The 70,930-nt window shown below is 38.9% G+C and overlaps 4 protein-coding genes and 1 long non-coding RNA gene across 7 annotated transcripts in view; 3 read left to right on the top strand and 2 right to left on the bottom strand.

Annotated features, from left to right (window-relative positions):
* The window catches only part of LOC146450681 (uncharacterized), a 17,959-nt gene extending 2,187 nt beyond the window's left edge, over positions 1–15,772 (top strand). Inside the window, exons 2-9 of the mRNA XM_085100104.1 lie at positions 2,440–2,551; positions 6,237–6,661; positions 8,570–8,860; positions 9,956–10,087; positions 11,616–11,741; positions 12,897–13,169; positions 13,797–14,101; positions 15,268–15,772. Of these exons, the coding sequence (XP_084956230.1) occupies positions 2,440–2,551; positions 6,237–6,661; positions 8,570–8,860; positions 9,956–10,087; positions 11,616–11,741; positions 12,897–13,169; positions 13,797–14,101; positions 15,268–15,622 (2,019 nt within the window). The 3' untranslated portion in view covers positions 15,623–15,772. The remainder of the gene's footprint in view (positions 1–2,439; positions 2,552–6,236; positions 6,662–8,569; positions 8,861–9,955; positions 10,088–11,615; positions 11,742–12,896; positions 13,170–13,796; positions 14,102–15,267) is intronic.
* A 4,170-nt stretch (positions 15,773–19,942) lies between these two features.
* Positions 19,943–20,440, top strand: LOC146450680 (uncharacterized). The gene is made up of 2 exons (XR_014860251.1): positions 19,943–20,023; positions 20,074–20,440. It is a non-coding gene; the product is annotated as an uncharacterized LOC146450680 (long non-coding RNA).
* A 2,655-nt stretch (positions 20,441–23,095) lies between these two features.
* Positions 23,096–29,175, bottom strand: LOC146450679 (THAP domain-containing protein 1 B-like). Its single transcript, XM_085100105.1, has 3 exons — positions 28,842–29,175; positions 26,796–26,936; positions 23,096–24,416 (listed from the first exon to the last, which is right to left on the bottom strand). The coding sequence occupies exons 1-3, from the start codon at positions 29,046–29,048 to the stop codon at positions 23,982–23,984; spliced, it is 783 nt and encodes a 260-aa protein (XP_084956231.1). The 5' UTR covers positions 29,049–29,175; the 3' UTR covers positions 23,096–23,981.
* A 1,560-nt stretch (positions 29,176–30,735) lies between these two features.
* On the top strand, positions 30,736–49,076 carry LOC146450678 (chitinase domain-containing protein 1-like). Its single transcript, XM_085100109.1, has 14 exons — positions 30,736–31,008; positions 33,050–33,193; positions 35,781–35,866; positions 36,789–36,835; positions 36,932–36,976; positions 37,901–38,007; positions 38,602–38,663; positions 42,422–42,514; positions 43,883–43,981; positions 45,325–45,461; positions 45,568–45,583; positions 46,841–46,921; positions 47,985–48,027; positions 48,898–49,076. The coding sequence occupies exons 1-14, from the start codon at positions 30,877–30,879 to the stop codon at positions 48,994–48,996; spliced, it is 1,191 nt and encodes a 396-aa protein (XP_084956235.1). The 5' UTR covers positions 30,736–30,876; the 3' UTR covers positions 48,997–49,076.
* Positions 49,077–50,958: 1,882 nt separating this feature from the next.
* LOC146450677 (uncharacterized) lies at positions 50,959–65,865 on the bottom strand. 3 transcript variants are annotated; one of them, XM_085100106.1, is made up of 6 exons: positions 65,626–65,865; positions 64,972–65,044; positions 58,783–58,849; positions 56,621–57,298; positions 55,377–55,618; positions 50,959–54,117 (listed from the first exon to the last, which is right to left on the bottom strand). In XM_085100106.1, exons 2-6 carry the CDS (start codon positions 65,020–65,022, stop codon positions 53,206–53,208), a joined length of 1,950 nt encoding a protein of 649 aa, XP_084956232.1. In that variant the 5' UTR covers positions 65,023–65,044; positions 65,626–65,865; the 3' UTR covers positions 50,959–53,205. The 3 variants fall into 3 exon arrangements, with proteins under 3 accessions (XP_084956232.1, XP_084956234.1, XP_084956233.1); XM_085100108.1 differs by lacking the exons at positions 64,972–65,044; positions 65,626–65,865 and adding an exon at positions 63,154–63,376; XM_085100107.1 differs by lacking the exons at positions 64,972–65,044; positions 65,626–65,865 and adding an exon at positions 58,944–59,077.
* Between the last annotated feature and the right edge of the window lie 5,065 nt (positions 65,866–70,930).

Below are 70,930 nucleotides of genomic sequence, written 5' to 3'. Positions count from 1 at the left end.
AGCAACATATAACCCAAGTCCAACTGACAAAGCACTATTGGACAGGTAGCTCGAGCTAAGACGATTTATAAATGGCATTTAGGTGGTCAAAGTGCAAATATGGCTTTAAGTGTCAGGGGGCTTGCCATCTCCTAAACAATTGCAGCATCAATAATTCAAATACAACTCCTTTGTATTTCATCCAAGTTTGAGAATTTGGAGGTAGATCTGTAGCAGATTTCTTCTTTTACGATTTACTGATATTCTCTGATATTCTCATCACCTGCCACTTGATACTGCATAGATATTGAAATGGGAAGTTGTATGTTGATCAGCTCTAGAAGTTGAAACAAAGTTAATATTATTTTGAGGTGTGTTCCATCTTCATAATTTCAATGTTATTGTTTTATTACAAATTTTGAAATTTAATATCATGGCACTTAGATATCAAAATAATATTATTGTTTTCTTTAATTGCTACTTTAAGCACTCATTTGTCAGAGATTTTGTTTACAAAATCTAGTAGATTATTAAGAGAAATGAAAGCAAATATTTATTACATTATGTTTTTGTTAATAATCCATTCTTCTCTTTGATAATATTCTTCAAACTTTATATGTAACAACTCTGTAAGAGGGAAGCCTTCTATAAGCCCTATGGTTTCTCCTAAAGCTTCCTTACCACTTTCTCTGTAATACAGGTATATATTTTTTGTACTCTTTTTATTTGTTTGTAACATGTGTGCTGAAAATAAAACAAGCAAATAATTGGCTGAATGAATTAGGTTTACCACTGATCGTTTTCAGAAACATTAGAAAAAGGAAAATGGAAAAACTTGGGATTAAGGATGCTTGTCCGTCACATCATTACAGTGCAAATTTGAAAACTGTTTGAGTATAATTTAAAGGGACACCATTGATTCACGGAAAATAGTCAAGATGTTCAAATTGCAGACTCACAGTAAAACAGTCATTAATTTTCTCTAAATGAAGTTTATGTGAATCGCTGAAAGTACAAACTTGTAAAGAGTGAGGTGCTGGAAGCATGATCTGCTTTGTGCACATGGACTGACTGACTCTCCATGCAGTCTCACCATTTTCCTTGCATGTTCCAAACTTAATTTGTCAGAAGACCAAGTGACTGTAGTTATGCGATGTACCAATGCAATATTTGTAAATATTGTGCAGTTCCAGGAATTATCCATACCCACCCCATGGAAGGTCAAGTTAGAAGCAAAGTACAATTGTATGAAGTTAAACTGGAATTTCATGAGGAGGCGGGGGGTGCAAAACAAACAACCTTCTGTGGGGGGAGTTAATGGATATTTTCTGGAACTGCACATTTGTAAAAGTGTAATTTGTTTACCTATTGAACACCAAAGAGCTCTCTAGGAACTCGCTCAAAGGTGACCGTGCGTTCTGGGTTGGATTTGAATTTGGAATTGTTTTTGTTTTGTTTTTGTTGTGGAGGGAGGAAAACTATAGGATCCATAGGAAAACTCCTGGAGCAGGAGCTTCCCTGCTAGCAGTCGGAAAGCAGCAGTGAGAATCAACAACAAACTCAACCCACAAGTGACGTCAACTCTGGAAATTGACCTGGAAGGCTGCCTTGCTCTCACCACTGAGCCATTGCTGCTCCCCTGCAAAAACTATGCACTGCTTTTTAGTCTATTTTATTTTCCTTCTGGATTATTAGCTCCCGGTCATTCAATAACCATATACCTGCCAACTCTTACGCATTACATGTATGCGCGAGTCTCACGCCTGCGGACTAAAGACATCAATCTCACGCATCAAGGACAATTTCTCACGCCTGAGTCACAAATCCAGATGAGTTGTTCTAAAAAAAACTTCATCTCATTTCAGATTTGTTATGTATCATTTCTTTGCTCTTTATAACAATCGCAAAAGCTTTCAATTGTCTACAATCCGTTCGAATCGTAAGTGTTCAAAAGTCGTCAGAATATTTTCGGACATTTTTGGCAATGTTCAAAAGTCTTGGGAAAATCGTCGGAAATCTTCTGAAGTGGCTCAGACGTTTTCGTAAATCCCGGTCATGATGAGCCAAAAATCTCACACGTTTGACTCAGAAAAAGTTGGCAGTAACCATCAACAGAAACTGTCAACAGTGAAATGGTCTTAACAGGTTTTTATTTGGCTCTGGGACTTAGGGGTATTTAAACCAATAATGTAGTGACATTGAGGTTTGGGAATAAATATTTACTTTTTGTTTGTTTTATTTACAACAGAGACAGGTAAAAGTTTTAAATTACATATTAGAGTTGGCCTGACTTGCCCAGAATTTTGTTAGGGTTTCTTTTTTTTACACACCTTCATACTGCTGTATCATTCATTCAACATCCAGCTTAGAAAACATTGTTTACTTTGCTATCTATTCATTTTTTTCTTTCATGTCTATTCAGAAACTTATGTAACCTTCTTTTGTTCTTTCTTTTCAAAGAACACAGATTTGATCACAAGCTTACGGCAGGCTAACCGAGAGCTTCAGAGGCAAATTAAGTCGCTTAAAGAAGTTGCTTGTAACTCAGAACCAAACGAAAATTGTTGTGAAAGTAAGTATACATCTTGTAACTTGAGCAAACTAAATCGTACAGCTGTATGATAATTCATGAAGCAAAAAAGATAATAATTAAATAAATAAAAATAAATAAATAAATAAATAAATAAATAAATAAATAAATAAATAAATAAATAAATAAATAGATAACTGAATGAAAACAGAGATCTTAGTAGCTTATATGAATATAAAGAACAAGTTTTAATATGAGTAGTGAAAATTTTCTGACTAATTATTTGTATCAGCAAGATTGTCCACATACCAGGAAATACTGGGGTTTATTTGTATTAGTTGTGCAGCTTTTTAGCAGCTGACTCAGTACTGCATGGCTGATATTGATGATATTAGGATAACGTTGTTGGTGGAATGATAATAATTTTTGACTTTGGTGATTATTGTTTTAGTTAATAATTTGCCAACTCCTTCAAAATGATACATCACCTGTGATGGGGTGGACATTTTCGTTGTGGTTCTAGTTTTGTCTTCACTTTCTGCTTTCAGTCCCTTTTCTTCTGGGTTTCTCCACCCCAGGATCCAAACCCTTACCCTTTTTTATCCCATTTTTGATAGGAAAGGTAACCCTTTCATATACCTTGCATAGGAAATGGTACAGGCCCTTTCAAATACCTAAAGGACAGTTTTCTTTACCTTTTTCTGTACTTCAGCTCATGAAATCCCTACCCTTTTATATACCTCCATCCTGAAAACGGTACCCCTTTTGGGCAGAGCCATTATAGGGAGTACCTCCCGGACAGAACATGAAGATTAACGAAATTAAAATTGCTGATGGAATTAACATTGAGATATGGTCAGGAACTTTTTATAAAGGGGTGTTTACATGTGAAAACTTGCAACGGTGCGAGTTTGATGCCAGTATGACATTGTGATTTCATACCTTGTTTACATGAACTGAAGGGACACTTCATGTCAAGCGACATGATTGTGACACCATATTAAATAGGATATCGAAGACTGCACATGTGCTACCCAGACTCCTGGGAGAGTGATTTCATGCTGGAGTGAACGGCCGTACCGTATAAACATGACATCGGAATGAGTTTTTGTACCGGAATGAAAATCTCTCTCCGGTACAGTTACCGGGGTGAACTTGCACCGGTATGACTCGTTCCATTATGAGATTTTGTGCTGATATCATGTAAACTAATACAGAGCCACAAGAGGGAACTGGAGTGAACTCGTTCTGGAATGAGAGTCGCGCCGGTATCATGTAAACACCCCTTGCTATACTGTTAAGTCTTTAGTGTCGCATTTTCAGATGTGTAGTACATGCTAAAGGATAATAATATAATAATTTTATTATGACCATGTTCACAAAAGGTATTCAGTCGTCAAATCCTCCTTTACAATAGGGACATTCAATGCAATTCTGCAAATTTCATGTACTGATATATTTTTATTTATGGTAATGCATCATTAAATTCCAGCAGTTCCCATCTCACCCCCTCCAGTCCCAGGGGGGGGGGGGTGCCCCCAGTCATTTGATGACCTCATGACTTTCATCTAAAATCACTGTCCCTTTGTTTTAAATAATAAGTTCATCAGTAAATACATAAAAAGAATCTCTATTAGCTACATCTGAGGTAATGAGATGGAAGATCCACAGGAATTACAAATGCTAATGATCGGGGGTCAGTCGGGAGTGGTGGGGGGAGGGGGGGGGGGAGAAGGTAGGTACTGTTGGGTGTAGGGGTGCCGCTGGGGGTTTAAAACCCTGACCCTGTTTAGGACGAAAATAACCTTAAATACCCACCCTGTGTAGGAAAATGTCCTCAATTTCAAGACCCTATTCAGGACAGAGGACAACATCTAGCTCTTGTGTTACACAAGTGTTTATTGGCAATAGTAATGACATTTAAAGGCCCACTGTCACTTACCGGACGTGATGTTCCACGCATTGAAATGCGAATACCAATTACAACAGATAAAATAATACACTTCCTAGAAGTGATGGCGAAAAATTCCAAAATTTCGCATTAACAGCGGTGAACCTTAAGTGGAAACTCAATTGACGTGAAGCATTGTTCACTAAAATAAATGCAGACTAACGTCTCTGATTTGGGATTGCCAAATACTGGACGACAGTCTTGCAACCATACCCTGTCTAGGACGGGTCCGGGACAGACTCGCTTGAAATTATATACCCTGTTCAGGACAGAGGGGCCAAAAACCATACCCTATCCAGCGGCACATCCCCGTATAGCCCATATAGGGGAGTACCCCCCCCCCCCCCCCCCCCCCCCCTGGTGTTGGAATTGACAAATCCATTATTTCCGCAAAGCCACATTTTAGAATAAACAATGTATCCATATTAATATTGCCTCCTCCACAGTATCATCCCTTCTTTGTAAGGGAGTTTGGGAATGAGTGCGAATACAAGCTGGCGGAGTCATGGAAACGATCAGTGCGAAGCAGGGGCTTATAGGAAGGAGAAAAATAGGAATAGGGGAGTCACTTCACCATTTCTCCCCTTCCCTTCTTTCCCCGGGCACCCACAGTGCCACGTGCTACAGTTTCCAGCCAGTAACTTAAGGGATGAGGCAGGTATTAATACATCCCTTTCCCACTTCCCAACTATCTAGAGTTGAGAAAACACTGAAAATTATGCCTCCGAAAGTTTCCTTAAAGTAACCACCCCTCTTTGTAGCGGGTAAAAAATTGTGCCACCTGTTATTCAAGAAAATATTTTAAGCCTAAAACCTTTGACCCATACAAATTGCTTATTAGGATTAATAAATACCTCTTTTTCAATATAATTTAAATTAGTGACTTGATAACTTCAATGAATGCATGCAATATGCCATTATCTCGATAATGAAGAAATAATTATGTAATATAATTTTTTTTATTAAACAAGGATGCCTAACGTTTCATTTCGGTGGATATTTGTTCGGAAGGTCTCAAAAGTTTGGATTTGGTTGTTTAGAAAATCGAGTTTTCTTCAGGAAAGTGACAGCTCAAGCTTTCGTAGCACTGGAAACTAATCCCTTTGGTTTTCGGAGGGGCAAATATGTCGTTAAAATGCGAAGAAATAAAAAAAAGGCCTACTGGTATTTTCGTGAAGCCAACAACATACGGCTCCGGCGTAAATTCAGAGAATAAGATTAATTCCCTAAAACTTTCAGGGACAGCTAAAGGATCGTCCAGATCAAACTGAATAGCCTACACAAATATGCCCTCAAAAGCCCTCAGTGCACCCAACGACAGGTTTCTCTCAAATCCTTTGAAACGCAATTTTAGGTCTGTGGAGTGCCTCTAAAGCTTTGTAGGTTCATTTCAGGCCGCGCTATAATATTTTTATCTGTTCGGTCATTCTGGGGGAACTTGAGTCTTTTCGAAATTATTAGGGCATTTTTGTTCATTTCTCGAAAACCTTAGGTCTTATTTCCTTTCCGAAAATCTTAGCTTACCTTTCTTCAGTACCTGAAACCAAACTTTTATCAATTCGAAAATACTAGGCCTTACATTTCCCGTATCATGAAAGCTCGAGGTGAAAATTCCCTTCAGAAAATTGTAGGAGATTAAGGGTCTTCCGAACAGATAATATACCTAAACGATCCGTTGGGTGCCCCTGTTCATTACTCAGCCAATTCTGGCAAATGGAAAACACGCCAAGTAAAGTTCATTCATTTCAAATGAAATTGTGTTTTGTCCCTTTTCAGAGTGTTCGCGTTATCTGAGCTCCCAACTGGTACGTTACATTTGCAAGACAAACAAACTAGAGAGAGCGCTGAAAATCAAAGATGTGCTATGTTCCGCTCTTGCTAATAAACTAGATGTTATGAAAGAGGAAAAGATCCCGAGGCATATGGCTACAGATATGAGTAACAGCAGAGCCAGTGCAAAGGACTGCAAAGTTGGAACTGAAGACTACAATGGCTACAGTACTGGTGCAAATGAATCAGCTTGTACTCGCGAGCAAGTAAGGAACATGCAAAATGAGGGAAGTGGTGACAAAACAGTGTTGAATGGTAGCGTTATTCGCTCCAGCGAAGAGCAAGTTCCCAAGGGAAAGTTTGATAGCGTAGAGAAAGAGTTGAACAAGGCCAAGGAGGAATTGAGCAAGGTTTTTACTGAGAAATCCCAGGTAATAGAATAAATTAATACAATGTCTTTTTTCAATCAGGAGTCCTTATGCAATCAAAAGATAAGAATACGTACACTCTTTTTTTAATATAATAATATTTAATTTATATATACAAGAATATTGTTTTTCCGGCCCAGGCTGGAAATTCTTATTTTTCTGCCGATGTTAGGCTGAAAATATTCTAGTGAATATTCTTAGATTATAGTTTATCAGTATGACATTTCCGTTATAGAATGTATTGGGGTATCCAAGTGTTTGGTGTCCAGATCTGTATCGAACTGTCATTGGCATCGGACATTTGGCTAGTGCAGGTTTTTGTCGTTTTATTGGCTAGTTTTGCTGTTTAGAGAAAGGAAGAATTTTATCCGCTTTGGTTAAAAACAGATAATTGTTAAATGTATTTACAAATTTTCAACACAAAATTACAGTATATTCTTTTCAAAATCTTAGCCTCGTGTTTTCCTAAAATATTCTTAAAATTTCGCAAATTTCGCATAAAAAAGAGTGTATCTTAAGTTACAATAACATTATAGACTATAGACTTTAAAGTTTCTAAATAGCTAGGTCTGAAGCTTATATATAAGACGTAACTTAGTTAATTTTAGTCAATTTACAAATGAGTTTTTGAAACGCTCTGTGGAGACTTTTGGGCAACTGCCGACATGGCATTTTTTGTTTCTTTATAAACCTAGCACATGGCACAAAAGCTAAGTTATTTTCTGTTCAGGTAATCTAACCTTACGTTGGACAGGACCTGATGTCGGACATGGAACATTTTGGGTCAAAAATTTCAGTACTCCAAAATCAAAAGTATTAAAATTTTAAATCTTACAACTTTTGATTTTGGAGTAGTGACATTGAAGTTGAAGCATGAAGTTGATTTGCGAAGAAAGAAAAAGTTTTTTGTTTCAGATACACTTTCTGTTTTAGCTTAAAAGCTGACAAAATGTCCCTCAATCCTGATTTCTAAATAAATTTACTTAATGTACCTTTCTACCAAAGCAACAGGGGGTGAACTTGAATCGTCTTCTGCTTCTTAGCTCGCAAAGGGAAAACTCGAGAGAAAAAACAGTGAACTCGCTCTGCAGAACGAGAGCTGAACTCGAAAACTGTAGCGGATCGGAGCGCGCCGAGCGCGCCAATTTTCGCGCCTTGCACATCCGGGTTCTTTCAATAGATACTCGCCGGTTTCTGACCGTTTTGCGGTGGGCTGCGGTGTAAGTAATTTCACAGGGTACCTACTCGCTCTACTCCGTAGCACATGAACAGGTTAAGACGGTATATATTTTGCCACAGGTGAAAGAGATGTGATGTTATATGTTTTAAACCTGGGGACTAAAACTGATACATGTATTTTTTCAGCCATTGACACAGGAATACTTCGTCTCCTCCTGTGAAAACTCGTATTTTCTATTCAAAAGAAACTCCGAGTTTTCCCTGGAGGAGTCGAACCTATCACCTTCTGATTACTACACTCTTAGTCTTATATGTTGGGATGGACCTCGCAATGTTGGTTCGCAAGATTGGCTAGCAGAATTGTAAGAAACAACATTGAAAAGGGTTAGGGGAGCACGGGAAGGACAGTATTAACAGTGTATAAGCTTGGCTTAACTTACTTTTGTAGGACTGTAGTTTGGATGCTTTTTCACTGAGCTACTGGAGACTCGTAGGAGCTAGGGCCATCAAACTAAGTTCATGTGACGAAACATCCTACTCACATTGTATTGCTAGGATTTGAATGATGATGAGTGGTATATGTGAAAGATATGTGATGTTACGTTATGGGTAAATAAATGATTGATATATTTTGCCGGTCCGACATGTTTAGTGTAATGTAATGTAGTTGCGCCTAAAAAATGTTTGGTGTTGTAACGATTCTAAGTTAGTTTGATATACATTTTTTTGCAGTTGGAAAAGAGCGTGAGAGAATTACAAGATAATCACACCAAAGAGGAAAACGCACTACGCGCTCAAATCAACAAACTACAACAAGAGAAACGACAGCTACAGGATGCCTTAACCCAATACCAGGCGAATGAACACGCACAAAAACAAGAGTTTGACCAAGTACTGTATCGCTGCCAGGAGATGCAAGAGATGCTGGAACGAGAGACGCAAGAAAAGTTCGCTTCCATTGCTGAACAAAAATCCCTGAGACAACAGGTGGAAAACCTGTCCAAGAATATGAAATCGTTAAAAGTACGTTCTGAATTCAGTTTTGTTTCATTCGTGTCAGTCAGTTGGCTATCTTCGATCAAGGATACAAAAATGAACTAGGCATACAATTAGGAAAGACGCACGCAGTGCTGATTTGTTTTTTTCAAATAGGTGATGTTGATGAAATGAGGATGGCGTTGACGACGATGATGATGGTTATATAGCGCGCGCATCACTTCTGTCTGCGGACATCAGCTTGTGAAGGCGCCATTTGTAGCTGCCATCATTTCAATATTTGAATACGAGCACGACTTCTAAATTGCAATTCAGTCATGTCCCCAGAACTCCCACTCCTTCTTGTTGCTTACTAGCACATAAGGAGGTTCGCGTGACAAGTGATTATCGAAAATACGCGAACAGGTTAAATCGAAAAATTCCCTAAATTGAAAGCTTTCAGGTTTATGATTGGTGCACGTTTCCTCGTAACAACGGCAAAGAAAACTATAGCTCACAAATGTAGTCTGCCACGGAACGCCTCCAAAGGTAGTCTAAATAAACATCTAAAGGCTTTTGAGAGATTAAAAGATTTCTTAAATCTTAGGATTAGCAGAGGTCATCCGAGGATTGTTTATATGGGGTTAAATAACCAAGAACGGCTTATAAATAGGACTTTCACCAATATTTTCTTACAACAATTAACAATTATTGGATGAGGTTGAGCAAAATATTTTGATTTGTCAGTGGCGAGCAGATCAGTTATTTGCCGAAGTCGAAGGCTGAGGCAAATAATAGATCTGCGAGACACTGACAAATCAGGATATTTTGCGACAACCGAATCCAATAATTGGGAGTGTTTTACTATTCGATCACCGAGTTTGTTTTTCGTGATTATTTTTTGGAAATCACTCTCTGACAGCTCAGGGAAGCGATCTGCCATTTTTCATGCAAGAAACGTGATTTCAAGTACGCACGAGCAGAATATTATTTGCAGCAAGACACAGTTGGACAGTATTGCGCATGAGCAGACCATTTTTGTAAGCAGTTATTTGCAGGTCACGTGGCTTACTCTCGTCCAATGAAAAGGAGGGAAAAATACATCGAATGATAATAACATTTACTGACTCGCTTGCTTTTTAGGTGAAAAGTGAAGAATATGTGCGCTACCACTGTGATCAAGAAGACCAAATTGACGACTTCAAGAGACTGAAGAAGATGATTCACGACAACGGTTTGCCAAGCATTGAACAGATGATTGCACTTCAGAGACAGGTAGGAGATTCCATTTTTATTCAAAGTTTAAAAAACGCGAGCTAATTTAGGACTTTACTGTAGCTACCCCCCAATGTCGCGATTTTATAACGTGAATGTTTTTTATTCACTTCGTGCAAGATAGTAGACTCGTGCCCTCTACAACACACAACCAATTTAACGTTACTGAAAAGTAGAAGTTGTAGAATGGAAAATAATATTATACAGCCTTTCACATTTTGCCCTTGTTTAAGAAAAAGCGGATAGAAAAACGCAGCCCTCTTTTTGAGAAACCGATCAAAAAAGGCACTTGTTTAATTTTGTGACAGACCGTTAACGCGGAAGTCGTTTTTGATTTTCTGTGTAGAGAGAGAAAATGTACATTGATTTGAAGCAAGGTTTATTGTCACACGACCCATCTCCGCCTCAAAGTGCAGGAATTGTACCCCCAACCCTCAGGCCATCTGCCTTCCCTGACTACTTAGCCATTGTACATGAAAGGCCGGTTGCAAGAAGGGGATTCATGCTAATCCAACGGTTAAGCGCTAAAGGAAGTTTCCATTTCTCTTGCTTAAAAACAAAGTTTGTTGTCACAGGACCCATCTCCGCTTCAAAGTGCGGAAACCCATCCCTCAGACTATCTACCTTTACTTACCACTTTGCTATTGTACACGAAAGCCAGGTTGTAAGAAAGGGGAATGACGCTAATCCAACGTTTAAGCGTTAAAGGAAGTTTCCACTTCTCTTGCTTCACCCTTGAAGCAAAGTTTATTGTCAAACGACCCATCTCCGCTTCAAAGTGTAGAAGTTGTATACCTCCAACCCTCAGACCATGTGCCTTCTGTAACTACTTAGCAATTGTACATCAGGCCCGGTTGTAAGAAAGGGATTAATGCTAATCCAACATTTAAGCGCTAAAGGAAGTTTTTTTAAAACCGCAATAGGACCAACATCCAGTTTCTCCTTACAGTATCACTACTTGATCATGGTCACCAGAGACAAAATATCTTGATGTTCAAACAAATTATTTTCAACTACTACTATAAAAATGTATGGAGAGCAATGAGGATAATGTCCCAGGTTGGGGGCGTCTCCGATATAAAAGTGACTGGAGTAATCGTCGTACATTTTAGGGGTTAAAATTAGTGGTTTGTTACCCCTTGGGTGCTAACATCTAAAACGAGACGTCCGTTAGAGGTATAGCGTTACCTTCTAGGCCATTGAGCCGAAAAATATGAGAGGAAGGGAAATGTTAGTCAACTGTCACTTAGTGTATTGTTTTAGAGTTGGTACATCTTATGGGTAAACAATTGCTCGCACCATGCCCACAAAACAGAAATCTTTTATATCCCCCCCCCCCCCCCTCCTTCCCGGGGATAATGTACTAATTGAAACTAGGGCTGGGAGGGTTAAAAGTGCTTGCATTAGTTATTATTCGTCTGTTTCGAAGAATTCAAAACTCACGATAACACAAATTTAGAGGAATCCCTTTCACCCACGAAGGAGGATAACCCGTTTCAGTAATGATGTTATTTTGTTGTATTTTTAGAATGAAACATACCGTGAAGAGTTTCTGAATGAACGAAAAGAGAAGGAGCGTGTGTTGTCGCTCAAAGACAAACTGAAGCGAGACTTGGAGAATGCGCAGTCTAGGATCTCTTCTCTACAGGAACAGGTATCTATCTTAGGTCTTCACAGTAAGGGTTTTTCAACTATCAATGCCCATACAGTAAATTGAGTAGCGTACAGGCAAGGTGCTCCTTATGGCGACGAAGCTCCAGATTAAAAAAAAAATCATTCTTTTATGTGACTGGCTGTGACGCAAAAGTGTCATTTGAATTTGGAGTTGCACAACGTAAAATGGATACGCCTGTTGCCTGTTCGTACAGACCATCATCATCATCATCATCATCATCATCATCATCATCATCATCATCATCATCATCATCATCGTCTTCATCATCATCATCATCATCATCATCATCATCATCAACGTAAGGGCTTGGGACAAGTGAGAAAGGTAGTGGCGGGAAAGAGAAGCAATAGACTCTTATCATTCGACGGCCATGTTGATTCTCGGGGGAATAAAAAGCTTTGTTTTCGCACGGTAATCCTCGGCCAGATACGAGTCTTACCATCCAAAATTAAAGCTTTTTATTCTCCTGAGACTCAACATGGCCGCCGAGTGGTCAGGTGTCCGGAGACTGCCAATTCTTTTGTACTCGGGAACTATTGCCAACCACGGGCTCTGCTTGTTGGAGCCATACGTTCGTTTTCTGTCGTAGAAATGGCCTTTAGGAGCAGTTCTTCTGTTCTCTCCTGGTATGAAATTCTTGCGCGAAATCACGAGGGACTAGTCGATTTCCTTAACGTCATCGTTGAAGACATAAGCCTAATGATAATGGCTTTTCTCCAAAATGGCGGCGGAAAATTCAAATAAGTTAAAATTAAAAACGTATACCAGTAATAGACAGAGCACCCCTGCAAAGTTTCAGCATATCAGGTGTCATATTAGCTGAGAAAATGTAATTTGAAAAATGGAAAATTTGCAGACATTTGTATCACTGGGGGTATGACGTATACCCTCAGCCATACAAACGTCTGTAAATTTGTCAAGTTTCATCTTACATTTCCTAAGCTGATATAACACCTATTATGCTGAAACTTTGCAAGGTTACTAAAGCAAAGGTGCTCTTTCCAGTGCTGGTATCAGTTTTTCATTCAGTTCAATTTTAACTCATTCAAATCTGTTCCCGCCATTTTGGAGAAGGGTCTATTTCCGATTACCTTTTTGTTCTGTAACGCCAAACGTACATTAATTCCTTCCCAGGTGTACAAGTACCGGGAGCATATCTACTTCCTTCAGCAGAAGTTTAAACATGATGGAGGCACCCCGAGCTCGCCAGTGATCGATATACAGGGACCTCCCCATGGTAACAATCTCAGCAGGCTATACGGCAACACCGCCCCTCAGTACATTAATGAGATGCTACTACAGGGGAACGTCCAGCCGAAATTCCCCGGGGGAACAATACCCGAGGGGAAGAAAGCTGGTCCAGGAAAGCATGGAGACGGAACTGGCAAACAGTGGCAGTACCAGCAGGTTTGTTAATTGTGGGAGATTTAGACTTATATTGTGGGACCTCCTACAGTAAGGGGAAGGGGGAGAAGGGGGGGGGGGGGTACAGAGGCCCCTAGATCTGCTGCTGGAAAAGAAATATCGAGTACAGCTATTTACCTATTAGCAGAGCAAAAATCTAATTTTCGACTTGAAAAACAGCTAACTCATCATACACATTAGTATGCGTCGATGGAACAGCTTACAAAGGTCAGTTGTTGAAGCCGAAAACTCAAACCATCAATCGTAGAAGCGGGGTATATCATCTGTTAATCTTTGTAATTATGAATTTCCTGTTGAAGTTTCTCGAAAGTCCTGATAACTTTCCGGGTCGTATTATTCTCTTAATCCATTTTTATCATTTGGTACTTACTATCAGTTCAAACTTGTTAGAAATGATACATGATACATCAAGGTATCAAAATTATAAAATTTAACTTCCAAAACGAATAATTACCGTATCTCCGTTCCGGGACATTATGTACGTAAAATGGAGTTTTCAGGTTCGATAAATTACGGAAACTTTCGAGAAACGTGTCCCAGGAATGCTATATTGTCTTCGAAACACACACACTTCGATTGAGTTTCTTCTCTCCGCCGTTTTTCTTTTAGGGTAATTATGGTCGATTCGGTCGTCAAATGTCAGCCGAGGACTGGAAGCGAAGCCAAAATCAAGGTCAATCTTGGGACAGCTTTTATGGTTCGAGCCAGTCCCCTGGTAGGCTCTCCTCGGCCAGTAGCCTCTCTTCCGTGCGTTCTGGTTCAAGTTCGTCTGAAGAGGTTCCTGTTGAAGGTCAGATGGACGGTCGTGCAGCGTTTGGAATGAGTGGCTTGGGAGGCAGGCGTCAAGGGCCTCGACCCGCGGGATTACCTGATAAAGCCTTGGATGAGTCACGTGGGTTGCAACAGAATTACGGGTAAAGAAATGTACTTTTTTCCCTTTTATATTTAAAGGGAAAGTATCACGCAAATTTGTTGTCATTTCAAAACCCCAAAATGTTTGTCTGTCAGCAGAAACAAAGAAATAATTGTGAAGTTTGTTATAAATTATCACCCAGTGCAATAAAACTGTCGAATAGTACCTCTGGCCAGAGACAGAGTAGGCCGGTATGGATTGAAACTTGAAAAATGTTAGGCTAATGTTTTTCAAGTTCTCGCAATTTTGTTTCCAAAATGCGCTAGAACAGATCACGAGTTGTTCCTTTCAAGAATTGAGTTGATTTCTTTCCTCTCGTCATTCTAGAATTATTTAGCAGCTGATTGAAGGTCTTATTTCATCATTTTTAACCAAAGATACCTGAAACCCCATGATACTTTCCCTTTGAGATACTCCCTGCCTTGTGGACGAGTTTCAGATTTTGAAACTTTTGGCACTTGCTTAATTCCAGAAATGGCCTATCCATTGAATCTCTTTCCTAAGGCAACAATCTTATATCCCTGTACTACACGTAATGCATCAGTCATTTCAAGAAGTGCCCATCCCCTTTGGGCTAACCTAGCCTGCGAACGCAGACGTATTTCTGGCTGTCGCTTCTCTCGGCGGAGAGAAGGGACAGCCGAAAATACGTCTGCGTTCGCAGGCTAGGGCTAAACCCCTGTCATAGGGATTATTTGAAAACAAATCGGCAGATGCCCGGCGGTCGAAACAAACGAGCTGTTCAAATGCTCCGCGTCTCAGCTAAGTCTCAGCTGTCTAATTTCTCGTTATTGCGTTTCTGTAGAAGTTGAGCGAGTTGAAATAATCGCGAAGTAGCACAAATGAAATAAAGTTATATTTCCAGGTGACGTTTTCGTTGCCGTTGCCGTCGTCGCTGCTTAAGTTCCCTAATACCTTGGGGAGGGGGTTGGGTTGATTGGGACTGCTGAAATTGCCTGGTGCAGAAATGTATCACTGGGTTAGAAGTGAACCTCGTTCTGTTTTGTGTTGTAAGCTCTGAATCAATCAAACGCGGCATTCTTTTTCTCTATCATCGCTTCATTTTGGTTAAAATCCAATGTGCAGAGAAGATGACTGTAATGATAAAGATAAGTCGTTTGGTCGTACTTGTACCGGAAAATGAAAAGAAGTACTTTTTCTCCCCAGACCTCCGTCTTCACCCTTTGAGGCGTGGTCACCGAAGCATCAAGGTTTCGCCATGAGAGGTCAGCGGCGCTACTCGTCTCCCACGGGTAATGGAGTCCGCTCGCCGACCACTGACTTCTGGTCATCTCAGCAGCAAATGGGAGGCTTCCAGCGGTCGTGGCAACCCTCCGCAGAGCAGGCGCAGTACCCTGACTCTACCCAGGTCTCTATGTCCTCTGGACTGAGGCCAACTGCAGATCCCTGGCCCCCAGCGGTTACCTCGGTAACAAGCAGCAGTCATACGCAGTCGACGTTGGCTACAAGTGGACAGGGTGACACGATGACGTTTATGTCTGGTGGGATTGGCATGCGTTAAGGTGGTGAGATGTGTGTTGCTATGGTAGCAGAACTATAGCGAATTAAAGTAGTGTGTGAACGTAGTCAGCAAGATAACACGTTTTTGCTGTTTTGCTTCAAAGTTCAGTCTTTTCGGTGCGTGACAACCGTGGAGATAGCTTTTGATAAAAACACTTTGTAGAAGCATAGTGGAGAGGAGGTAAGCTTGTAAATACTTAGGTTATCTAGACAAAAGATGTCAACGAATGAAAGAATGCTTTAAGTGATACAAATTATTAACAAATTAACCCAAATTCCAAGGTAAGGTTAATTGAATTGGATAGAAAGTGTTGTTAAGTTTTTCTTTAAAGTTTTTTTTTCAAGAGCTTTTGATAGCAGCTTGCCGAGATTTTGTTAATTATTTAATTTGCTTACGCGCACATTTACGAAGATAAACCTAGTCGCCCAATTGAATACTATGCCGTGAAATTAATTCAACCAATTTTGTGTTCTTGTTTCGAAAAGATATATAGTTCTTGCCATCGTGTTGTAAAGCTTATAAATTGTTAGGAAATGCTCACAACGAAGCCAACGAATTAGACGCCACTGTCTGTACAAAAAAAAATGAAAATGCTGTTTTATATTTAGGTACGTAAAAATGAATTTGTAAGAAATTGCTTATAATTTTAAAAAATAATATTTACATAAACTATTTGGTGAAAACAAATTTTCGCATACTTGTGTTATCATTCCGCGAAGAGATTTATTTTTCGTTCAAAAATAGCCGATATTCTTATTTATCGTATGGATGAAAAGCCTTCTATTTGTTGAGTTATCTTTCACTGAAACTATAAGAAAAGTTAAATTTATCAAGGTTATTGTGTATTTAATAAGATGAAATAAGTATAAAAATAACAATCATGTAGATAGATAAAAAAACTTCATTTGTGAAATGTGTTAAACAGTTTTTATACTATTTTAAATGAGGATTTATTATCAAAAAGTTTGCATCATCTAGCCCTATTTAGGCAGTTTTTACGGCTCAATTACGAGGTTTCAGGCATCAACTCGCTTGCAAAAATTTGATGTGTTAAGCTCTTAGCTTAGAGCATTTTTGCTATGAAATAGAACCAAAATGGACAACAACAAAAAAAATGGAAGACTTCATTGCGTTATAGCAATGCCATAAGCCTGAAACCGATGCAATTGACATGCATTACTTCAAGATTGGCTGGGGTACAAATATAATAGGAATTTAGTTATGTAAAACATGCAGTCCCAAATACGAATGCAATATCTGCAAGTTTATAGTGCGTTGAAATTTAATGGCAGCATATTAGGTATAATGAAGTAGGGTAAAACTGAGAAGCACATGTTTGGCTTCACGTTAAGGTTCGTGAATTCTCATCACCCCCTACTTTTCCCTAAAAGAAAAAAGAGGAATAAGAAAGGAAAATATAAGGAGAAAAGTAACGTGATACGATTCAGATACAGCGCTTTCCAATTAACAAAGTAGAATGGGACAGGTTGACAAATTTCACGAGTTTGACTGGCTGGACTAGATTTTAGCTAGCTAGTTTGACTAGCTTGACTAGATTTTAGCTAGCTAGTTTGACTAGTTTGATTCTCATAACTAGTTGACTAGCTTGATCATATCAGTGTAATTAGCCTGACTAGTTTAACTTGCTGATTAGTTTGACAAGCTTGATTACCGTTTCTAGTTTGACTAGCTGACCAGCTTAATCAGTAGCTTCAGGTCCGGTGGTTGACTAGCATGATTATCGTAACTAGTTTGACTAGCTTGACAAGCTCTAACTGCGGGACGAAGGGTTAGTATAACGCACGAAATGGCGATTAGTGTCTCTACGCCGGTAGACACACATATTTTAGCTAGTGTGTAATTGCGGTCATTTAATAGCCAAGAGGCCGTAGTTGTAGGAACGATAGAATCTTCGAGATAACTAAAAGAAAAACTAAGTGAATGGTTGTTGTGTTATTACAAATTAGTAGCAGTCTCTGTTTTCGCCATATTACTGGGACATTACCAAATATTAGACATTATCTGAGTTATTTGTGCACCGACACTATAGTACATATTTTGCATTTTTTACTCCCTTCATTTCGTAAACAGGATCAAGGAATATCTCATTAGAGTGTGGTAAAGAGACAATGGTATTATATTACTGATAAGAAAGAAACTATGTAATTATCAGCAGGTATGCTCATCACAGAATATTTACAGTTTTCATAAATTGTATTGGTTCCCTGAGGTAAATGACGCCGGTAATGTACCGTTTCAAGAGAAATTAATGGAAAAACGCAGGGGCCAATTGAAAAAAAAGCGTTTTCATTTGTAGCTAATAATCTGGACTCTTGTTACCACACGCTCGTGCGCAAAAGAAACATTGTTAGAAGTCTTTAACCCTTTCATTCCCAGGAGTGATTAATATTTAATTTCTCGTCATGTTATCAATACATTGTCAACCAGACAGGTGATGAGAATAAAGAAAATCATCAACTAGGTGACATTGTTTGATGTAACACCAAATTCTGTGAACTAACTTCATAAGGAAATGTGTGGCAGTCAGTCAGGAGAATTAACACTAGGCCCAGTTGTCCGAAAGGCGATTAACGCTAATCCCCGATTCAAAGTTAACCGAGGTTTGTATCTCGCTCGTTAAAAATGTTTTTAAAAGCTGATTTTTAACCAAAGGTAAAGAAAAGTCTAAGTCAAAACAGTAGGGCGAAAATCTTTTGCAAAATACTTATTGGTTAGTAATTAAACTCGGATCAAACTTCACGTTAAACCAGGATTAGCTTAATCGGGCTTTGAACAACTGGGCCCTGGTTATTAGAGTGAAAGGGTTAACTATGATTATTGAACTCGTTGTTGAATTCTTCATTGAGTTTCTTTTTATGTGCGCATGTCACATCAAAGGTCACGGTTGTTAACTACAAATGTAAAAATTTTATTAAATTGAACCAAGGGTTTATTCTTAATTTAGAGTGCAGCATTGTGAAATTATCGCAAATAAAAATTATGAATTCACGTAAAGGCGGCGCAAATTTCACCAAGCAAGGCTATGTTTCTATTCCAAAGAGATTTGATATAATAACACAGTGTAGCTTGTGCGAACCTGGTCATATCTGAAATACATGTAGTTTTGCATGTTACACACTTGAAACTCTATACTTAAAGTTTATTCTGCCATCAAAGCGCTTATGAAAATTTTAATGTATGAAAATGTAGATGTTACAACACAAATTTGTCATTAATTCTTAAGTTCTTTATTAGAAGGCCACCCTCGAAAATCCCCGAAGGCCCTTTTCGTGCGAAATGGCCCTCTAAAATTAGGCCCCCAATGGGGGACCCGCTTGGCCCTTCGAACGCTAGTCTATAGAAAAACCTTGAAAATGTACTTTTTTCTCTTGCCGGTCTCATTTGCGTGGAGCAAATTTCCCTCTGTCGTTGAGTATACGATGAAACAATTAATTATTAATTATGTCTTGGTTGTTATTTTCATTGTGCGTCAAGATCATCAAATGATATTTAGAATTCGTATAAGTATTTAGTATTTAACTTTGTTGAAGATTGAATCCGGTCAACAGGACATTTATCCTTCTAATGAGAAAATTGCATGAAAAAGGCGAATTTATCGCCAGTAGTTGTATATAACCCAGCATTTGCTAATTTGTGATAAGGAAAGTTCTAGTGTAGATACAGATATTTAGCTATTGAATAGCACTTTTGGAGTATTTAAGATTCGTAGAAATATGCCATTTCTAAGAATGAAGAGTAAACGTTTCTTATGACAATATTTAGTTAAAATCTTCGCTTGCTATTTGATAAATCCAGAAATTGATAAATAAGATCTTCATATCGCTAAGTAAACAAAGTTTAGAATGACATATATATTCTATATTATTTAATATTTCTAGCCCACTTTTTCTAATGAAAGAAATATGTACGCAAGAAAAAAAAGGTTTAGTTTGTAGTATTGGGTAGTTTTCCTGTGGAAAACGGTTTAGTTAATGAATTTGCTTGTACCGATATATAGAAACTACATATATAACTTTTTGCTTTATGTTAACTTAAATGGAAAGTGTAATTTGATTTATTAAAAAAAATATGATTTATTCAAGATAAGATATGTTAAAATGTCTCAGTTTAACAAAGAAATAAATTCAATAAATATTTTTGAGTTCACTGTTTCACCTTGATGTTGATCAGTGTGGGGTGACTTTCTAGTGAGATAGAGTTGTCGTGTATGGTTTTGTTAGAATTTATGTGATTATCTCTGTACAAAACGAAATGTAATATATCAAACACGAGACATAGGGCCAGTTATTTAAACAGAGTCTAAGGCCTAGGGCAAACGTCGAATCTAAGTCGCGTCGAATTTATTAAAAATAGGTTCGACAAAGAGTCGACTTAATTCCAGTGTGGTAGCAAACGTCGAACCTGCGTAGACCCTAATTCACAAGTTGCAGTTCGTGAAACACGGGAATAAGCACGTGTCCACGTGCTATTTGGGACCTTACGAAAACACCACGGCGACGGCGACGACAACGTCACAACACAAAAGGCTTAATGAGCAAAGACAATCGCTCTGCACGTGCGTTTTACATTTTGGTACATTTCTTTGTGGTCCTCTGCAAAACAACAATGTGAAATGACCAAATTCAAGGTTTTGTGGAGAACGTGAACCCACGGGAGTGAATTTTTCATTTTCTTTCTTAACTTGAACGGTACTCCTACCAATTTGGTTCCTGGGTAGTTTGTCGTTTGTGTACAAGTTGAATGAGTTAAAATAATCGTGAAGTAGCACAAATGAAATAAAGTTAAACTGTCAAATGACGTTTTCGTTTGCGTCACCGTCTTGCATTCGTAAGGTCCCTATTCACTCGATGCGCGGCTAGTTATTGTTAGGACTTGCTAGCGAAATGCCGAAATATAGTGCTCGTCGGGCTTTTCTTTGGCAATTAATTGCGAAAAATAGAAAGAGAAGACTCAAACACTAAGCATTTATTGCAAATAGGCAATTCGCATTTCAATCATTTATATTTGGTGTTCATGAAACACGAAAAACACATTTCCACCACGCTGTGCGATGTCAGCAATGACTTTCGATAGCTCGCCGTTTCTGGTCGCGAAAAATTGTCTGTACAGCGCATGCTCGTCAGGGGGGGAATTAGCGTTTGGCAGATGGGGGAGTCGGTATTTTTGTGACGTTTGCACAGTCCATCACATTTGAATCGATTATTTTGTAATTTGCATGACTTATGAATTGAGTTCAGCGCGTGTTTAGAACGGCGTTTGCTGTAACGCCGAACCACTGTCGCATTATCCGACTTGGCAAGTCGAACTTATGATGGAGTCGAACCAATTAATTTGAGTCGAACTTAATTGCGGCAAACGTCGCACCATTCATGCGCCTATTTCAAAATTAATAGGTTCGACGAATTAAGTTCGACTAAGATTCGACGTTTGCCCCAGGCCTAACTTAGGCCGCAGCTTAAGACAATCATCAGTGGGCCTCCAAATCTGTATATAAGTGGTTTATTTAAGTAGCTAAATAGTTTTCGTGTCTAGGATGCAAGCCTTCTTGTTACCGTCTGCAGTAGACAATGTTTAGATATGATTGTTGGCAAAATAGGCCTTATCACGGTTTTCGACGCCATTTTGACGAGTAGGCAAACAGGCTCGAAATAACAGTGTTTGTATGGAAATCCGATGTCAAATAATTTTCATAAAACATCGCTTCTGAAAAATTCATGAATTGGAAACTTTTGGCACCAGGAAAAGGATTTTAGGAAAAAATTTGGAGGGATGTAGCTGTGCCAGAAAGCGTCCAGTCGTGTTTTGAACTTTCCATACATTTCCCTGTATTTTTTTTCCCGCGAGCTATTTTTACAGCAGTTCACGGCTGGTTCGTTATACAGACAAATGTATGGGAAGTTCAAAACACGACTGGACGCTTTCTGGTACAGCTACATCCCTCCAATTTTTTTTTTCTTGAAATCCTTTTCCTAGTGCCAAAAGTTTCCAATTCATGAATTTTTCAGAAGAGATGTTTTATGAAAATTATTTGACATCGGATTTCCATACAAACACTGTTATTTCGATCCTGTTTGCCTACTCGTCAAAATGGCGTCGAAAACCGTGATAAGGCCTATGTTCACACTTGGTTCCCAAGTACGCTGCCCGAGCACGATTCCCGCTGGTTATTAATGTGAACGCAGCCTTTTGTCAAGTATCCACGCCAGAATTCGTGCCCGAGTAGGTTCCCTGTATGCACTAGCCTCTTCCAGGCGTTCAGTTTGTTGGGGCGCAGCGCGAAAAAACGGCGCGCGAAAAACAAAGAAAAAGCGCTTTCGCTTCCCCTCGCGGGAACGTCAGTTGACAACGGCGCGCGCATCAAGAATGCCCATATATGGTCAAAATAGACTCGCATCCAGACTATTCCGCGCGCTCTCGCGTCCTCAAATGACGTTCCCGTTCTGTTGCTAAATCAGCCTATTTTTCGCGCGTTTTTTTGCGCTGCGCCCCAACGAACTGAATGCCTGAAAGAGGCTATGTGTGCACGCGTTTCTATTTTTGTGCCCGGTTCCCAGGCACTAGTACTCGGGCACCAAGTGTGAACATAGACTATGGCCCCGTTCAGACTTGGAGTCCTAGTCCAGTACTCGAGCACGGTCACTTGTCCGGAAGAGAGATTTGGTGCCCAGGCACGGGCACTACCTCAACGGGTAGTACTCGGGCAATGATCCTTAATTTGGGTTGTCACGCAACGCATGCGTGACGATACGAAAACCGACTGCCTAGAAGCCAAGTAGAACATAAGTTCCCCTTTATCTCGAATACCGGCTACCTAAAATTAAGGTCCGCTATGTCAAACTGTATCCCGTTTCCCTTGATTTTGTTTATTGTTTCTCGAACATTTACTGCGGGTTATCTCGAATCCCCTGCTATATATCACGAATAAAATGTAACCGTTCCCTACGAAGTGCGATCACGAGATTGAGCACGACCGAGTACGACTTCCAAATTTCAAACTAGTCATGTCCCCAGAACTCTCACTCCTTCTTGTTTTTGGTTTGTTTGTTTTATGTTTGTTTTTGTTTTTTACCAGCAGATAGGGAGACCCTAAAAACAAGATTCGTGAGATAAGTGATTAATCGAAAGCATGCGAACTAGATTTGGAACTTTGCACATCATTTTTGGAACAACATTACCTTTGCCAACAAGGAAACTCTTGTAAACCAAATAGCTAACCAAAAATAAAACTCCCTGACTTTTAACTGACTTTGGGTTTAAGATTAAAATTAAGAATTTCCGACGTAATGCAAAATTCCCTGACTTTGAACAACAAAAGACGACAACAACATTAACAACAACTTTATTTGATATACTTATATCTTTTACAGGAATACACAGCCCTCATATAGCAGAGCTAATCGAGGCGGGCTGTGTATTCCTGGCATTTCCCTGACCGTTATAACAGGCTATAGCTTCATTTAGAAACCTTTATTCCTAACAATTAAATCGTAAAACAGTAACAGCATTCATTCACACAATAAAGTAAGATAAAAAGCTTCATAACACAAAAGAAGTCGATCTTAGAATCGATTCTATAGCTGATATAAAACTAGAAACACTTGGCATTAAAAGTTCCCGGCTTACCAGATAGAGATCGCTACCTGTCGTGAAGTACTGGTTTCAAAGATTGAACAATGCCGGAGATTTTAAAATTAACAAACACTTTCACTAATTTCCAATCGAGTCCTGTTGCGCTTTTTACTTTTTTGTATTTTCTCAGTAATAGCAGCGCAATGCTTTGTTGTTATCGCTCATTGCACGACACACAGTGTTTCTAGCTTTTAAGTTTGTGGATGAAATTTGTTGATATGATCCTTGAAAACAAGCCCTTGAACAGTACAATGCGAGTCCATGGAAAGTGTGATTATTCAAATGAAACATAATTATTGAGCAGTATCTATATTAACTTTAGGGAGCTTAAGCAACAAAGGCGACGACAACGCCGTAAACGGGAAATAGGTTTAATGAGCAAAAACAATCGCTGTGAACGTGCGTTTTAAATTTTGGTCAATGTCTCCGTCGTCCTCGGTAAAACACGTGAAATAACAAAATCCGAGGTTTTGTGGAGGACGTGAACACGCGACGGTTAATTTTTCATTCTCTTTCTTAATTTGAACGTCACTCCTAGTCTCCTACCAATTTAGTCCCGGCTAGTTCGCCGTTTCTGTAGAAGATGAACGAGTGGAAATAATCGCGAAGAAGCACAAATAAACTAAAGTTATATATTTTTTTCTATTGGCGTTTTCGTTGGCCTCTCCGTCATCGTTGCTTCAGTTCTCTAATGTCCATATTGCACCGTTCAGCGTTGTACCATCCTCATAGTAAAAATTCTGCCATTGGCGAATCTTCTGATAGTTTTATAAGTTTTCCTTGACTTGGCCGCTCTTGTCATGGGAACACTTAACGTTTCTACTTGGCAAGCGACTGAAACATGCCTCTTTTTACAGTAAGCATGCTCTTGCTCGATAACTTGGGGATCTGGAAGAAAATCTTTCTCACTCCACTGGGTCCCAGTGGAAACAAGCTTGGGTGTGTTTGTCTGACAAGGCGTTTCTGTTGTGGGATTGTGGTCCGTTTGGCAGGCGGTTTCTGATATCTTCCCGAAGCCAGGTAAGAGCGACTGAATGCTAAATTTATCGTCTACTTCTTCGTCGCCTTCTAGCTTTGGCTCTTGGACGAGGTGCGGCGGGATGAGTTTCATGTCATAGTAAGGTCCAAGTAATTCTTTCAAAATCTGGAAAAAGGAAGTATGATTCAATAGACCAGTTTCAATCACTTCTCTGTCAAGTTTTCCCAACCTTAAGAAAAAACTGCTAGAGTTTTTAGTAAAATAATTACTGAATTGGCAATTTGCACACTTACAGCACTATCTATGTAAGCATATTGTTACATACGAGGTGGCCTCAACTGTAAGCTTGGTGGTTTCTAGAGGTCACCTCGCCATACATTAAGCTATGGCCGGATTAATTGTCACTATATTGGGAAAAAGGCAAATAAAAGTCAATGTCAATAATACAGAGCGGTCCCAATTGAGTGTCTTAAAACCAGAACCAAAGTAATCTTTCTCATAGACTGCAAGCTGTCCCTTTCTGGATAGTCGAGAGGTCGCGCGAAAAAACTGGAGCGAACAAGCGGAGGGGGGCTTAAGGTGGATTTCCACTGTCGCGTAAATTTTACGTGCGTACAGACGTGAATTGAGCTGGCTTTACGTACGTAAATAAAATAAGAAGCGATGTAAGAGAAGCGTGCGTAAACGTAAAAAGTTGAATGCTGTTCAACTTTTTACGTTTACGCGTGCGGCTCATACATCGCTTCTTATTTTATTTACGTACGTAAAGCCAGCTCAATTCACGCCTGTACGCACGTAAAATTTACGCGACAGTGGAAATTGCTTGCAGTCTATCTCTCTGACAAATAACAACAGACGTAAACAGAACGATGAACCAATCAGAATGCTAAGAAATCCATGTAACCGTCGCCAAGCGCGGGAAAACGCATGCGAGCAAGTCACGATTGGTTTTGGTTTTGCTTCTCATTGGTTGAGAAAGTGGCGCGGGATTTACCAACCAATCACAGAGCGTCGAAAAGCAAAACCAACGCAAACGCGAAATTACTTTCGACACTCAAATGAAAACTGCCCTATTAAATTCTAGTTTGGCTACGAGGCTTGGGGGATATACACGCAACAATATGAATTAATTATTCATCTCTGATTTGCTGTTGTTTTATTTACTTAAGCCTCGTAGCCATGGTAGAATTTTACGTAAACAGTGCAGTAAGAAACTTTACATCAAACGGTTGGTACGGTATTTAAAAAGCGGAATTTTCCTTACACGCCTAAGGGCCCGATCACATGGTTAATTTCAGCCCGCTTTGGGGGCGGGGGGGGGGGGGGGGGGGATTATTTTGTGGAGAAAGTTCCACCCCGGGGTGAAAAGTTCCAGCCCGGTTACTCAAACAGGGCTGCAACTTTTAGCCCTAAAACCGGGCTGAAAAAATTCTCAAGTTAATGCAATCATATTTCAGTCCACGCTAAGAAGTTTACTTGGGCATGCGAAATCAACGTGATTTCCCTCAAAACGCTTTCTCTTGATGTCATTTTACCCACGGCACCGTAATTTAAATTGCGCCCGGGCTGAAATTCGTCATATACAGTCGACTCCCGATAACTCGAACCCTCGCTAACTCGAACCAATTTTCTTTTCCTTTCAGGTCATTCTCTATATAATTTTACCCTCGATAACTCGAACTCCCGATAACTCGAACGTTTTTCAATTTCCCCTGAAGGTTCGAGTTATCGGGAGTCGACTGTACATATAATCTCAACCCCCTTGGAACCGGGCCAAAATTTCAGCCTGGTTGAAATTCACCACAAAATCGAGCCCTAAGATCACACACTGTAGTCTTGCTCCACACGCTGAGTTCACACAGTTTAGCAGAGGGAGTAACATTGAACTGATACAGTAAAATGACCTTACAAAGTGATTCTCTTCTAATCAATCAATCAATCAATCAATCAATCAATCAATCAATCAATCAATCAATCAATCAATCAATCAATCAATCAATCAATCAATCAATCAATCAATCAATCAATCAGTCATTCAGTCAGTCAGTCAGTCAGTCAGTCAGTCAATCAACGATTTAACCAACCAACCAACCAACCAACGAACCCCTTTCTTTAGACGTGATTAAAGTTTGAAATAATAAGGAATAATGCAGTTTGAAATGAGGTTCCTTCTACAGATGTAAAAGTTCACTACAGCAGACAACCTTCAGCTTCCATCACCAAGCCTAGAATAAATTTCAAATTTTGTGAAATTTCGTCACGTGACTTATGACAAAGAAAATTACGTGACAAGATGCCCAAGCAGAATGCTGGGAACACGTACATGTATCCTTTAGCTTTCTCCAATGAAATACAAACAATGAAAATGACAGGGATTACTGAATGAATTTTCTTTTTTTAAAAATGTAAATTGTTTCCAGATAGAATATTCACGGAAGCAAAAATAAATTAACCTGGAGTGCAATAATTGCACCTACATGTACTTATTAAGTTAAGTTATCAAGAACATTACAATTTAGATGTGGCCGCAATCAGTACCATTACCTGTTCTTTTTCTTTTTGAATTCTTCGTTGTTCACTGAAAACTCTTCTGTTACTGTCAGCTTTAAAATTGTTATACAAAAACAATGTGGGAACTGCATCCTCTGTCAGTGGAGGCTTGTGCGTCTCTCCTAACAGCTCTGCCTGTTGAATGTGTTCATAAGAGGCACAGTCAAACAAAGAAACAAAAGAATCTACAACAACTTAGTTGTACGGCTGTTAACAGTCCCTTATTTCCTCATGTCATTTTCAAGATCATATGTTTCAATCAAACTTCCACCATCTTGGGGAGAGTGCCACTACCAACGGGGGTGGAAGTGGTAGGAGAGAGGTGAAAAACATGGTCCTCCTTCCTCATGGTATACAACCTGATGAGGGGGCCCTTCCTTAGTTTTGGCACTCTTCCAGGTTGTGCTAGTCATTACATACCTCTTACTAACCGAGTTTTGAGGTCCATACTGTAAGTTACAGACCACGTTTTTCCCATTGGTTTATGGCCCAAGTGCAAAGCACATGTGCCATAAATCAATGGGAAAAAATGACGATCTGTAACTTACAGTATGGACCAAGAAAACGAGGTTAGTAAGATATTTATTACATCTCTGAGGTTAATCAAGTGCATGGGAAAGGAAACTTGTTGAAGTCAAGGATAATTTAGCAGCCCGTACAGTGGAATATGGCACATAAAATTGACCAATCACACCGCAGTACTAACTGAGAGCCCAAGATAGCACAGTTTTATTAAGCATACAATCTGGACAATCATATGGCAAAGTAGGGGACTGTAAAAAGTCTACCCAAAGTAGATACCCTCTAGTGCCCTGGTGGATTGCCACCATGTCATGGTCATGGAGCTTGCGCTTCTCAGTTGACTCCTAGAGCTATGATGGCAGGAGCATTGTCTCCTGGTAGGGCCACCCATACCAGACCTGTAGGTCATGGACTAAGTACTCTCCAATGGCCCTCCAGATTGGAGGTTACAGTTCGCACAGGACTAACAACCCTGTCCTGTAAAACAATTAATGTTACTGAAACCGAAACAGCCTTATGCACCTTCTGGTGTGGAAAGCAATGATGATGATGATGATGAGATGCCTTACAGCACACATTGATTATCTTTTTAGGGAAGGTTTCCGTTACAAAGAGTAACAATTGTTGCACTTATGCACTTCTGTGTGTATTACATGTAAATCTACCCTTGTTTTGAGTGTCAAGTTTATAGTCCTGTTGTTTTATACCAAGGTTGCATGTACATTGTTATCATTTTGTTGTGCTATTAATTTTGTGCCAAAAGATGGGATTGGAGACACTACCTCAAGTTACTTTATAAGAAGTTAAAAATTAAAGTACTGTAGAATTCATGGGTTGCTGTGATAATGACTAAGTAATTATTCAGTGTCTATTTTTCCCTGCCTTTGTGCCTGTGTGATTACATGTATAAGTGTGTTCCATGTAAAAGTGACCATTTGTCAAGTCAGAAAGTCAGCTTTTCTCGCATTTTTGACCTGAGGCCCCTCTCTTATCTAGCTTTAACTAGAACACTTGGAAATTCTCTGTGCCCTGTTAAAAGTTTATTAGGGGAGGGGGGGGGGGGATCTGCTCGTTTCGCTACACGGTTGTTTCACTCCACTGTTAAGTAAGAAAATGTGATTATTTCTCGTTCTTGAAGTGAGTTAGATATACGTGTTTTGCATTGCTGCCATGTTGGTGGACAAAACAAAAGAAAATTTGCTCACATAGTTTCAGGATAGTTTGCATAAAAATGGTAGTTGACTCCCAGAGGAGAAAAATCTTATTGTTCCTGTCCACCAACATGGCCGCAATGACGTCACATGCAAACTATCTGCGTTTCATACTGGTAGCGTCAGGAGTAATTGAGCTAAAATATTAGAGTAAGCTTATATGTCAATTTTAAAATGAAGCGAATCGACTAAACTGCAGAGTAGCCAAACGACTCTGTAGCGAAACAAGCGGTCAAGTCCAAACGTTTTCAGATAGCACAAATATTATAATTACACTGGAAAATGCACTACTAGTCTTAGAGGTTACCTTCAAATCTCTACCAAAACAGCGTGACTCGAAATGATCGGAACAAACGTGGCAATATTGCAGACACTTGGGTATTCTCGGTTTCCGCAGATTCACCAACCACCTCGTCAACAACTCCTCGTTTTCCAAAGGAAGTTTGTAGAAGCAAAGATCTTTTCTTCGATTCGACTGGTTGTTGCAGCCTAACGCTATACAATGGAAAACCATCCTTTTCTGTTACGGAGACGATCGAAAGCTTAAAAGCGAGCACTGCAGATTAAGAAACAGTCTGCTTTGTCGAAGCAACCGGGACAGATCAAAAGCCCGCCATATTTATGCATCCACTTTGCCTGACGTCACTACATTGCTAGTTCCCAGGGTTTTTTGTTATGGCTACTTCGCTTCCGGTAGCGTTCTGTGAAGGCAGGGGGTTGCGTTTACGCTGTACAGTCAACTCTCTCGTAAGCGACCACCCTTGGGGCACGACCAAGTGGTCCCTTACGGGAGGTGGTCGCTTACGGGTAAGATCAACAAAAGAAGCCTAATACTGGATTTATTAATTAATTACATGAAAAATATTACCTTAGCAGCTAAAATTAAGATAAATAGAAACTAATTTATTTGATTTTTTCACATCTATTCATTCTTCTGATTGTATAACATTTTGGAACAGATCACAATTCCCGTTTATCTACAGATCTAATTATAGCCATCTTCTCTGCCTGTAAACTATCAGCAGTCTGGGGTAGTGTCATTAAAAATTGAACTTTTGTCACTTCTGAGATAATTACTTTAGTGACGATCATACGTGATTATGTTGGGTGGTCGCTCACCAGAAATTGAAAACAAAAGAAAGTGTCAATTTTCTGGCCTAAAAAGTGGTCGCGGTCCCTTAAGAAATGTGATTGATGGTCACTTAAGAGAGAGCTCTTGAAACAGTGTTTAACTGAGAAACAAAACGGTTGTTTACGAAGTGGTCGCTTTCTAGGGGTGGTTCGCTTACGAGAAGTGGTCGCTATGAGAGAGTTGACTGTACTTCTTGAGGTTGAAGACCACATTAGACCAGGTTTGGAGAGCTAACTACTGTAATAAATAATAAACATCTCTAAACGCTGACATTTGCATCAAATTCTAGTGTTTTGAATCCTTTTGGGAATAAATTTAAATAAAAAATTAAAGTAAGATAATTATTTTGATAACGCGACCTCGGCCATCTTGTCGAGTTGCTAGCTTTTAATTCACTAAGTGTCAATTTCAGTTCGTTTTCTTCTTTTTTTTATTTTAAACTTAGTTACGACTCTGCAGGGCACCCAACAAAGTTTTATACGGGCTCCGCTCTAAGATCTAAATCCTTCCCCTTTTAAACTGACCATTCTGGACAGGAAAGGCCGCGAACCCTTTCATATACCTTCTACACAAAATAGTACCCCTTTACAATGTAACATACTGTGGGAGGGTTGAATTCAGCTTAGGATCAAGTATTAGTTAACGGAACTTTCGAAACCCTTGCGCATGATCATAGCCATGCGCGTCCTTTTCGCTCCGGTTGTTCAAAGAGCGGATAACTTTATCCAGCAGATAAGTTGCTATCCAGTGGATAAGACGTATATTCGTTGGCTGATATTTTATCCGGCGCTGGATAGCGATTTATCCACCGGGCGGGCGTTATCCGCAGTTGAACTGAACCGGGGCCAGGCGTTTTTTTTTTAAATGAATACAATGATATCTAAGATCAGGAGCCATTATGGATAAAATAATGTATAGCAGTCCTCAACTCCTCGTACCCGCTATACTCCCTGTCGTTGAAAAACTTTCCCATCCCTCCCTTCCCACAACTCAAGCAGGAGCCTGGCAAGTGTGTTCCCGCTGTACAGCGGTAATCGACTGTTTTGCGCTAATGCTTCATTTACTCACAATCAATAATTTCTTCAACTCACCACATCCCCAAACAACTGTATTTTTATTAATATTAACACGGCGCACACAGTTTCCATATTAACGGTGGCGTCGGACAGACAACGGATTATCGTCGTTGATATTGTATCTCTCGCCTAGAATGCAGAGAATATTATTTGTAGCTCTACTCTGCTTGCTAGCAACTTGTTGGATATCAAATGTGTCGCACGTTGCTGGCACATTGTCCAAGAAAGACAAGAAGAGTAAGAAAAATAAAGAACAAAGTCGAACGGTAAGCTTAATGTGTTTATTGTTTTTGTTGAAAGCAATTATCTAGAGCTCCTAAAATCTTTGAAGCTTTAGATGAGTTGGGAAGTGTTGGCTTTAGAAAGTCGCCTGGTAATCACTTGTAGATTTGTACGCCAAAATAGAGCTACACGCTCTTGCAATTGGCTCAAAAATAATAAATAAATACAAACTTCAAACCATCGAGGTCACCATTTTTAAACGGAGCTTTAAGTTCTCGAGTGTTGTACAGTGACTAACGGAAGAAGAAATGTTTTATTTATTATTTTTAATTTAAGCTTATCCTCGATCACACTGAATGTTATTATTGCATTGAGATAACCTTAACAAGCTACACTTATTCCAGTACAGTGACTCTATAAAACTTGGGAAGAGAGAAGATACCTTTTTTTTTCGTTATTAAGGTTCTTATTTTATTTGAATCAGCTAAATGCATGCCTTTGAACGCCAGGCAAAGAAATTGTTGCTCGCTCCCAATATTCTTCTAAACAAAATTATAATTTCAAGAAGCCACAGTTAATGAATGCAAACTTTAAAAGTCAAATTTAAACAGGTGTTCTCTCTGACAGCTTTAAACTCTTTGAAGACCAGTCAGATGGTCAGAAGATGTAAAAAAAAAAAACTCTGTCCTTTGATTGCTACTTTTAGATACTTAAAACAATTTGTTTTTTCATTTCTTGTGACTATTCCATGGGCGACTCTTTTATAGTTTTCTTGAACAGCAGGTGGACTCAGAGAAACGGACACCAACAAAGTTTTATGCAAATAGGTTTTCAAAAGAGAAGTTTCATTGATGTCCCTAGTCTTAGGTAATATTGGAGGAGATATTGGAAGATGGAGATTATTTAAAATATAAAAAACAGGAACTACAAAAGAACTTGTAAGAGTCTACCTTTCTTGGGTAAATTGCTTTGTTTTATTTTTGGAGGTACTGTAATGAATAATACCTAACTTTTCATGTTTTTTTTTTAACGCTATCTTGATTGGGTCATAGAGGCAGGGGAGGGCAACTGAAGCACGGCAAATATTACTGTAAATGCTTATGATGTTGGCTGACCTTGATTGAACCTCTATAACGCAATCTATGTTAGTTGGATAATCTTTTTTTTGACAGCAAAAATGTGTTTTTTAACAGGAACCTTGATTGAACTTCTATATGTTAATCCATATTAGTTGGATATCTTTTTTTTGACAGAAAAATTGTGTATTTTAACAGAAACTTGTCCTAAGACTTAGTTTTATCAAATGTAGGGACCAGGTGATAGCCCGAAAACAAAATTTTAAATTGTTATACAAACTGGCTTCTAATCAAAATGCAAATTATCAAAATAATTTGCACATGACAATTGAGAAGAATTTCTAATTACACAAGATTACAGTAGCGCTAATTTAGGTCCTACTGATCCATAACTACAGTAAGATGAATAACAGATGTAATAATAATCAATTATTGATTGTAATCTATATTAACTTTATATGAAAGTCATGGGAAATTTTGAAAATCATGCACAGGTTCCAAGTCAGCCGAAATCCCATATCTTTTACTGTATTATGTATTTTCTTTTGGCTTTTATAAGCCAAAAGGCGTTTATAAGCCCCCCCCCCCCCCCCCCCCCCACTATCCCAGTTCCTGGATGGTGTCAGAGACCATTAACAGAAGGTTTAAAATTACAATGTGGTATATGCCAGGTACTTTCAAATTTCTTGAGAATCTTTCCAAGATCTTGGGAAGATCTTTAAAGATCCTTGAAGATCCTCAAACATCGTTAAAGGATCCTGGCTTGTAGATCCTTGATGATCTAAGCAAGAAATTGCAGGATCCTTGAAGACCTTTGGTGAGATTTTTGAAGATCCTTGGAGATCTTTATTAGGATCGTCATGAAGATCCTTGATACCGATCTTTAAGGATCCTTAAAGATCCTTGAAAGATTTTCTTCGGGGGAAGGAGGCATCCTTAAATTACTCAGTTACTGATAGTACAATATACAGTGTAGATCATGATATTATTATTATTTTTTTCACTATAGACTCGTCCAGATGCTAATGTCACTGCCAGGGGCTTAGTGGTAGAAAATGCCAGGACAAGAGATATCATCAAGTTTCACAGTTCATATTACAAAAATATCACAGAAGTTAACTTTGAAAGGGATGTTTTGGTGTATGTCACACCGGTAAGTCCGGCATGTTCACATTTTTATAAGTGAAATTTATTTGTTGTGCAGTTCCAGAAAAAATCCATACCCACCCCACGGAAAGTCATCGGAAATTTCTATGGGGAAGGTCTGTACAGGCCCGCAAATGATCCCGGCCCGCAAATGATCCCCGGACGGGAAATGATCCCCAAATTGTACCGCAAATGATCCCCGGACCGGAAGTGATTCTAGTAAAATGTACTGCAAAAACGAGGGAATGGCCTGGACTCCATGCCAGTTCACGGATATATGAGGAAAAGACAAATTTCTCAGGCTTTTATAACGACAATAAAAACCGGTAAACGTACTGTGCTAAAAGACAAAATTAACCTGGCAATAATTTATTTACTTTTTGGACGAAAAATAAAAGCTATTGATTTTAACGTGTCAGTTTCGGAGATTATGAAACCTTTGATTTGAAAATACATTTTCCTTCACAATTCGCTCTTGCTTCAAGATTTTAAAACTCTGTTTTAGAAATGTTAGATAAGATACTTAACTTTTAAAACGAAATTAAATTTTTCTCCTTGATCTAGGTCGTGCCATTAACAAACTTTATCGGAACCCTTTCGACAGTCCAACATACGCTTAGGTGGCCCAACCTCAAGCTGTGAGCGATTATCACTTGTGCAATAGCTGTCACTGCGAAAATATGACAGTTTGTATGGGAATATTTACGATCGGGTTTACGAAGAAGAAATACTGTAAAGTTCTTAATAAAAGTGACATCCCTTGCTTCTAAGAACTTTACAGTATTTCTACTTCCTAAACCCGATTATAGAGTGCAATAGTGGTCACGGCGCAAGTATGGGAAAACATTCCCATACTTGGGCCGTGACGCTATAATTGCACAAGAGACCGTCACGAGATGATCATCGCTCACAGCTTGAGCTAGGACCACCTGTGCATGTGGGATTCACTTGCGAAAGCGACAGCTATAACAGAGTTAAGTTCGTAATTCAAACGAGGTTTCTTTGGGAAAATGGTGCGGTTGAGTTTGCTGATTGCCATTAAATCGTCATTAAACAGGCAATTCAATTTCAGTCTTCTTTTTTTTAAAAAAAAAACTTGCTGAAGTCATCAATGACCCGCTTCTTAATTTTTGTTGTGTTTGCATAGAGTATTTAAATTCTCGTCTCCGCTTGTTCTCATTTGATCTTGGGTTTCACAGACGTATCGAAAAAATAACCAAAACAAAAACAGTTTCAATGGACTTGTTTGATATTTGTTCCAGTTAACGGCCTTTCGGTTGCACGGTTAAGATTCATTTCGTATTTTTAGGCCTATTTAAAAAAATATATATACAGGATTTTGTTACAATTCGTACCCATTTTTGGCGTTGTAGTCGTACAAGTAAAAATTATACATGTATGTTCCAGTTTATAAGACAATTGATTTTTTTGGTTCCACTAAACAGCTACATTGTAATTTTTAAACTAGTAAAATTTGTATGCAAAGCGTTTAAATAAAATGATTGTTGCGTTATAAGAAAAAAAACATGAAGTATATAAAGTTTAAATGCAATGTCCAAATTCCCGAGTCCATTCCATTCTATAATTATTGATGAGGCGACCAAATCCGGTCAGGGATCATTTGCGGTCCAATTTGGGGATCATAATTTCCCGTCCGGGGATCATTTGCGGTCCAATTTGGGGATCATTTCCGGTCCGGGGATCATTTGCGGGCCGGGATCATTTGCGGGCCTGTACAGGTCTTAAAGTCAAAATTTTTGAAGCAAAGTATGAAGCTAAACTGGAATTTCCTGGGGGGTTGGGGGCTTCAAAACAGAAAACCCTTTCTGGGGGGAGTATGGATATTTTCTGGAATTGCACAATACATGAATTGTAGCCCATGATACTGCATGATCAGTGACCTTAAACATCATATTCTCTTGCTGACAATATAATATTAAAGTGGGCCAGTGTGAAACCTACAGTTTATTTTTCCATTCCTACAGTAACACCAGAATCTCAGTCTGATGAGAGGTACCATCAGGCGCGGTTGTGTCATGCATATCTGAATTATAATTTCATGAATTAATTGTTTATGTGTAAAATTTATTCATTCAAATTTTCTAATTCTCAACACAAAGGGTATTATCATTGCAGGGAGTAAAATTAATTTGTAGGCCATTTTGTTAGTTGAATATACAATATGTAACAAACCAACTTTGGTAATTACATGTATGCCTAACTTCACTTAACTCAAGTTTTTGACTGGAGCAAATTTAAGGAGCTCCAGCAAACATGTAATAATCCTAAGGGTGTGCAGACTTAGGAACATTGGTGTATGAACTTCATATACTTTTAAGAAGGGGAGGGGTCTGGAAGTGAAGGGTGTGGGGAATAGTAAGAAAGAAGGGGTAGAAACCCAACCAGACCTGAACCTGATCAGTGGATTCTTGATTTGAGCAGTAAAAAAAAAAAAAAAATACATGCATGTATTCAGGGTGTAATTTGTGTCCCTAAAAGTTGTTACAGTCAGTAATGGTAAACAATGTAATTTGAATTATTGTTTTTTTCTTATTTTAACTTTTTTTTGTTTAATTTTAATCCTCTCTTTTTAGTGGAATTCCCATGGCTATGATGTTGCAAAAATATTCAGTTCAAAGTTTACTTATGTTTCTCCAGTGTGGCTTCAAGTCAAAAGAAGGTCAGTCGTGAATTCTCTCTTATTATAATTAATTACTAAATAAATTAATGCATGGATTATAGATTATAATAAACAAATACTTATTTAATTAAAAATCTACATCTAGTGTGTTAATTATTCCATGAAAATATTAAAACTGTTTACTGGATAACAAAGACAAGAGTATACTGATTTATTTATTAAAATTGATAAGAACGTAGAATTGTTTATTAGGTTAGAATTACATGTAAACTGAAATGCTGCGCACCCATTCTCTTCCCTTCCTCTCTCTTGACATATACCCACCCCCTCCTTTCACCCCAACATAAGCCAGAATCCCTCATACAGCTGTACAGCGTTAAGCCTCAGTCGCAGACACTCTTTTGGCTAATGTCACGCAATCTTTCCTCGCCAACAGACACTAAGGAAGAAAGATTGTGTGACAAGCCAGAAGAGTGCATCTGCGAGGGTCTGAGACTACTCTCGGATGTACATGTTACCTTGTCCTATCAAACTTAGCAGCTGGTTGCTGAGAATCCCCTCTTTCCTGCAGCCCTTGTTTAATTAAGTTACTACATAACTTTGGCATAATGTAATTATCAAACACAATGAAGGGTGTTTCATCGGATGTCCAAATACCAACAAGTGGGTTGGAAAACTGTCAGGCACAGCCATTTTTTTTTTTAACCAAGTGCAAGGTGTTTGGAAAAACAGTGTACATGTAGGATGAAAAGTTCTCTCTTATGAGTGTTTGATATAGCTTCCCTGAAACCATTAATAATTCTTGGAGAAATTCAAAGCATTTATTATTAAAATTTTCTTGTTTCAGCATTATACTTATTCCTTTATTTTTCTGTATCATGTAATAGGCCAAGCTTATGAAACAAAATCAATAAAATAAATAAATGTTCATGTAAATTGAGGTGGACTTACTGCTCAACAGGAAAACGGGAAACTTTGCAATCGAAGGAGGTCATGACATTGATCAAGGTTTGTGCTACTTTTTTTAACAATAAATTTATAGCATTAACTGTAGCCAAAATTGTTAATTTTAATGTTTATCTTTTAATGTTTTTTCCAATATAGGATGGATAGCAGATGTACGGAAGGCTGGACAACGTGTAAAAATAGGTGAAAAAAAGTCTATAGACACTCCTAAGTTTCAGTGACATGACTACTGTAAAACCACCAATTTGTTTCCATTGGCAACTTTTGCAGGAAATTACTGGCATGTGCTACTTTTGACATTTGCCTACTTGTTTGGGGGAATAATTTGTTTAAATTATAAATATTTTCGTTTTTGGAACATTAAGTTATATCTCCACTGATCAGCAGGATCATTAGGTATTTAATAACAGAAGTAAATTTACATTTACATGTATTACTTAAATATTTGTGCAGGAGCTGTTGTCTCCAAAGTTTAATGATGTGGCCCTGCGTTGTTTCTGTCCATTCAGGTGAAAAAATGGGTTCTCTGTGCAGTGAACCATTAGCCATTAAGTCCCAGTGGGTGGTGTGTGTGTGTGTGTGTGGGGGGGGGGGGGGGGGGGGGAATGGGATCGGAGGGGAATTATTGGTTAGGGTAAAAATTTGAGGCTTGGTACCCCTTAGGATGCTAAAATCTAAAATGACTTACGTCAGAGGTATGGTGGTACCTTTCAGGGTATTGAGCCGAAAAATGTGACAAGTTTATGCTCAGTCAACTGATTTGGTACCTCTTATGGGAAAATGATTGTTCAGACCACGTCCACAAAACAGAATTATGGTAACTTTTAGGGTTAATTAAAAAATTCCCGACAATCACCCCAGGCCCCGTCACTTTTATAATTTGGGATTCCTTCCCCCCCCCCCCCCCCCCCTCCCAACAATAGCAGTGAATTGGCTGGACTGGTTTGATGTTCCATTAATTCTTGGATGTCACATGAAATCAACTAAAATTGTCCACCCAGTTATCAGAATGCGCTTGGGCATGCTTCCTTGAAATGGCAGTTATACTCATTATGATAATTATTATAATTGATAATTAATTAATATTAGTGACTTTAATCGTTTCAGTTCCCAGAGTACTGTTTGACCAGTGGGCATTCAATGATTTTCACATAATTTTTTCAAGTGAAACTGCAATGCTAGGTCTTATTGACACAATTGTCTCTTTCCTTAAGGTTAGTACATGGTGCATGTAAAGTTCATTGCCCCAGTTCATCAGTTCATTAATGCTATAAGCACAAAACTATAAAGGCTGGTTCACCCGTGCGACGCAAACGCAAGCGCCAGCGACGTCCACACGTCGAACGCAAGATGGCGGCAATCTTGTTCCCTGAGTCCGCGTTACCCTAGACCAGCAGTCGGGAAACAAGGACTCCGGCAACAAAATAGCTTAGCTACAAAATAATTCTAGAACAACGAGAAGAAGGAAATCAACTCAATTCTTGAAAGGAACAACTCGTTATCTGTTCTAGCGCATTTTGGAAACAAAAATGCGAAAACTAGAAACACATTAGCCTAAATTTTTTTTAAGTTTAAATTCATTCTGACATATTCTGTCCCTGGTCAGAGGCACTAATCTACAGTTTTACTGCACTGGGGGATAATTTATAACAAAACTAGACAATTATACTTTTGTTTCTGTTGACAGACAAACACTTTTGGGTTTTGAAGTGACATCGAATTCTCGTGATACTTCCCCTTTAAGCGCCGTCTGACCTTCGTTTAAATAGCTGACCCCAAAATTTTCCTTTTTGTCTTTGCATTTTCAGGCAAATAATTTTGATGGTCTCACTTTAGAGGTGTGGAGTCAGTACAGTGGAGATAATAAAGAGTAAGTTCAGGGGTCAGTTAGTAAATAAAGCGTTGTCACGTGTTTCAATTGTCAATCTGGGCCCTAGTTAACCCTTTACACTGTAAGTTCCAATGTCAAGATGCAAATTCTCTTCACTGTTTCTATCTATTTGTTGTGGTACTAGTTAGGAGAACTTGTTTCACAATCAACAAAATTTGGATTTGGTGATAATTTCCTTTATTTTCATGTCCTGTAAATTTGGTTAAGTAGTTACTATCGGGACGGTGCCTACTTTTGTTACTGCGCATACGTTCTGCACATCTTGAGATACTCGGGTTTCCTATGCGTGGTGCCTACTAATACAGGGATATTTTTGGGTGGTTCAAAACTATGCGGAGAAAGCAGAACTTAGCAAGCGCTTTTGGTATCCAAAAAGAAAATTGGGGTAGCCATGCATTTTTCAGAGATAATAAAGCTTCAATATGGAAAAAAAAAACGCCATACATTGCTTTGTATTTTACTGCTTTTTTGGATTATTGTTGTTTAGTTATCTCTAAAAAAATGCGTGGTTACCCCCAATTTTCTTTTTGGATTCCACTAGCCCTTGCTAAAATCTGCTTTACCTGCATAGTCATAAACCGCGCAAAAATACTTTGATATTAGTAGGCACCGTCCTTAATACACGCTCGAGTCCAACACTTAATGTTAGAAGTCCTCAACGAGGACTGTTGAATTCTTTATTGAGTTACTTTTTATGCGCATGTAAGACCAACGACCCAGCTTGTAAACTAGAAGTGTAAATGTTTGATTAAATTGAACCCAGGTGCATGGCTATGGGCTGACCAATCTATTGCCGTAAAAACGTTGTCAGGTTGACAAACTCAGGCCAGCTATTTTGCGTATTTAAGTGTAGTATGCAAGTCGAATATGTTGTGTATTTCACAGCCTGCAAGTAAGTCATAACTCGGATTAGACTTAATTCATACTTCAGAGAAACTTTAGCAAATCGTACAAATAAAATTGTTCCCTGAAAATCACACATTTTCGAACCAACTACACAGAAAATAGTAAGTCAAAGCATGCCTGAAAAACTTTTCTCAAACTCATTTTCATGAAGAGAAGAAAAAAGGAAAACACTACCGTGAAGGAGGTGTGGAAATGTGGTTTTAATTATCATAAAATTTGGTGAACTTTTGCTTTGATTTTCTCCAAGAATAATAAATGGTTTGAGAAGCTATACCGAACACTTGAAAGAGTGTCTCTGCTCTCGCCCAATTTCCAAACAAGTTGATTAAAAAAAAAATCGGCTGCGCATCGTTTTTCAACCATTTTTCTCAGTGTTTGGAAATTGGATGAAACACTTTCTCTTGTTGGTCGATATGTTACTTGCTTTGTTCCTCGCCGGCCCGAGCGTAGCGAGGTTAATAAATTTGTCGGCCCGAGCCGGCCCGAGCGGAGCTAAGCCGCGCGAATTCGAGCGAAAAATATATTTATATATATATATGTATCTTTGAAGGTGTCCGCACAATGACGTCAGACTGTCTGGCGTCGTCTGAAGCAAAATTTGCATACATCGAAAAAAATATGTGTGCATGATCAAATTTCAACTGTAATGTTCCAGATGTTCATCAATATTCACTGGATACAGAACTATCTCTCCAGAATCTTTTCCCTCTCTTTTAGAAATCTTTTTTATGAAAGAATATATTAAAGAAATTACCCGTTTTGTGGCCGCGGTAAATAATTTTCTGTGGGAAATAAATTCATCGAACACGACAGCGCTGCACGCCCGTTGTACATTACGTCGCGTCAGAAATAGATTTTCAACCGCAAACTAGCCCGTGGAACTACGAAAACACCATGCTCATCAAAAAAAATCTTATGCGCCTTTTAATCTCCTCGTTCGATGCTATAATACGAGTAAGGAGGGCTTTCCACCCAGCCCCAGCTTCGCGAGGTTTTGCGAGTCACGTATTTCTAGTTAAAATATTAATGGACCTCTGAATCCCAGCGCACATTAGGCCATTAACCTAACTTCGCAGAAGGCTTTAATTGTGCTCGTACGTTTTGCAATGTAAGTTATGATTAAACACGGAGCGATCCTATAAGACCAGGCTGAACGGTTCAGACTGTCAATCAAAAATCCCAAACGCGCGTATCGGATTGGTTGATTACCAAAGGTCTTATTTTAGCACGTTCAAGTTCCCGCAACTTCGATTCGAAAGGACGTGACGAGTCGGCGGAAAAGCTGTGTTAGTTCGAATTATTTTGTTCAAAATCAATCCAACGAATACTGATGGCTACAGAAGAAGAATTTAGAAAGTTAAGTTATCCGTCTATTTTGAGATCGGAAATTCATTTATCGGCTGGTAAAATCTTATCCTTTCGAGATATTTCCGAAATGATTAGGATAAAATAAATTTCGTAAACAAACTCTGTCTCGAAATAGGTTGTTCTTCTGAAACCGGCTTCCGAGATGGAATCGCTTCGATCCTTTGTGTCGTTTAGTGGGGGAAAGCTAAGTAAAGACACAAAGTCGCGGAAGCGAAGCCTAGAAGAAACAACGGAGCGGGCAACGGTGGAGAAAAGTGAAGTGTCTCAAGCGGCGAGCGATCGCACGCCAGACGACGGAGCTGGTAATCTTTTTGAAGTCGGCCTCTCTATTGCTTACTGTATAAACTTACAATATATTCAGTACTGGCTAATTTTAATACTGATGTGAGAGCCATTGCCATTATCATTTCATCCATAAGACACATGAGAGCAACATCAGGTCGTGTTTTGTTTATATCTTTGGTGATTTTTCGAATTGGCAAATTATGCAAATATGCATGATCACGTACGAAATGTGTTTAGATGTTTTTATTTTTGACTTGTGCATAGAAGTTTAGAATTTATTACTGCCACTTCCAGCGGATTAGTAGAGTTAGTTTTCACGTACGTGATCGATAGATACACAGGCGGTAATGAACTTGAACCCATCATGACGACTCGAGCGGCCGTTTAGCGGAAAACATCTGCCAAATTTTGAAAATTCCGCCAGTTTGGCGAACAACACAGACTAGTTTTGGTTATTGGCATGTTCAGATGGAGGGATACAGATGTCCAGTTCGTCGCAGGCTTCAGTTTATAATGGTTTCGATCTTTGTACCGTGTATTTGGTAGAAGGTTTTCGAATTTCGAGGTAAGTTTCGTATAATCTTTCGATTGCGGCAACGAAACTTGATTATTTCCGTTATTATCGTTAATCTCGCTAATTTCTGGTGTTTTACAAGATTTATAGTTGGCGTTTAGCTTATTTTTATTGATAAATCGACTCCCTCTTCGATTTTACAAACGATAGTTCTTCTCTCTTTTTTCCTCGACCGTTACCGACGTCATCCACCATCATACTGATGCGTTTGGAAGCCAACAAAGCGCTTCAAAGGGGGCGTGTCCTTCCCTTTTATAGGATCGCTCCGTGTTTAAGAGCAACCGCCCACAGCGAGGGAGTAGTGATAGCGCAGTGGTGAGAGGACTCGCCTCCCCCCAATGTGGCCCGGGTTCGTTTCCCGGTCTCGGCGTCATATGTGGGTTGAGTTTGTTGTTGATTCTCGTCCCTGCTCCAACGGTTGTTCTCCAAGTTCTCCGGTTTTCCTCCCTCCATAAAAACCAACATTTTCCAAAGTCCAATTCGACCTGGAACGCACGGACACCTTTGAACGAGCTCCTAGAGACTTTGGTACTTCGTGGGTAAATAAAAATTACATTTACATTTTACAGTCTAATAATGCAGTTATCATGTCTTTTTTTTTCAGGGACATGTATCTTTTGGTCAGTAAGATGGCGGATTTTCTTCATAAAGAAAAAATGAAGATTATTTTGGTCATTCCACCTCCGTTTTATGCTAGGTAGATGCAATAAATAATTATGTTTGGTTGTCAAAATTACACTAAATGCCTTTATGAAAATGTCAGTTGTGCATTTTTGTCACAAACATGAAAAACAAACCGTCAAAGGAGTTTTTAGTATCCTGAAGGATGGGATTTCGTGTTACAGTAAGTTGTTAGTTGTAGGTTTATTTTTTTTTTTCTTCTCAAACAAGTTGATCCGTCAAGCAGAAAAACGAACCGCGGAGCGGCGAGAGAACAAACTTGTTTCAGCGAAAGAAAAACTTGAAATGTTTGGGACCAGGGGCCCACTTCTCGAACGTCCCGGTAACTTATCGGGCCCGATAAGTGTCTTTGGTGATAAATGTTTCTTAGCAGAAGGCCATTTTTGTTAGCTTTGAATACTAAATTTTAAAACCGTATAATTCTATGAAAACATTGGCCAAGTATCATGTCTCTAACCACGGTGTAATCGGCGAAAAAACATTAAAAATTATACGTATCGGGCCCGATAACTTACCGGGACTTTCGAGAAACGAGCCCCAGGGCCGGGTTGTTCGAAAGCCGATTAACGCTAATCTAGGATTAAAAGTTAATCGAGGTTTTCATCTCGGTCTTTAAAAGTGGTTTTAAAGCCTAATTTCAAGCTAAAGGTAAATAAAAGTCCAAGGCTTTTTTTTTTTTACTGAAAAAAATTACTTTAATTACTAATCGGTGAAGATTCTTCCAAAAGATTTTTGTCACTCAGTTTTGACTTAGAAAAGTCTAAGTCGAAACTGAGTGACAAAGATCTTTTGGAAGAATCTTCACCGATTAGCAATTAAACTTGAATCAAAGTTCACATTAATCCAGGATTACCTTAATCGGGCTTTGAACAACTGGGCCCAGGAGAGCAGTAATTGCTTTCCGTAAAATTACATTCATATATGTCCAGGATCTGAAGACATTGTAAGTGAAACTAGTGTTTCCGAATATTTATCTCCTCCACTACTCTTATACCTCTCGAGGCGTATTTGGAGAAGATTGACTAAAATTTTGAGAATACAGAATGCGCCTCATTCGCAACTGTGACGAGGACAGGCGAGGCAGGAGTACTAATTTGTCTGCTTGGAACGTGAACAAAAGTGCTAATTCTGGTTTCTGGAACGTTCTCCAATTCGATCTGGAGAGTGTTCTCATGCTGTCAAGTGCATTTGATCATCTCGTCATAGAATTATGTGCTATGGAAATTTCAATTGAAGTTTCTATATGCTTTGATAGGGCGTCTTTGGGCAGTGGAGCCGTTTTGTAGGCGACACCCCTTTTTCTGATGAAAGAGTAAAGAGAAATACTGATCGGGAAAAAAGAACGTTCTTGAATTTATAGCGCGCGTTTGTTTCGTCCTGACAGCAAGAAGCTAGGCTCTTTTGACAAGCACGACTTCGAGTTACTGGCACCAGTATTGGATGGCTTCAGTCTCATGACTTATGACTACTCATCACACGGAAGGTATAGCTCAAAATACGTATTCTCCCTACTGGTTGGAGTTACTTCTTTTAAACGTAGTTGTGAGAGTTAATCGTACTATCACAGTGGTGGGAGCAGTTTCTTACTGGAGTTACAAGAAATCTAAAAAAGCAGCTGAAAGTCTTGAAAGAGGGTTACCATCTATTTCTAGTTATGCAAGAAACCACTTTCACAGAAAGATAGACGACAGGTGTCAAGATATACTTTTTGTAAAGCTTGCGTCTAAAAGTGCGCGTACAAAGCGGAGGTTTGAAAATTCGCTCAAAGATGGTGACGCGACTGGTATTGAGCTCACCGATTTTACCAGACACCTTCTGTAAAGTGAAACACCTGGGTAATAGATTACTGTTGTTTCTGACTAAATAGCACTGGTGTCCCTATATACACTATAATCGTTAAATTTAATACTGTATGAGAAAAATGGATGGGTGTCCGTTACACCGGTTATAGTTGTCGATGTCGATAACTTTGATTGCTTTTCGCTAATTAAATTAGTTGTTGCCAGGAGACAAACAAAATGAGCCGATTAACTGGAAGACCTCGAGTTAATAGTTAGCCATTGAATGCGAGAATGTGTTCTCTTTAGTTCTTTTCCTAGTTAGAGTTCGCATTCGCTTTGCTTGCTGTGCAGTCATGTCCAGGGGCCCGTTTCTCGAAAGTCCCGTTAACTTATCAGGCCCTATCAGCATATTTTGAAATGTTTTTTCGCCGATTACACAGTGATTACAGACATGGTACTTGGCCAATGTTTTCATAGAATTATAAGATTTTAAAATTTAGTATTCAAAGCTAACAGAAATTGACTTCTGTTAAGAAACATTTATCACCAAAGACACTTATCGGGCCCGATAAGTTACCGGGACCTTTGAGAGACGGGCCCCAGGGCCGGGTTGTTCAAAGCCAAATTAGCGCAACTCCAGGTTAACTACTATGACAACTTATAGGTTTGTTCACTGTTAACTCAGGATTAGTGCTAAATGGTCTTCGAACAACCTGGCCCAGACCGAACAGCTAAATTAGCTGGGCCGGGTTGTTCGAAAGCCGATTAACGCTAATCTATGATTAAGAGTTAATCGAGGTTTTCATCTCCCTCTTGAAAAGTGGTTTTAAAGCCTAATTGCAAGGTAAAGGTAAAGAAAAGTCTAAGTCAAAACTGACAGCAAAAACTCTTTTGAAAGAATTTTTACCGATTAGTAATTAAACTTGAATCAAAGTTCACGTTAATCCAGGATTATCTTAATCGGGCTTTGAACAAGTGGGCCCTGGAGTTTATGGAAATAAAGAGACTGGCTTTAACAGAAAAGAACATGCCCTGATTGTTGCAGACCAGGGCCAAATGCCCCTCTACAATGGATGAAGGACTGTGTTCTATCGCTGAGTCCAGAGAAGGGCAAGCAGCGATCAAAAATCCTCCTGGGTCTCAATTTCTATGGACAAGACTTCTCGTCAATGGGAGGAGGACGTATGTATGAATATTGAAATAATATTTTTGTTTTGCTCAGTTTGTTTGCTCCACGTTCTTATATTTTTTTGTCTTTTTCTTGTCCATGAAAACTTGTCCTGTGCAGCCATCTTGGGAACGAGGTGAGTCCAGCAGCGTAACGTTTGTTTCGTGTGTACTTGTTTATTTGTTTGCTTATTTGTAGCTGTTGTTGTTTTCCATTATTAAGCCGTAGTTAATAAAAGACGATGGTTATGAAGCCTGACAAATTTCTTTGTTATATGCTTTTGTTAGCACTTTGGCCTTGACAGTGTACAGACGACAATAGATTTTGAAAGTGTTGGAGCAACTGACCAATAGAAACGTTCCTGATTTAGCAACAGAACGGGAACGTCATTTGAGGACGTGAGAGCGCGCGGAATAGTCTGGATGCGGGTCTATTTCGACTATATATGGGCATTCTTGATGCACGCGCCGTTGCCACCGGCCTTTCCGTTCTGTTGCTAAATCAGCCTAATTCAACTGTAGTGTGAACGTTAAAACAAAGGATTGTGCACGATCGCGGCCCTTCCAACATAAATTGAGCACCCTTGTAATCATGGCAACTGGTTTCATAACCAGTGCCTTAATTAACGATTGTACTTGCCAGGTTTTCTCGCTTTAACCCTTTAAACCTCAATAATGACCAGAACCTGATTTCTCCTTACAAAATCACTACTTCATTAAGCATAAAGGTGATGAGAACAAAGGAAACGATTATCAAATGTAACTAAAGTATCTTGACAGTGAAACAAATTCCCTCAACCAGAACCATAAGAACTGTGTGAAACGAAGTGTGGAGAATATACATGTTGGTATTGAAGCTAGCCTGCGTAGCAAGCGTTTCCCTGGGGTTTTGTGTGTTGCTCGCTGTTTGATCGTGCAGATACTGGCAAACAGCGAAAAAAGGCACTCAGGCTATGCTGGGGCTTACAGTGCGACGCGCCTTACGGTGGCCACTCAACAAACTTTTTTACAAGTTAGCCAATCAGTCAAGATACGCGAATTTGATTAACGGTCACGTCTCCTTGCAAAGTCCAACAGGCAAGTGACGCAGCAGCGAATTATTGAAAACATTTCTTTTTTGTATTTTATGAACAAGGAGAAAGATATCCTGATTGGCTAACTTGTAAAAAAAAGTTTGTTGGGTGGCCACGGTAAGGCGCGTCGCACTTTAAAGGGTTAGATGGATCGTGTAAGCAACTTATACTTTCAGGAACGGCTTTTAGTTTTGGCTTTCAAGTGGAGGAAAAACCGCATTTGTCTGTATTTTGATTTGTTATTTGTACGCGCGTGGAACGTGGAACCACTGGGGATGGTAAAGACATCGCTGTGAAGATCTAAAATGTTTCTCTTTCTAGATATATCGAACTGCTGACGAAACACAAAACGGAAAAACTCAACTGGGAGGATGGCGTAGCTGAACATTCATTTAAATTTACGTAAGTCAAATCATTGTAATTAAACCATTCAAGTTTTTCATTGACCAGACGGGCTGGTAACTTTATAACGTTAAATATTCGAAACATATATAACTGTTTCGTTAGTTTATATTTTTGATAAACAATCTGGATTCTAGCACCAAGAACAAGCGTTGATAAATAGTCAATTTCAGAGTTGTTTTGAACCTCATTGCGAAAGCGAAGCTAAGTGCAAACCTTTTCATGTCGGTGATTTTTTTTTTTCTTGCGTATGAATTTTCATAATGCAAACGTTGCGGGAAGCCTCGTTTTCATAATGAGGTTGTGACTGGGGACGTTCAGATCTGAGTGCGACTTCGACTTTCAAATTTTAAACCAGATTTGAAAAGCCGTTCGAGTACTCAATGTCGTATTTGCAGTCAAATTTGAAAGTGCCTTTCATGGAGTCTCTGACGGGGGCTGGATTTGTGTCGTTCTGAACACAATCCGGGCGAACTACAACGACTTACCTGCAGGATACTCGATCTTCCTACCTCATTCTACAAGCTCGCCACGAGTTTCCCAGTCGCTAAGAAGTTAGAGCAGTCCACCGATAAAGGTGTTTAGTGGGTTTGAGTTTCCTCTGGCGCTCATGGTCAGATTTTTCCTTTATAGTTCCTGTGTAAGTCCAATGTACATGTAATACCTAAGGTAGTTCCTACGTAGTTCTTAGGCAGTTCTAAATTAGTTTCTATGTTCAGTAGTTAGGATATACGTGTAGTTCCTAAGGTTGTTCCTACACTGTATGTAGTTCCTACACGGTACATAGTCCCTGTGTCGTTTTTTCTATGTAGTTCCTATATAGTTTCTATATACATTCATTCATTTATTTTGCCATTAACCAGAAATACAACAACAGTCAATATAGGTCCTATGTAGTTCCTACACGGTACGTAGTTCCCGTGTAGTTCTTGCTAAGCAGCCTCAGTGTAGTTTCTCTGTAGTTTCTTTGTAGCTCCATATTCGTGACTAACTGAATACACTTTATTTATTTATTTGATTAGCAAGCTCCATATTTATCATCTTTGTCTTTATCAATTTGTAGCGCTGCTGGATTGAATCATGTGGTGTTTTACCCTACACTGAAGGTACCAAGGCAAAAATAAAACTCTCTTCCTTGCACCGAATACATTTTACACCGAATATATTTTTTTGTTTGTTGTTGTTGTTTTTCTTGTTTATTTTTTCTTGATCGCTCTTTTTTCGCTTGAGTCCTATTTAGTATAACTCCGGTTGAATGGAGTCGCTAGCTGTGCTTATTCGCGTAAAAACCTACGTTTCACGTGATATGCAATTTAGTTGCAATCCATTCCGATCCCAGTTCCTTTATTGCCAGACGCAATCAGGACAGTTTTAGTACACTGAGGTGGTACGTTATAGCAAAACTGGACCACTTAGTGTTTAGGCTTTTGTTAAAGGGAGCCTCCACTCCGACAACAAATGGACGGTAAATTGATGGAAATAGTGTCTAAATTCTAAATTTTAGCTTAAAAAGAAGAAACAACAATCAAGTGTGCTAACTGAAAAATTAGATATGATTGTCGCCTATTTTCGCTTTTAAATTTCCCGGACGGCACCATTTTGGATTTTATGACGTCATCGGTTACCGCTATTGTTAGTAAGCAGAAGTTCTTTTGTGTGAAACAATTGAGCAACCGTATTTCATCATGAAACCCAAGATGGCCGCGCCCGGGAAATTTAAAAGGCAAATAGGTGATAATCAAATCCTGTTTTGTCCGACAAAAACATCTTATTTCCATGTTTTCCAACGAAATTTGAAATGAGACTGTATTTTCAACAATTTAACGTTAAATTATTTCAAGAGTGGAGGTTTCCTTTAGTACAAAAACATTTTGGGGATTTTCAAATAACAGCAAATCTCTGTGACACTTCCCCTTTTACCTTGCAACATACTTGCAAAGAAATCCATCTGCTTAAAATGTCTTTCTCCTTTTTAGTCCATACAAGTTCGGCTGGACCTTGCTAGAGAATTGGAAGTTGGAATCTCCGTTTGGGAAATCGGACAAGGATTGGATTACTTTTACGACTTATTCTGAATTTATTATTCGTTTATCATATTTTACCGGTTGTGGATGTAAAACGTTCTTTAAAAATAAATTATGGCGCCAAGAATTCATCTTTGGCAACTTGCCTTCACTTTTTTAGACTTCTAAGCCTGCTATCCAGTGTTAACGGTAGTGGTTAATGATACAGTCGAACCTGTATATAACGGCCACACTCGGGACTTGAGGAACTGGCCGCTTAATACAGGATCGCTAAAAATACTCACTTGGCGTGGTCTAATGTCAATTTTGATGGCGTATCATACAAAAATATTTCATGCAAGGAAACAATAGGACAATTAACACTCTTTCAAGCGATCAATACTTTAAGCAAAGTCGTGAACTGTCGACACTGCCAACGACAATTCCTGTTATCCATGGTACTGCGCAAACGCCCGTAGTTGTTCTGCATGTTCTATAGCATCTGACAGTGATCTTTGAAGGCGATTCATTCTCCATCACATGGCTGAGGAACAAGCTAATTAAAGAGGAATTTCTAGCTAAAGAGTGAAGCATATTCAAAACAAACTTGTTTTACCGTTTGTGATATGTTACTATACTTCAGTACATTGCGGACATCTGAAAAGTGTTAACGATACTAAACGGCCGAGTATCAGCTTAAGCCGCCGTTACACGTTGAAACTTTTAGCTGAAACTTGTGTGCAACGGCGAACGAGACCAGTTTCACGAAGTGGTGTTACACGGTGAAACTCTTGTTTTTTCACCGCTGAGACCGTTGCAAGCCGTTGCAGAAGTAGAAAGCGGTTCTACTTTTCGTGAAACTTGTCTCGCAACGGAAGTTCGAAAAAGTTTCAGGAAACCGACCATGTTACACGGCGCAACGCTTGCTGAAACTTATTTCGCAGCGCCGTTGCACACAAGTTTCAGCTAAAAGTTTCAACGTGTAACGGCGGCTTTACAGTAACTTTGTACATGTCGCATTTTAAGCACAATAAAATACCGCATAAAATAACATATGGCTTAGTTCCCACTGAAGGGTGGCTGCTTAATACAGGTAAAAATAACAAAGAAAGACAAACATAGGACTGCTTCAGGGTGGCCGCGGCCGCTTAATAGAGGTAGCCGCCTAATACAGGTAACAAATACAGCGTTTGTATGAGCGAAAAAATCGGGACTTTGAAAACTGGCCGTTTAATAGAGGGTGGCCGCTTAATACAGGGCCGTTATATACAAGTTCGACTGTACTATACTCGAACCACAAAATAGGCAGATCTTAGCAAGGGTGGTTGGAATCCAAAATGAAAATCAAGCATTTTTCAGAGACAAGCTTCAATTCGGAGAAAAAAGCCATACATTGTTATGTATTTTACAGCTTTGTGGAATTATTATTGCTCTCTGAGATCTGCGTGATTACCCCAAATTTTCTTTTTGGGTTACAATAGCTCTTACTAAGACAACAAAAGCCTGGTAAAAAGTCTGATTCAACCAGACCTTAAAGAGCCTTGTGGTTTGAATGCAAGTCGGGTTAAGAGACTGGTAAACCTGGTTTTACCAGACTTCTGGTAAGCTTGGGCAAACGTTACCTGAAAAGCCTGGTAAACTTGGTTTTGGCACCCAAGCGAGAACCTAAAAAGCCAGGTAACCTTAGTTTTGCCAGGCTTTCAGAGTAAGTCTGGTTAGTAAGTAAGTATGACCTTATTTTATGAGGGTAACATCTGACAGTAATGAAACTGATAAACTAATGGCCCCCAAAACACCATGGTTAAAAAACAATACCTGAATAGCCTGGTAAGTCTCGTTTCCCCAGACTTTCAGGAGTGAATGTGGGACACTACAATGTGGTCATAACGTTTCAACCGTGGACGAAATCGTCAATTCTCATTGAAGTGGTTTTTTTGGTGTGCTGTTCCCTGGGGATGGAGGCGCGGGTGTCCTGCGCATGTGTGTTGAAGGGGAACCAGAAATCTCTGGGTCATGCGTAATCAAGACTGCTGATAAGTGTTTTAACATTTTTAATTCGTATTCTCCTTCAATGATCTTTACACATTTCGTCTTAAAGATTACGCAACCAACTAGGCTGCACTATTTAAACATTAAAACTGCGTTTGTTTTATTTCTCAAACTAGAGTTAACGCCAAGAATAATAAATAATGAGTAAATACAAAAAAGTTCTTGAACTTTCCTCAAAATTCAATGCTGTTGTCGCATTTTACAGTTATGTGCTTCGTGACCTGGCCTTTAAGTGGAAACGAGGCTGGAGTTGACTCAGTTTTGACACAAACCTCAGTACTCTTCATATTTAAACACGAACTAATAGCGTAGGAACATTTTCATTAGAAAAGCAATGAGGTTTGGGTCAAAACAGTCAACTGCAGCTCGCGTTCACTCAAAGGCCAGGTCACCAGGCACAGAACAGTGAAATAGGCTATTGGCTAAACATTTCCATGAATATTTCAATGTTGAGAACCCACCCTCCTGGTAAATTAGGAATCTGGTCGTTTCTATTTCGTTCAATTGCGGAGGGAGATTTGAAGAAGTTTGACGCACTTAACTTTACTTCACTATCTTGGGGGGAAAAGAACCCTGGAGAAAGTTCAAAACTTTTAGATTTTTTAATAAATGTATATTAACAAATAAGGAAGCCAATGACGTAATTATTTAGATTAACGTTCTATAAGAACATTAAATTAAGAAGGGTATATAATATGATATGGAAAAATATATTCTCTGTTGATAAACACTTTTTACATTCTCTGTCCAGTTCCCTAGCGGGCTTGCCGCCAATTACCCGGCATGCCTAGCATGACGCTGTGGTTGGGCTGTATGTTAATCTAATTGTAAGAAAGGTTTGCGTGCGTTTCTACAAACATGTCAGGAGGAGTGGATTACTCAAGTGTTAATCAAAGAAGTCTTTGCAACGAGTGATGAACGCTACCACAATATGTAGCGAATCGCTGTAGACGGTCTTTGAGAGCTGCAGAAATTTTGCGTCAATTCTTTATCTTATTTTTGCCATTAAAGTGGCCTGTCTATGTTCTGCTGCAAGATCGACAATTATCAGGTTTTTTTCCACTCAACCTGAGGTAGCTGTACATGAGTATCGAAGATGAAACGAGCAGAAACTCCGCTTCGAATCCGACTGCGTCATCAATTTCTACACAAATGAGCTTTCCTGTGATTAGCCTTTTCCTATCACGTGATCTCTGGCATTTCATAAGCTAATCAGAGGAGAGCTAATTAAAACTTTTCTTTGAAAAAGCAAGGTAACCTTGTGCTACGTTAATGACTACAATATGCTTACTGTTTTGGTTAAATTAGTTCGAATGTTGCAAGCTTTTAATACTTTCTAAGTTTTACTGGAGGTGCGTTTTGTAGGACGTATGATGAGTATTCTGTAAAAATAATGGCGCGGTGAGAAAGCTATGTTGTTCCCAAGCAACCACCAATCACGACCTAGAAAAAACGTTTACGTCACGATTATGTGAAATGTGTTTTTACATGCATAGTAATAAAGGAATATTAATGTTTTGGGGTTGAATCATCATGGCACTTAATTTTTTTCTTTAATGTTCCTTATTACTTTGATGTCCAACAAATGTTCTACTTAATAAAATATAATTTCGGGTTACTTTTCTTAATTGTCTGCACTCCCAAGGGATTTTCCGGGGAGACCGAAATCCATTGTTCGGTAAATATATTTTCCTTAATTTAATAGCGATCATATAGAATTGTCGGTAGCGCTTACAGCGTGATTAAAAAGATCGAGGTCCTCGTTATTACCTTAACTGGTCATGCGACAACCTTTTATATGTTTGTCCATGATAAGAAACTTTACTCGAATTATATCATAATCGATTGTGAAACTGTGCATTAACATTTATTTAGCATAAATGGGTGCATCTGACGAAGACTACTTACCTCATATGCATCTTACGAAGCTAGCACGAAAAAAGAATAAAGTAAATGGGGTAAATAATAACGTTTAAAGGCTTAAATCGTCATAATGCGATTGAATTTTTCTTGATCTTTGTTGCTTGACAAAGAACTTTTTCATTCTCGTAATGTTTCATAAAACATCTTGGGTACTTGAATTTAAAATGGCCAAGCTAGAGTAAGCAATGGATGAATGTGTAAATGGGAAGCATGGAGTTTACTGTACATTGCGACTAGACTGTTTATAGTCACAGTGCAGTAAGCGCATCTGCTTTTCTTCTTGAAACCAACCTTCACAAATTGAATTTCTTATCCATGTGTAATAGTATCAAGGGAAGCCATTCCCGACGGTCTTAGCGGCAGAAAAGTGGCCGGTGCCATGATCTTCATGATTGGCTGAGTAAACTCGGTCGCCATTGGCCGAGAAAATTGCATAGCCTGAAGACCATTGGTTAGCGGGTTTGCCATGGTAAGGGAGGGGTTTCTCGGGGTTGCTGTGGTGATTGGTGCGAAAACCGATGTACAGACGGTAGTAGAGTTGGCAGAATTATTCTGAAGGTCCGGTCGAGGTGTGTTAGTAATCTGGAAAGCAATCTGGGGTGGAAATGAATCCTGTTTGTTTATTCCATTGGTTTGAGTCATTCCATTGGTATTGTTTGAATCTGGTAAGCACACCATTGGATATGGTGGCGACCAGTGAAGGTTTTCTGTGTGACCGTTGATTCCATTTTGTCCGTGGCTTAGTGAGCGGTCCTGTTCCATCCCTGGATGTGCCAATCCTCCGTTACTGTGTCCGTTCAGACCATTCATTGAATGCATACCGTTGATCGCGTTCATCCCGTTCACGTTATGACAGCTGATGTTACTTAACGTGTTAATACCATTGATGGTGCTGATACCAGCAATTCCATTTATTCCATTGATGGGGCTGTTCCCATTCATAATCCCCATTCCATTGCCCAATCCATTTCCCATTCCATTTATTCCATTCATTCCATTAACGGCGTTCATCTGCGCGATGCCATTTAATCCATTAACCGCTCCGACTCCTCCCAATCCGTTGACGCCATTTAGGCCACCCATTCCGTTCACATTGACATTCAAACCATTAAGATCACCAGCGATTGCGTTCAAGCCGTTTAGACTGCTTGCGATGGCAAATCCACTAGGAATCACAGGATTGTACTTGATCCATGTTGGAGAAACACGAGTGTACACGGGCTAGAAGAAAAAAAAATAAATATCAACAATAAACGAGGAATGTACCTGCAAATGATAATTCAAGAATTTCTTCATCACATCAGTTTAGAACGCTACCCAGTGGTATGCATGTTCATACAAATGATTGGGTTGCTATAATCATGTATCAAAATCTTTTCCTGTCTAAAGTAAAGGAGGTCTGGTGCAAAACGTATTCATTGATTTTTATTACATTTGATCATATGCACATGCTAATTTGCGCCATACAAATATTAAATATTAATTACCACGCTTTGAAAGGGAAGGAGAGATTACAAGAAATCCCATTTTCAGGGATTATTAGAGATAGCCTAATCCTGAACTAAAATTTTGTCTTGTTATCGGTGAAAGATCATCAAATTAGCAAATAAACTATCTAGGAATCTGCCTACTAGAAGACTCTTACTATTTAACAGTTAGGCTTCGAAACTGAGTTTTCTACGAGTGAGTATCCATTGGACCATGAGCGAGTCAGATTGGGCAATGGAACCGATTGAGTTAATCAGATTCAGAATTGCACCAATTTAGCCAATTACACTGGACTTTGGTACCAATTGAGTAAATCAAGTCAAATTGGTGTCGATTGAGCTTATCATACATAATTGACATTCGTACCGCTTGAGACAATTAAATTCAGCATTGGCTCTAATTTAGTTACCATATTGGGCTTTGCTGGCAATTCAGCTGATCATAATGCGCAGTGGCATCGCATTAGCACCGATTAAGGCAATCAAATTGAGCACTGGTAGTGATTAGGGCACTCAGATTGGGCACCGCTTGAGCCAATAAGAGTCGGCATTGGTACCAACTGAACCAATCAGATTCGACATTAGAACTAATCGAGCCAATCAGACCGAGTCATTCAGATTAATTTGGCATTGACACAGAATGACACAATCAGATCCAGCATGGGCACCGGTTGAACCAATACGATTCGACATTGAAACTGACTGAACCAATCAGACTCGGCATTAACACCAATCAAGCCAATCGGATTGGGTATTGCCACCGATTGAGCTAGAAAGATTCTGACTTGGCACTGATAGAACCAGCCCGATTTGGCATTTGCACTAACTGAGCCTAGTAGGTTCGACATTGACACTAAGACCAAGGCGAATGATGAACGATTTATACTGGAAGGGTCATACTACACAACTCCGAGGTATGGCCACAAAGGCGAATGTATGTGCAACCATATAACTTCTAAAATTGTGCTGCTTTATTTATTTTTTTTTTGTTACCATTTCATTCTTGTGGCCGTTTTCGATATATCCAAGCTTCTTCTTCTTGGCGTCAGGTCCTTCGTTTCCATTCACATCTGTTTTACCATTACTTTCCTTCTTTATATCATCGCCACTATGTTCTCCGTTAATTGGTGTGTCATCGTGTTTGCGCTTTCTGTCTTCATTTAATGTCCCGTTCTCGCCTTCCGTGTGGCCATTCTGTTTGGCTTCGGTTTCAGGTTCTCCATTGTGGTTTGTGCCTGGTAAGAGTTGAGCAATTTCACAAGGAATAATTTTAAAACGTAAACATCCTAATCAGGCTGGGAGCTTATTTAATTTAAGGTACAATGAAAGGCGTTTACGAAGTTGATTACAGATGGGGGCTTATTCCCAATCACACATTTCTTTGGCAACTGTACCAGCTACATCAGGCAAAACTAATATTAACTACAATAAGTCGACACATACAACAAAATACTTACAGACGAGAGAGGCGCTTACAGGAAAAAAAATACCACAGGAAAACAACAACAACAACAACATAACAAAACCTAAACCTCCATTATCATAAGCTAAGCAGTTTTCTACAGCCGTTTTCTTTACATAGTTTGATGGCAGCGGTGAAAAAATATTTACATCAGGTTTGGGAAGCTACCACAATGTACTAGGGAATAGGGAGTTAGCTTAGAAAGATGTGACCCTAAATTTTCTTTCTTCCGATCATAGCATGATAATGTTGGTGGGACAATGAGGATAAAGTACTGAAAACTTTAATAGTGACCCAATAGTTTATATACTTTTCATCCAAGAACTACAAAGAAAGGGAAATAAAATGACAACAATATGAAGAGAGATACTGACTAAGTGCTTATTAAAAGAACATTTAGTGATGAAATGTTCTTTGGGAGCCTTTTGGGCCACATATTATTATTTTTTTTTTTTTGCAAATTTTGTTTCAGAAAACAAATTATATGGTAGAAAGTTGCTGAGCGATATCTCACAATTGCTGTTCATCGATCCTTACGGTAGTGGAGTGGAAAGTTCCACGACCTGACTCTCTTCTATAAAACAGGACAAGAACCTCTCATTAACTATTTCGGTACAAAAAAAAAATGTGATATTCAGTCCGTGTCAACGAAAGCTCTAGATAACTGAAATCACTATGGATTCAACAAGTTTTTCAGATTTCAACAAGTTCATTTTTATTTAGGCTGGGAAAGGATAAAAATTTTGACAATACTATAACATTTCGATCATCTTACCGTTATGAGGTGTTCCACGATGTTCATTTTCTGGCTTATCCACGTTCTGTATCACCTCCTGAGCATGCGCGGGCTTCTCCACAGGTGTTGGAGCCTGCGGTACAGCCTGAGGAGTGGGCAGTTGTTGCTGAAGTGTTTGAAGCGTGGTTGGTAGTGCTGTCTGTGCGTTAGGTGGAATAGCAAATCCAATTTGTGCTTGAAACCCATTCAACTGAGGCGTATTAGGGATCTGCTGTTGAAGATGCTGTGCGTGTTGTTTCGCCTTCTCGTGTGCTACGCGCTGTTCTTTCTCCGCCGCTGCATTGCGCAGAATCCTGTTAATGGAGCTTACACTTGGCACGTTACTCTTGTCACAGACGCCGTCACTCAGCAGGTTATTCCTTATTTCCCACGCAAATATACAAGGGTTATCCTCTTTGTACGCAAGAATCTTTGACACCACGCGCGGTGTGGCGACTTTGGGCTTGCTTCCACCGATTGCTCCGGGTCTTACCGAACCTGTCTCGTAATATCTGCCGAGAATTTTGCTGACACAGCCGTGAGACACGAGCAGTTGCCGAGAGATTTCCGAGGGTCGGACACCGCAGTGTGCCAACTCAACAATTCGGTGTCGCATGTAATCGGGCAATGGTCGGCCATTGACAAATACACCTCCAAGTTGGTTGACTCCACCGGGTCCTAATTTAAAAGAGAAGTCGTTAATTCAAGGCGTGACTTGAGATATAAGAAAACGCGAACATGAAGTTTTACCATTTTAGGTTTCAATCTTGAAGTCTAATAAGAAAGTGTCAAAAAACCAACGGATTATTAAAAGTTTCTTTCGAAGCGATGCGACTGTATTATTTATCAACACGAATAGTTAGTCAATAATAATTGAGCCAATCATATGATTCGCGTATTTTCAATTAATACAGCTAATGTCTTTTTAAAATGTGATATATTTAAAGATTAACCCAGCTTTTAGTTGTTGCCTTCATGTCCTTTGAAATAGATCGTAATCCTTTTTCAGCCGTTTGTAGGAAGTATGAATTCCATATAATAACCACGGGTAATCAACTTAAGAACATTTCTCATAGAAACTAAATTGCTTATGTAACATGAAACTTTCTTTAAATCGTACCAACTTATAAACGATCAAACTTTGATTAATATTCGTATAATACGATGTAATTTTAAAACAGTCCTTTTTGTCCGATTGAAGTTCTCAAGTCAGACTGTTTCGGACGAAATTAGAGCTAGCGAAAGCAGTCCGATTTGGTCCGCGTGGCTAATTAACATAATTTAATTCAAACAGTTTAACTGATAAACGATGACAACAAAAACGGAAAGAAAAGAACTAAAAGAAGATGATTTAGATCTCAAAAAGAAATGAAATTAAATAGGTGTTTTAACATAACACATGCACTCGGTTAGTGTGATGCTTGCTACTGAAGGAAAACTTCTTTATTCAGCAAAACATTTCAAAATGTTTTCTATCTTTAGAGAGTTTGACTTTTGCTGCTCGGGCTCAGGGAAAATGAAAATCTGATTTTGTAATGGACATTTAGTTGAAATGTTTAAAGAAAATTTCATGGCAACTTTTGATATAGTTATTTCTCGGTAGCAATATCACTGTAACAAAACCTTTATTTCGCTTATTCAAAACAAAGTTAATTTTTGTTATATATAGCAGGACAAAATCAAATGCATTTGAAAATCAAATTTAAAACATTTCTCTCTTAATATCTTTAGACTAAACTTTGATTTGTCAAACAAGGGGAAACGGGAAAAATCTGGCTTGTAAATCTAAATTAGATACGCGAAATCCAAACATTACCTGATATTTAGGCAATTAAATATTCCATTGTATTGTTCGGCCGAGAAACTATATCATATTTTGATGAAGCTGGGATTTTCTTGGACGAACTTTCCCGAACATTTCAACCAATAATAACGAAACCTTATTTTCCTGGATTTTTTCGTAGAAGGTTTGAGACATAATGTGAATATATCCTAATGGCTTGTACAACCATGAAATGCGTGCATGACCAGTGAAGGAATTTAGCAAATTAATAAATCAGTTGGCAAGCAGCTAAGGCAAGCGGCTTCAAAAAGGGAAGGTTTTTCCTCGCACTGTAAATAAGGGAACAAGAATAAAATTTTTGAATTTTAACTAAACTTACCTCTGTGGGGCATCATTGACTCGCAACTCCAGCCAGCCACTCTGCCACTTAGTTCTCTGATGGTATTCTAAGACAATAGCAGTAATTCCGTCAAATAAAATATTTCACAAGGGCCTGTTCTTTTTAAGACTAAAAAGAGCACGGCATTGATTAATCATTACCTTAGCCGAGACATAATTTTCCTCCTCTCATATTGAAAACGGCAGGCTTGAAAACACTCTAGATATGTTAATCAGCTTAAAAATTGCCTGCGGTCATATTCGCGATTGATCAGTCGAATCCATGTACAGTGCTTTTGCCACCAGTCGATACAGACTTGAACCCTACTATTTACTGTTTTCCATATAAGGAAACCACCAGCAGGTTTTATTTATGTGTTTTTGGGAACGCCGCTTACCACATGCCGGGAAACGTCACAAAAATTTCGAAAATTCGAACACTTTATTTTAGTGCGCGACTTAAATTCCCTTGCTCCCAAGAACTCATTAGCTACATATCGAAACAGGAATGGCCATCTGAAATATAAAGACGAAACGCAGCGCCTAATTAGAGAACTGCTCCGTAGCCTTCAATTGAATGGTCACCCTCGATCTGTGGGATTAATATTTGCTCAAAAGACTCAAAAGCACGAAGGAACTAGTCAAATGATTCTTAGTAATAAGGGGCCAAGACTCAAGGGGTTGAGATGCCGCGAAACGGCCTGGGGTGTTTTAACAGGTTGTCATCTTTACTTTTCGGGTCAAGGCGAGTCAAAAAATTAGGTAATTATGTGAGTTGTTTCTTAAACTTCGCAAGTACTGTTAGTTTCCTTGTTTTTAACTCACCGATCGTCAAAATTTAAATTAATTCATTTGATCTCCGATCGATGGAGACTTGTACGTTTCTTGAAGCTGTAAAAATGGTCAGCTTCAGTTCCTTGAGATACTGTCCACAGTTTGTGTATTTGTGACCACTGCGTCTTGCAAAGTTGAATAAAGACAAACTGACAGTCTAGAATCATATATCTCTAAATATGCTATCTTATTTTGACTTTCACTGACCTTTCAGTGTTACTGTTCACTTGCATGGATTTGAATTCGCATAAGATGGCAAACCACCCTTACTGCGTGCCAATTGTACCTTTAATAATGATAATGATGTTCTGTCCAGAGATGAAAAGCCTGGTGATCTACTTACTGAGTAAATCTATGTCGCACAGCAGTAACGGCAACTTGAAGATTTGTATCAAAACTCGAAAATTTGAATCGAATCATCAAAATTAAGAAATCGAGGGCCAGATATTTAAACAGAGTCTAACATAGGCCCCGGCTTAAGACAAGCAGTAGGCCTCGAAATCTTTCATAAGTGTTTTATCTTTTTAAAGTAGATACATAGTTTTCTAGTCGGGGATGCTAGTCAACAATCACATCTAGACATACTAGAGGACGCATTATCCGTCTGGACGAACTTGGGCAAACATTTGTTGCTAGTCCTGGTTATTCGTCTCTATTATAAAGACGGGCACAAGACGCATTATCCGTCTGGACAAACTATTTTCCGCTGTGCGTCGCTCAAGACGAATAACGGACGTTAATTCGTCCAGACGGATAATGCGTCTTGTGCCCGTCTTTATACTAGAGACGAATAACCAGACGAACGACAAATGTTTGCCCAAGTTCGTCCAGACGGATAATGCGTCCTCTAGTATAAAAACGGCCATTGCCAGCTGCCGGGGGCAGTAGGCAATGTCTAGAGGTGATTGTTGACAAAATTGGTTTTGTTAAACACCGTTTAAACTTTCTTTTAATAACTGACCCTAAGGGTTTTTCTGTTGTTCGATTAAAATCTCAGAAATTTCTGTGAAAAGATGGAATCTTGAAATAAATTTTAGATTCTTCTCTGTAATTGATTTTTTTTCATTCAAACTGATTCGTAGTTTTGTAGCCTTGATTAAAATCTTTGAGATTCGATTCAAATCTTCGAGTTGCTGTTTACGTGTGAATCGGTTTGTTCCTAGCTACCTATGAACGAGTACCTATTGTTTAAAAGCTGTTTTCCTTTTTCTGATCTCTCAGTTTAATTTGTCATTGAGTTGCGTTTTCATTTCGATTTACTTCAGACTTACATACGCACCAACTCCTTGGCTACGAATCAGTTGCCTTATCAGTAAAGCAAATTTAAGATTTGTGTAATGCAGTAAAACAAACTATGTAAACTGATCGCGTGGTGAAGTTGAGGTTGCGCATACAACTGTATTTCAATTGATGGTATAAGATAAAAACGTTGGTAAAAAATATATTTTTTCGTTCTTGTCACAGAAAATGTTAGGTGACATTATGAATGTTCAACAAACACAGTTCATAGTTTAAAAAAATCTGAAACAAAAAAATGACAAAACATCGCATAAAAAGGTAAATGCCACCTTGTTAAGCGCACTGAAATATAAAATCTACAAAATCGTGATTCTTTTTTCATCTTATTTTCCGCTTAACAAGGGTGATATTCATTTAATTCATTCTAGGTAACCTGATCTACGGGTTTTAAAGTCATGCTAAATAAAGCAATCGAGATTATTAAAATCTACATCGTTGGATAATACAATTTCAGAGTTTTGATTGGCTGAGCGGCTAGCAATATCAGCCATTATACCATGTCCGAGAAATAGCGCGCATAAATCTTCATAAATCTTCTTCTGGATTTTCTTGCAAACTGAAATCAGCAAGATCTAGCTATATATTTTTATTTTTTTTCTTAAAATAATTATTCCTCTCGCGCTACAAGCCCCGTTGGCTATCTATCATCTCATATCCGACGCGCGCTTGTAAAATATAAAATATTTAAATATTAAATGGCTTATCAGAGTGTGTTATAGACAGTTGTTAAATATGAGTAAAGGCGTGCCTTGATTGGTTGCTTATTACTAGCGTATTAGCTCGTTTCCTACTTGTAGAAGGATTCGTTTGGCGATAATGGAAAACCTTTTTGTGTCACCAGAAACCGTTCTTTTAATCCAGTAGTTTTATATTTCACTAAGTACTGTTATATATGCATTTAAGGTTGTGTCAGCACTCCGTGAATCGTTGGCTACGGAACTGATGTTCTACTCAATTTTGCAGAGTAATTGTGGTTGCACCATTGTGGTTTCCTAGCTATAGGGCGCTTTTATTTGCCAAAACTGGCTGACCAGTTCAGTCAGTTTGTAAACGGTATGTACCAATTTGAAGGATAAACTTTATGCCAGTCCTTCCAATTTCTTCAAAATATCGCGTACCATTTTCGGAGTGATTGTTTGTCAAGATTTTGCATCACCATCCCTTCAAATGAGGCGTTAGAGTTACATACAGAGTGTCCGGTCTCACCGGCCAGTTATGACAAATGGAATGCCCCGCCCCTAGTTTCCAATGGCTGGTTTTGAATGTCCTTCATGAAAAGTGATTTAGAACTGGCTAATTAAACCATTGCTTCGGACTAAAGTTTTGGTCAGTTCAGCCACCGAGAAACGTAATAATTAAGACGAAAATTTTGCGTGTCGGCTGAGCGAGGAAATGTTAACGAAATTTCCGCAACTTCAACTCAAGCCAGCTTGGTCAAGAAATACTTTTATCGGTCAGTAGGTGAAGTCATATCCTTGAATTAATAATTTGTGGTTTCAGTTTTGTAATTAGAGAGGATCATTATACATGGCTTAAATAGCGTGTAATTAGTGCAAATGGAAGATATTAAATAATTTTCCCTCTAGCTTGACTGTTCTAGAGAGCTGTTTTCGTTTGCATAAACATAACGGTTGGCAAGGAAAATGACTATGAAGAGACGTGCAGGAAACGAAGACTCGCGGGCCAGTTATGTTAAACTTCTGGTGAACTCTTCAAAATGTTGCAATAATTTTATTTAACGATGAAGTTTTCTTTCCTAGAGTTTGAAGTAACTGTTTACTAAAAAAAAGTATTTGTTTTTGGTACGAAAAAAGACGTGAACGCAGCTCTATCACTCTATATGTAATGTAGCAACCAAATGAAGCAAGAACTAAACTGACTTCAAAACTTGAAACATTAGTTTGTAGTCAGAAAGATGAGAGATTAATCGTGAACGCCTGAAAATCACTTGCAACAGAGAGAAATGTGCCCTTTTTTGTCCTCCAGTGCGAAATTGTTCATGAATTCCAAAATCTAAGATGTAAGTTTTTTTACGAACCAGAACGACCTGGTTTTCGGTTACGTCATGCTTAAAGACAAGTTACTAATTAGGTGGCGGTGTAAAATGAAAATTGCTTCAATTCATTATTTGAAAAGTTTCCTACCTGGTCTGTTTTACTCTGGCGAGATAAAAACTTAGCAAATAGTTAATAGCCGAGCCCTAGTATTGTTATTGTTGTGAGTATTTTCCCGTAAATACCTTGTAATGGCCCGGGCGGTCAATAACTTTCAAGTAGCGGCTATCCACAGTGTTTGTTGCTGGCTTCCTCTTTGACCCAAATGTTCCGACTCGAAATATAAAACTTTGGGAGTTACTTTGGAGTAATTGACTAGCGAATTGTGATTACTCTTCCAAAAAATTGATTTCTAGGTTTCTTGTTTCAGAGCGAAATTTTAGACAAACTAAGTAGTTTGGTCGTGCGAGCAAGCTGGCCAAGTGAAGCAGCTGTTCAAGGGTGTCTACTGTTAAGGATTACAAACCTAGCAAGCTACCTAACCAAACCATTACCTCATAAGTAACATGGGTCACGAAGCTCAAGTAGAGTGGAAAATGAACAAATTAGATTACTACGAAGGTGACAATCCGATATAGAAGCGTGCAGTGGAGTTTTATTCCTCTTAAAATGACGGCTCAAGGTTGAAACCGATCGAGGGTTAGAGTATTCACAGTTTTTTTTTTGACATTGCCGAAAAAAAAAGCGGGCATTGTGTGATACTGCTCGGAGCTTTAAATCTGAATGGTCCATTCATTCAAAATTCAGAACCACGATAACCGAGAGAAAAAGACTAACTTCTTACTGGAATCACAGCCGGTCTAAAATTACCCTTGGTTTTTAAGTGCATTTTAAGCAAATGTGGAAACTAATAGTCAAAACAAACGTTAATTTGGCTTGCTTATTGGTCGAGATACGGAAGTGTTAAAGCAATGCATGGCCAATTTAACTCATGACTATTTAATAAGCCGAGAAATTTTCAATCACCCTTGTCGTTTCAATGACTTGGAGGACGATATAGGTCCCTACCTCAGTAATGCTACCTTGAATGGCGAGAATCGACCATAACGACAATGTGGCGACCTATTATATCATTTTAATTAAGTATCTCGGTCCGCCGATCCAACTTGATCAGCATCGGTACATTTAAAACCAAATTGAAAGTCATAAAATCTTATCCCCATGTGATCCTGCATTTTAAAAATACTTTTTTTTAAATTTCTAACAAACCTGCAAACAGGCGTTCCTGGAGGACGTTGGTAGAGCAATTTAATACTCTTTCAGTGGAGGTGAATAGATTAAATATGAATAATTCACAATTCACTTCAAGCAAGCAATGGATCATTTTCTCTCATTTAACGAGACATTACATCTACCTCATCTTGAAACTTATGGTGTGCGATGATTTTTGGAATTTCGAGCAATACCGTATTTTTCGGTAACGTTGGGTTACAACCTGAAGAAAATTCGAATTAAAGAGGTCAGGAAATTTTGACCGTGTTTCGCGCTCTGTTGACCCACAAAAGTAGGTACTTATTGTTCGTCAATGACAAACAAATATACCACTATTATAGCGATACACCAGAGGCAGTTCCGAAGAAGAATTTATTATAAAACACACTGAAATCAAGTTCGCCTATTTGGTAGAAACGGTAGAGAGAATTAGACAATGCTTACAATAAAACGGTGCTCCGGTGATGAAAAAACCCTTCAAAGTTCTGCGCGCGAAAAATGTAGAAGATTTCAAATGTGTATTCAATAAAAGTATAATATTCCAGTAAAAGAATACATCTTGACGAATAGACGTCTAAAGTGCTGTTCTATGCTGTAGTTTTTCGTCCATAGAAAATCTTGCTTTTCTCTGTCATAAAATAAAGGATCATTTTGGTTTTGACACCTTGCGTCAATTCAGTACAAGCAACTTACCCGGTGGTACAAGACGCAAGATCAAACGATCATAAAATTAAAAGTAAATAAAAGAGAGTAGTTCTGTCAGAATTGAATGAAGAACTAGTGTGGCTTACCTTGATTTGAGACAAACTTGCCTTGTTAAACTGTGAGTCTAGGAATGCCATACGAAGCGCCAATGACCGTGATCTACAAGAAATCATTTTGAACGACGCTGTGAACGAGAGTACACTAATTTATTAATTACCCGGTTTCGAAAAATAAACATAGCTACCTTCCAGGTTGATTTGATTTACCTTTAAGAGCCACAGATGCCCTGCATAAATTCTAAAAATCTCCCTCAAGATGAATAAACTATTTTTTTTTAACATTTTAATGTTCTGATGTCTATAGGTTATTAGTCTAACAATGTTTTGATTGTAAAAGTTTTCGCATCTTAGCGCCGATCAAAAAGATCGATTTACACTATAACTAGGATGGCAACTTCGCTTATTTAGCTATTATTTTAGATTATTCCCGTCAAAGTGAATCACTGTTTCAAGAATGGGAAACGTGCTTCTTTAACAACTTAGGCTAGATTAGAACGGATTGACGGAAGTGTTTTAAATGACTGATGTTAAGTACCAAGACCTGTAACCCACAAGTTTTTCGTATGCGCTCGCTCAAAATCGCGCCCGATGCCAGTAACAATTCCGGCGCTGAAATAATTAAATCTTAGAAAATACAATTGCAGGATGTAAATTCAAAGTGACCGACAAGGGCAGACTTACCTTGGAAAGGTCACCGTCCGAATGCTGCCTTATCAAAGTTCCTTGAAAAATTCTTGAAAATGTCGCGGGGAATCCGTTCCCAAGCGCCTGTACCAAGCGCACTGGACTAAACTAAGGTCATGAAAACAATGTTTGCTCTACACAGTCATTTTGTCAATCCATGTTGTCAGCTCTTGGGCATAGCTAGTTCGTTCTATGAAATGAGATTGAGAGTAAAACTGCATTGCCTTTAGAGGCTTGTTAATGCACAGTCACACATGAATGGACATCCTGAAAAGAAACCAAAGTTTCGATGTAATTTTAATGTATTCGCTCTCAAATCTCTCGGCTGGTGACCAAAAACAAAGCAAATTTCTCGTGCATGGAGCGTGAAACCCACAAAACTGTGGCCCAAGTCATGATAGAGAGTTGCTTGATTCTAGAGGCGATCAAATGAATCGCGCCTGGTTAAGCTAGGTCTAGTTGCATGCAAGAATACAGTTTTTGATAGCCTCTGTAGAGAGTGCCACCTTATGTGAACCAATTGGTGACACCTGTTGGTCTCAGTTGAAGCGAGTGTTAGTTTTTATAAAAAGTTACACCTTTGTCGAGTGTAGCTGACTAAGAAACAAATTCCGCTTAGCTAAGTTGGCCTAATCTTGAGAGCAATAGAACCAAAAAAATAAAATGCTTACTATTATGGAACTCTCAGCTCACATGATTTTTCTATCCTTTACACAACAAACATTTTGCAAGGAAATTTTACACCCGTGCATCTGAGTCCCAATTCGTCATTTTGTGGGTGACTTAAGGTCGAAAATTTCAATTATGGCAGTAAACCTTCAGGAGCCAGGGTGTTCAAAAATTTTTTTGTCTTAATTCCGGAAAATTAAGTCTGTTTCACAATAACACTTCGCTTCACTGAGTACCACCGAGTCTGCAACTAAATCAGCCACGTCTAACACAATTCACGGTCATGGCTGAGCAAAGGGGGTAAGTTTATTGGTCTTGAAATTTAAATTAGTGGCAGTTGATCATGCACCGCATGGACTGGGCTTACAGCACCCAGTTTGGTATGGCTAATTCCCGGGAAACTTGAGATATCCTGTACCCGCTGTTAAGGAATCAAGATTGGTATTTCAAACATCGCGGATTTCCCAGGTGGTTCTTGCTGGGGGCATGCACAACAAGCGGAAGACAACAATAGAACAAAGGCGATTGTTCCAGAAGCTATCTGATTGGTCAAAACGATGTGCCGCCAAACTTAACTTGTTCGCTGGTGGATAGCGTGGTGTTTGGCGCGCTTTTTGTTGGCCGCGTCAAAACCTCAAGCCAACAGAAGGTTTGTGATGTTGCCAAAAAGTTAAAGTAGAGTACTAGCGAGTTTTTGGAGAAAGCTTTCTTAATTTTGAAAGTGTATGTACTAAAATGCTTCGTTCAATTTTTCAGTTTGATGCTTCGCGTTAAATCTTCCATGTGGATGAGTAAGGTAGTCATGCAAAGAAACTTAAGCATGCATGGAAGCGAAGGATTGGCAACACATTCTTAACAGATGATGTGGCTTATTTTGAACTTGAATTTAACTACATTCACCCAGACAAAAGAATATTACCCCTACCGCAACAAAAGCCTAAAATCTCAGTCAAGCCAATTTCACAGTAGCCGACATCCATCGATTAGTTCAGTGTTAATTTTATTCATAATCACTTGTGTGACTCTTGACGTTCCAGTGGAGAAAAAAATCTGGAATAAAACGGCAGCAACATATAGCCACTTTCAAACAGAGAGACACACAGTTTTGTCCGTCTTTATTATCGCGAACAAATAACATCAAATCACGGTCTTTTCGTTTGTAGTTGGTATACTTATTTGTCTTAGCTCATTCTTATCACTTAAATTTTGTAAAAATTCAGTAAGATTACGCCAGACATTGAATTAAAAAGTTAAATTGTTGATAATTTTAACCATTCCGTTTGAATTAGTACATTTCACTGGTATAACAGTGAGGAATAACCGATGTTTTCTTCATTGGAACATAACTGTTTAAGACATATCTGACTTATATTAACCGTGGTTATGACATTTATACCGCTCAAAATATTACTACTTTTCGCCGCATTCTTATGCTTTAGTGCCTTTGACTTTTGGGTACGTAATGTCTCGATCAAATCAATATATGTCGACAGTATATTTCAGTCAGTTGATCATTGCTCAGTTGAGGCGAACGTATTGCACTCCTTTTCCGACCTGTCGAAAAGCTTCAACAAAATTTACGCACTTCATATAAGCCTAATGAGCCGAATCCAACCAATGCTTCCTGTAAATAATTTTTGCGAGACGCTCTGTTGTAGCCAAGCCGGCAACAAAACATTGTTAATTTAGTTGAAACAGAGTGACTTGCAGAAAAAAAAAAAAAGATTAAATTTACAGCACAATATTGAATGTTTTCATTGTCAAAATGAAAACAACGTTTAAGCAAAAGAAAATTAAAAGTGGGATCAATTAAATTTTACACTGATTCGGATTAAAAGCTTAGGTTAACTCGAGGTGACAAGTGGAAAAACAGAATTCAGCCTCGCTGTGTATCTTAACTTTTGTTGAAACACTGAACGCAAATTAAGGGAAAAAACTGTTATGCCAAATAACACGCTCCTAGCTTGTCATTGTATTTGTAATGCGAAACATTGTGTGAGTTGATAGTAGCGACACCAGGCGTTCAACGCTGCTGGTTAACGCATCAATTTCCCCTTCCTTTGTTACCATAGCAATGGTCTTTTGATCTGTTGATCTTCTAATATAAACAACCTGTTGAACATAGCCCCCGTGCTTATGTTTTCAACGCGGGTACCCAGCGAAACCTGTTAGAACATATTACACGCATCATTGAACAACACTATTCGTCACGCGTGGTAAGACGGTTAGCGTTCAGTGCGTTTCTACGGCAACCAAAGCTTAATCTTCCGCTAGTGATGCTTTCAATCGGAACACTGAGTGACGGTCTATTTTATATGACTAAAAATTGGATCATTGTCTAATGAAATTCCAGGGATTTGATTGGCTTAGAGGCCATCGTATGTTTAACAATTATCCTGCAAAATCGTGCGGAATATTGCCTGGCACTTGGCTAAAATCAGGGGATATTCCGCAAGATTGAGCAAGATGTTGTTTTAGCAAAGCACAATTTATTACAGAAATGCTGGAGAAGATCTTTATTTTACTATTTTTTCCCCGACACACGAAATAACGTACATCGCAGAGTACTGCATGTTGACTACGGAAGACGGAACATTCAGTGCACCATGACCATATTTGGGAAGTGTTAAGATCCATGATTATACCATGTCCGAGAAATAGCGATCATTAAATTGTCTTCTAGTTGTTCTCACTAAGCGAACTCAGCAAGATTTAGCAATATTCTTGATTGTCTTTAACGAAACAACTATTCCACTTGCCCTTGCAGGATATGAGATGATCATAGCCAACTCGGCGCTCAGCGCCTCATTGGCTATCTATCACCTCATATCGTGTGAACACGCGCTCGTGAAATAACATTGTTAATTATAACGCACCAATTAATTTCCGCACGTCCTCATTGGACAAAACACATCACGTGCATGGTACAAAATCGGACGGCGGTTAACAGACGTTAACAGTCATCCGATTTGTATCCATCGCCTGTTGTTTTTTTTTTTTTTTTTTTTCAGAAGAGATATAAAACAAAGCAAGAACATCACAGTTTCAAGTTTTCACGGTTGTTTATCCAATCACAGTTTAATAAAATCTAGTAAACTACTTAGCTTTCATTAATTTGGCTACAGTCACGCCGCGACCATCACTGGCTGTTAGCCTTTTCCACAGTAAAGCGCGCGTTTCGGCAGAAATTGATCGGAGGCTTAGGGTTATAAAATAAATAAACCCCTTCCCGGCTCGTTGGTATATCGGATGATAATGCCCTTGACTAATCATGAAAGATTCAGTTGTCCTCAAAATTTCACATTTGCGCTCGAAGCTTCGCTCTTCGGGGACAGCTGTTGATTTTGCGGACAACCTTTCAGCCGAGGGCATAATCCTCCAATATACCAGCGGCCTGAAGGGATTTATTTGCTAAATACACTTTAGTTTTCCTCATGGGTTATAATATAGTTAGAAACAACCGACATGGAAAAGTAAAATGGTCAATTTGGTTAGATAGATTCTACTTGAAAGGCATTTAAAGGAAGCCCTGTCAACGTTTCGTCTTGTACGGGGCAGCCGGCTGGGTCCATGACCTTCAGCAGGGGTATTTCTAAGAATTGAGAAGCTGACGTCAGACTGGTCCGGCTGGCTTGGTCATGTTACTTTTTTGGTTCTGGAGGAGACAAATTTTGGCGATTCTCATCCTTATATTATTGAACGAGATCCTAACAAGCGGTGAGACCTCAACAGAATTAAGAGCAGGTGGCATCCTTGTTGTTAGCGCAGTCAAGCACGTGGTGTGGCGTGACAATGAAAGAGTGCGGAGTAGCATAGAGCAATGACAGGGTTGTGATGATCTTACAACAAAGAGTAACACAACTTACAATAACTTATAACAGAAGAGTAACGCTTCGAAACTCCCACGCAACCGCAATGTTTTCAAGTGCTTTGTATAAATTAACCTGTAGCTTTGAAGAGGGTTTAAACAAACACGAACAAACTTTTTATTTTAAGAAAACTTTTGTTGTACCCTGTCAATGTTCCTAAGCTACATGTACACCTGTTGACATGGTTTCTGTACTTTCTTTATTTTCCCTGTCGCTGTAGACTGGCAGCCCACTTTTCTTCTAAGAAGCTTAAGAAATTCGACTTGGATCTCGCGTGAGAAAGGCTTAAAAGCTTCTAAAGACTGAAGTATTTTGAAAACCCCAAGTTCCTAATGAAATTTGTATTTGTCATGATAGCTCAGATCCAGTTGAACGAGAAAAAAAAAGTTTGCAACAATGGCAATAACCTAGCTGTTGAGCGATATTTTTTTCCTGTTTTAAAGTTGTTTCTAAAGCAAAAATTGTCTTATGTTGTACTAGTTGTATTTTAATTTCCTCATTAAAATTATTACTTTATATCTTGCAAGCAGAGTTCCCTTCGAAGCAAACTTTGTCTACCTGTTAGGTTCATTTACTGCTCCCAATGTTCTAAAATCTTCTGGAGATTGTTGTTGCTGTATGTCGACCCCTTGGCAGTTAATTACACTGACTGCTTCCAAGGACAAAAGATAGCATTGTGTTCTTCGGTCTACAAAATTAACATACTTTGAATGCGTTTTAGAGACAAAGGATTTTCAATATTTTGGTCAAATCAGAAGCAAAAC

This window comes from Pavona decussata, unplaced genomic scaffold, assembly GCF_977016875.1.
Source record: "Pavona decussata unplaced genomic scaffold, jaPavDecu1.1 SCAFFOLD_433, whole genome shotgun sequence".
NCBI classification, from domain to species: Eukaryota; Metazoa; Cnidaria; class Anthozoa; order Scleractinia; family Agariciidae; genus Pavona; species Pavona decussata.
Note: the sequence above shows the minus strand (reverse complement) of the source record. Positions and strands in the feature narration are given on the sequence as shown.

What these genes read in the sequence shown, in the direction of transcription:
- LOC146450679 (XM_085100105.1), bottom strand. Translation starts at nt 29,048, where the DNA reads ATGGTTTTCCATTGTATAGCGTTAGGCTGCAACAACCAGTCGAATCGA. An exon ending in GTTTTGGTAGAGATTTGAAG is followed by an intron (nt 26,937 to 28,841) that starts GTAACCTCTAAG and finishes CACATTCAACAG; the next exon opens with GCAGAGCTGTTAGGAGAGAC. An exon ending in TTCAAAAAGAAAAAGAACAG is followed by an intron (nt 24,417 to 26,795) that starts GTAATGGTACTG and finishes TCCTTTTTCCAG; the next exon opens with ATTTTGAAAGAATTACTTGG.
- LOC146450678 (XM_085100109.1), top strand. Translation starts at nt 30,877, where the DNA reads ATGCAGAGAATATTATTTGTAGCTCTACTCTGCTTGCTAGCAACTTGT. An exon ending in ATAAAGAACAAAGTCGAACG is followed by an intron (nt 31,009 to 33,049) that starts GTAAGCTTAATG and finishes TTTTCACTATAG; the next exon opens with ACTCGTCCAGATGCTAATGT. An exon ending in GACTACTCATCACACGGAAG is followed by an intron (nt 43,982 to 45,324) that starts GTATAGCTCAAA and finishes TGATTGTTGCAG; the next exon opens with ACCAGGGCCAAATGCCCCTC.
- LOC146450677 (XM_085100106.1), bottom strand. Translation starts at nt 65,022, where the DNA reads ATGGCATTCCTAGACTCACAGTTTAACAAGGCAAGTTTGTCTCAAATC. An exon ending in GTCAATGATGCCCCACAGAG is followed by an intron (nt 57,299 to 58,782) that starts GTAAGTTTAGTT and finishes CTTTTAAATTAG; the next exon opens with GACCCGGTGGAGTCAACCAA. An exon ending in TCGTGGAACACCTCATAACG is followed by an intron (nt 55,619 to 56,620) that starts GTAAGATGATCG and finishes AACTCTTACCAG; the next exon opens with GCACAAACCACAATGGAGAA.